Source organism: Ictalurus punctatus, chromosome 12 (assembly GCF_001660625.3).
Source record: "Ictalurus punctatus breed USDA103 chromosome 12, Coco_2.0, whole genome shotgun sequence".
NCBI lineage: Eukaryota > Metazoa > Chordata > Actinopteri > Siluriformes > Ictaluridae > Ictalurus > Ictalurus punctatus.
This window is the reverse complement of record NC_030427.2, coordinates 33,466,009-33,538,097: the sequence shown is the minus strand read 5'-3', so window position 1 is coordinate 33,538,097 and position 72,089 is coordinate 33,466,009. Positions and strand designations below refer to the sequence as shown.

At 40.5% G+C, this 72,089-nt stretch overlaps 2 protein-coding genes across 5 annotated transcripts in view; one reads left to right on the top strand and one right to left on the bottom strand.

The window, feature by feature from the left end:
• Positions 1 to 21,003: 21,003 nt before the first annotated feature.
• LOC108272485 (interferon-induced very large GTPase 1) lies at positions 21,004 to 55,395 on the bottom strand. Its single transcript, XM_017480915.3, has 5 exons — positions 55,301 to 55,395; positions 48,015 to 48,068; positions 40,823 to 41,527; positions 39,659 to 39,705; positions 21,004 to 25,921 (listed from the first exon to the last, which is right to left on the bottom strand). Exons 1-5 carry the CDS (start codon positions 55,314 to 55,316, stop codon positions 21,161 to 21,163), a joined length of 5,583 nt encoding a protein of 1,860 aa, XP_017336404.1. The 5' UTR covers positions 55,317 to 55,395; the 3' UTR covers positions 21,004 to 21,160.
• A 9,622-nt stretch (positions 55,396 to 65,017) lies between these two features.
• Positions 65,018 to 72,089, top strand: part of zmp:0000000896 (caspase recruitment domain-containing protein 10) — a 23,122-nt gene continuing 16,050 nt past the window's right edge. For 2 of the 4 annotated variants that reach the window (XM_053684023.1, XM_053684022.1), the window contains exons 1-6: positions 68,067 to 68,199; positions 68,757 to 68,987; positions 69,959 to 70,096; positions 70,258 to 70,444; positions 71,302 to 71,440; positions 71,910 to 72,089. In XM_053684023.1, the coding sequence (XP_053539998.1) occupies positions 68,082 to 68,199; positions 68,757 to 68,987; positions 69,959 to 70,096; positions 70,258 to 70,444; positions 71,302 to 71,440; positions 71,910 to 72,089 (993 nt within the window). In that variant the 5' untranslated portion in view covers positions 68,067 to 68,081. Of the gene's footprint in view, positions 65,094 to 68,022; positions 68,200 to 68,756; positions 68,988 to 69,958; positions 70,097 to 70,257; positions 70,445 to 71,301; positions 71,441 to 71,909 lie in introns of those variants that run through there. The other 2 variants (XM_053684024.1, XR_008397253.1) reach the window with 2 other exon arrangements.

The following is a 72,089-nucleotide window of genomic DNA, read 5'->3' as shown; positions in this document are numbered from 1 at the left end:
CACTCCTTGGGAGATTCCCATCGACAGGGATCTACTGTCTCAAGCCGGAAGACTGATTTATCACCCTCGGCCAGAACTATGGAAACTGTAGGTCTGGCCCCTGAGGGGCATCAGCTCATAGATTCTGGTCTCACAACTGAGCTTGTAGAGACCATGTTAAATGGTAGAGCAACATCCACAAGGAAATTGTATGCACTCAAGTGGAAGCATTTTTGTCTTGTGGTGTGAGGAACGTCAGCTAGACCCAGTAAACTGCACAATAGCCACAGATCTGGAGTTCTTACAAGAACGTTTCTCAGCGGGATGGGCTGCTTCTACAATCAGGGTTTACGTGGCCACCATGTTGATGGAGCCTTTGTGGGGCAATATCCTCTAACTTTGAGTTTCATGCGTGGTGTCAGGCAGCTGAGGCCGATCTGCATGCCGTGCATATCTTCCTGGGACCTTTCTGTGGTCCTGGAAGGTCTGTCAGGGGCCCCATTTGAGCCCTTACAGTCAGCCTCTGAGAAGCTTCTGACTCTAAAGGTAGCTCTTCTGCTGGCCCTGACATCTCTTAAGAGAGTAGGAGATCTACAACCTCTCTCTGTTGCCTTTTCCTTTTCTCTGTTGCCTTTTCCCCTGGATTAGCCAAGGCCTTTCTGTATCCTATGCTGGATTATATTCATAAAGTGCCTACATCGGCTGCCCACCCTGTGGTGTTGAAGGCTTTCTCCCCTACCCTATTCCCCACACCGGAACAAGAGAGGATGCACTTGCTGTGGCCAGTAAGGGATCTCTGTACTTATGTCCACCGCTCCGGCCAGTGGCATATGTTGGAGCAACTGCTGGTCTGCTTTGGCATCAACAGTAGAGGTGATGCTGTGTCAAAGCAGCGCATCTCTAATTGGATAGTTGAAGCAATCTCTATTGCTTATGAGGCGTACAGTCTCGCTACACTTCTGGGCATAAGGGCTCATTCCACTAGGGCGGTCGCCTCCTTGAAGGCTTTGTCCAACGTGGTATCCTTACAGGATGTGTGTGCTGCTGCGGGGTGGTCTACGTCACAAGCATTCATTCATTATTACAGCCTGGATATTCATTCCACCCTGGGCTCGAGTGTCTTACAATGACCCTCGGGCTTTGTTTTTTTTTAACAGGCCGTACCCTCGGTATGACGGATTGGGTATTCTCATTCCCATAGTGTTATGCTAAACGCAACGTCGAAGTTCCCTGAGAAGGGAACGAGACATTGCGTAGCTTTGTCATACCAGGGCAGGCCTGTGAATTGCGTCTTCGCTTCAGATAATACAGGCTGATGGTGCGGTTCACAAGTGCCATATTTATATCATGCGATGCGCTTAATTGCCACGTCACCTGATCATGGCAGGCCTATGAATAAGCATGGTTTTTCACAAGCTTCAGAACCAGTCGCGCGCAAGAGGCGCGCCCATAGTGTTATGCTAAACGCAACGTCTCATTCCCTTCTCAGGGAACAGGGTTACATGTGTAACCCAAACGTTTTGTTCAAGTGGAGTAAGGTTATGGAAATTTATTGAATTACATTTCTGAGAACTTAGCACATAAAACCCTAATCCTAGTTCTTTTAAAATTATTTCTCAGTTTTTCATCTGCACACCCTTTATTTTTATTGACTCTATAAATCAGAAATTTAAAGATACTTTTTTTTATTTAAAGAGCAACACATTTTAAAACCATGAAAAAGTGTGTGTGTGTGTGTGTGTGTGTGTGTGAGAGAGAGAGAGAGAGAGAGAGAGAGAGAGAGAGAGAGAGAGAGAGAGAGAATCTTGGCTTGTATATAGCAGGACTATAAATTCTTGTCCAGAATCAGAATCTGATTCTAAATGTGACAATCACTAAAATGATCTGGGCCATGCACCCCCCATCCACAATCGGCCCAAATGTTGTCTGCCGTCATGTTTGCATTGCCATCATTGCCACACATGGCCCACACTTGGCTGTCATGATGCATGCCGGTGCCAGTAGCATGCCAGCAGTGCCATTCTGAAGTCCATCTGCTATGTGGGGTCTTGTCATTACATTATTGTGTTGTAAAATTCTTACAAATTTCATATTCACTAGAGTTATGTTCCTTTAAATACCCTTTCTGAGGCACATGAATATTAGATAGATAGATAGATCGATAGAAAGATAGATAGATAGATAGATAGATAGATAGATAGATAGATAGATAGATAGATAGATAGATAGATATGCCTCTCTAACTACTAATTTACATGATACATCTTTAACCTTGTAGAGCACAAGGCTGAAATAATGCATTATTAATATATATGGATCTTCTTATTTCTAAAACAGGGTTTGGATGAGGAAGAGAAATAAATTCACCCAACCACTATTTTTATGGATGTGCAACAGCAAGTAGAGGAAATGTGACTTAACAGAACCCTTTAAAAGTATATTATCTCTGATAGGAACAGCATCAGTAACCACAGCAAATCATATTTTAGTAACAGAACAAGCAGCATCATTGCTAGCTAACCCAGTTTTGCGGCCAAATTGCAAGGGACTATTCATACACTCTTTATGTCAAATTTCTAAATTGGGTAGGTGATAGTTTGTTATTTGTTATTATTCTACTATTTGTTTCAGGATTTTATGTTACACAGGGAGTGAAATATATAAATATAAAATATATAATTTATATAAATAATATATATTACAAAACAGTAAATTAATACCTGATTACTGAAGACTCCGGGTTTGTAGGAAATTCTGTCACTCGAAAGTACCAAGCTGGCTATTTAATGAGCAGGGCGTGGTGAGTCCTTGCAGTTATATGACCTCGCAGCAAAATTCCTTCCCTGACTTGTTTTTTTTTCTCCGTGTTATTTATATAGGCACAAAAAAATAAATACACCCATGGAAATTGTTGGCTTTTTTGACATATTTGGATGAGCAAACATTGGATACTCCTTGAAACAGTGCCTATTAAAGTTGATACACTCAAATCAAATTTGCACAATTTAAAATTTTAAAATAAAAATGACATAAAATTCATAAAAATACATTTATCACACCTTCAAATCCATAAAATTAGATTCAGATATTTGGGTCCCAGTGATCGGATTCCAGTGATTAGAACCTGCTTAGGGAGTGCAGATGGAACCAGTCTTATTTATACCCCTCTTATATATAGTGTCTGGTGTTCCCTTTGCTATTGAGGTGTGTGATGTCATCATGGCAAGATCTAAAGACTTTTGTAAGGCCTTCAGAAAAAAAAGTTGTGGATGCCTTTGATTTACAAAGATCTCCAAATAACTTGAAATACATCGTTCCACTGTAAGGAAATCATCTACAAATGCTGCAGATTTCAACTGACAGTTTGCCAATAAGCATAAAGGCAAAGACCAGTCCTTTTGGAATAATCTGATCTGGACAGACGAATCAAAGAGAGAGTTGTTTGGTCACAGTAACAGCAGACATGTTTGGTGCAGAACAAAGACAGTTTTTCAAGTGAAGCACCTCATACCAACTGTGAAGCACAGTGGTGGAATTGTTATGGTTTGGGGTTGCTTTTCTGCCTCAGGGACTGGACATCTTGCATCCATTGATTCAACTATGAATTCTGCATCATATCAAAGAGTGGTGGAAGATAATGTGAGGCCATCTGTCCAAAAGTTGAAGTTGTTATTTTCGATTATGGAGCACCTAAAGTGTCAACATGTATAGAAGTTTTAGACAACCATATTGTTCCCTCAATTTAACAAATGCTCTTATTTAATAATATATTTAAATGTAATAATGTTTCCACATTTTACAATTTTTGCAAATTTCTTTGGTGCATTTTCTGAATGTTGAAATGATTAAATCTTCAAGTATGATGAGCTATGAGTTATCAGGTAATTCAGTTTATTAACCAGGATTTTGAGGCAAAAACACATTTCACGTGAAAATGATTTGGAGCATGGAAGCATTTTATAGCCACCACTATACTGACATCTGCTGGACAATAAACCAAAGTGTCATCTTTCTGTGTCGTAAAGAGACTGCACGTTCTTTAAATAACAAACAGAAAAGAAAGAAAAGCTTCACTGAATTCTAAACATATTTCCATCTTATCAGAGAAATATTTGCATTTGATGAATAAGACAATTCCTATGCTCATGTTTGTATTAGTCTATATAAGCTATAAGCTTCAAGAAAAGAAGATAGGAAATAATGAGGACTAATTTTGAATTGTTTTTCAATGACAGTAAGTAAGGTAGAAAAACAAGGGTCTCATTGCCAACACCCATTTATTCATCTTTGGCCAATAAACTAGTGCACATTTTTTAATACACATCTATTGACAGAAAAGCAGTAAGATGTATAGAAATGCATTATGTCTATGTCTTAAAAGAAGAAGAAATGGAGTAATATTGAAGGGGAACAGTGCACCGACATTGGGATAATGTGTCAGGGTTGCCTGTCCACAGTCTGTCTGAGATTTTAATTAGTGTGTCATCTCAAGAACAAGTGGATGAATGTTCGACAATTTATATGCAATTAACCTAGATAAGATAAGATTTTTTAAAAAAAAAAAACCTTTATTGTCATTAAACTTGCATGCAACAAAATTTAAGTGTGACAAGCAGCAACATACAGTGCTGTGAAAAAGTATTTGTCCCATTCTGATTTCTTCTTTTTTTGTTTATATCTCATACTACATTGTTTCAGAAAGAAAAGCTAAGCTAAAACAAAGGCAAGCTGAGTAAGCACAAAATACAGCTTTAAAATGGTTATTTATTGAAGAAAAAAGGTATCCAATAACAATACGTCTTGTGTAAAAATGTATTTGCCCCAATACATTTTTTAATAATAATAATAATAATAATAATAATAATAATAATAATAATAATAATAATAAATAATATATATAATTTTATATAGCACCTTTCTCAGACCCAAGATTGCTTTACGTAGTATTCGCACACATATACACGTTTATACACATAAACACATCCATGCGAGTAAACGTAGACTCAAATACCCATAAACATACATTCATAGCATATACATTTCACACACATTTTGTTGTAGATATAGATACTTGCAATAAATGATGGGTAAGAAAAATTCTTACTTTAGGTCTCCACTTTATAACATCGTTTCCCAATTTCATTGCAATCATTATGTGATATAATTGCAAACCCTGATACCTCAAATGAACAAATGAAGTGATAAACCTGGACAAAATGTGATTGGTAATGTTATTGTAATGATTTTATGTCTAAATATGATTTTTTTTTTTTTAAACTGTGAAAAGAACTATATTATTGAGCAAAATTAGCCAAAGAGTGGTTCACTGCTACCGTCTAGTTGTTATAATGGCAATTTTAGTGAATTTACCATAAGAATATAGTAATTTTTCACCTTTTTAACTCTTACAGAGATAACTATTGCCCAATCTACATAAAATTTTGTGTGCTTGTTCGGAGTCATATGTCACATGAGCTTACGTATTTTCCAGAAGATCTAAGCATTCCTTGATGAGTTATAGGCTTTTGGGTACACTTGCTCAAGTCCACATTTTAAGGCCTTTAAAGACATGTAAAAAGGTATTATGTATTGTTTAACAAGCTTGTAGCCACCTAGATCAGAGATGGAAAAGACAATTTGCAGCCAATAAAGGTAATTGACAGTTAATAATTTGGACATTTCCACTTAGGGGTGTATTCACTTTTGTTGCCAGCGGTTTAGACATTAATGGCTGTGTGTTGAGTTATTTTGAGGGCACAGCAAATTTACACTGTTACACAAGCTGTACACTCACTACTTTACACTGTAGCACAGTGTCATTTCTTCAGTGTTGTCACATGAGAAGATATAATCAAATATTTACAAAAATGTGAGGGGTGCACTCACTTTTGTGGTACTGTATGTTAGTTGTGTTTCTTCAAAACACTGCATTAAATACAACCGTTAACACTGACAAAAATCGTGATAGAGCCTACTAGTGGTCGATTTCTTTAAAAATTTGCACAAACCTCTTAGACCAAGAGCCAAATAGGCCCACCAAGTTTCATTCCAATCATTGGTAACCTAATGTTTTTCAGCATTTGTATAGCGCTTTTTACAATGGTCATTCTCTCAAAGCAGCTTTGCTGAACTATATTAACAAAGGATACAGATTTTAAATGTGTGGATTAATCCCCATTGAGCAAGCCGGTGGCAACAGTGGTGAGGAAAAACTCCCTAAGATGATATGATGATACCTTGAGAGGAACCAGACTCAGAAGGGAACCCTTTCTCATCTGGGTAACAAGTGATAGTGTGAAAGTAAAAGAAAGTTCATTATGGTTTGTACATGAAGTCTCTGAACTAGTCCACTGTTCACCAAAGGAGACCCGAGTGCAAAACTGCATGTGGTAATTGTAGTCCCAAGGCCATAGTGTAATAAGTTAAATAGTCAAATGTTTAAAAAAAAAGAGTTAAAAGTAGGCATGCACCGAATGTTCGGCAACCGAAATTATCCGGCTGAAAATAAGTGAAAAGGCAGAATAAATTTGACCGAACAATGATGTGTTTTATTATGTGACCAAATCGCTTGGCAACCAGAGTGCGACGTGCGAATGTCACGAGCTCGATGAGGGGGTGCGGGCATGCACGAGCTATGTGCTCTTCGGATGTTTACTGTGGACAGTAAACGTGTGTGGACGTGTGTTTTTTTTGTTTCTGTTCCAAAGTATTCTGTCACGTCACAAGACGTAAAGGAGTAGAGTATGGAAGCAGGTAAAGACATATTTATTTAAGGGAAGGTGGACAAATCCAAATCGTAATCCAAAAAACTTAGTCAAGACAGGCAAAGGGTTATCGGGCTATCGGCAAACAGACATAACTGGAGGAAAACCAAGAATCAAAGTCGCAGTCACAGAAAACAGGGTCACAACACAAAACAAGAAATATGAACTAGTACTACGGACTGGGAGCGGAAAAACAGCGGGGACTAAATGAACTAATCTACAGTTTAAACTAACTAAATCTATCAAGGAACATAACATTAACACGTATCTAACTGTACTATATCTACTATAATACTCCACAAGGTGTACAGGGACGCGACCAGTATATATCCCCAATATCATCAGCCCTATAGAACCCAATAGAACCAGTTTCTGTACTCTTTTCAATGCACTTTTTAATGCACTTTTTAGATGTAGGCTACAGAGAGTTCCATTCTTTCAGCAGTCAGGTATAGGCCTAACATAGGATATTCAAGGGGCTCAAAGATGACCACATCACAATCTTTTTATTTTACTCATTTATTTATGTAAAGTTATATTGTGCCTTGTTGGTAGCCTATGTCTGCTGGAATTAAGAAAAATGTTCAGTGTTAAATAAATATTTTGAAATTGCAGTTTTTGTAATTGATTTTTTTCTTTGAAAAGCAAGACGAAATAGTAAAAAGCACATTGTAACTATTTAATTTATGAAATGGTGAAAAAAATGGCAAAATAATTGGAAAAAGCGAAAAAAAAAAACATGCTCGGTATTCGGCCTTCGGCTTTTGGACAAGTTTTTCATTATATTCGTTTCGGCTTCGGCCAAGAATTTTCATTTCGGTGCATCCCTAATTTTGGATAAACATATTTGCCTTAACAAAGGAGCCAAGGGATATCGCACATCGTGGTCAAAAGCAAGCTCATTAAGACTGAAACCAGTGTGAATCTACTTCTACTGTGCAGCTTCCCGAGCTGCCATCAATAAGGTTAAGTCAGGGTTAGGGTTATGATAAGTCAGTCTCCCAGTCTTTCCCCATTTGTTTGACCTTAATGTCTGGTGAAATCAAGACTTTAATGTTTGGTGAAATCTCTCCAGTGGTCCTAGACTCTGTGCATGATAAGCACTTGAGAGGTTATGTTTGTTATGAAGTTGTTTCAATACTTGACCAAACAAATTAGAAGTAAAATTACTCCCTTTATCAGACTGAACAATTAGTGGTCTTCCAAACTCTGAAATGAACTGAGTGAGTGCCTTTACAACCAGTTTTGCAGTTATAGGATGCAATGGGTACACAGCTGGATATCTAGTTACCTGGCACATTATTATAAGCAAATATTCACTACCTGTTCTCAAATGGCTGGCTGATGGCCAGAATTGGGTAGAGAGGTTTCAGCGACTGATTTGGCTTTCCCGTAAATTGACATGTATGACAGGATTTAATGTACTTAAACACGTGCTTCAATTTTGGCCAAAAAAAAAACCATTTCAACAGTAACTTAAGTCTTTTTAACTCCCAGATGGCCAGACTTATCATGCGCCATCTTTAATGCCAGTTGGCGGAGAGGTTGTGGTATTACAATTGTATAATGGGTTCCCCATTCTCATTCTTCCTTTCCACACATGCCTACATAAGTTGTAGGCATGTATCAGTAGTTACTAATTTCCCAAAAGCATGAAACTGTACTCAAAATGGGGTTCAGCTAGACTAAACGCAACCAGGCCTGATTACTGCAAGCCCTGTTCAATCAAACCGAACTTATAGAACAAGTAGAACTTTTTCAACAGTATGAAGATGCTTGGTATTCTTTTATCCTCTACTCGCGTTCTTTTATCCTCTACTCGCGTTCTTTTATCCTCTACTCGTGTTCTTTTATCCTCTACTCGTGTTCTTTTATCGTCTCTACTCGTGTTCTTTTATCCTCTACTCGCGTTCTTTTATCCTCTACTCGCGTTCTTTTATCCTCTACTCGTGTTCTTTTATCCTCTACTCGTGTTCTTTTATCGTCTCTACTCGTGTTCTTTTATCCTCTACTCGTGTTCTTTTATCGTCTACTCGTGTTCTTTTATCCTCTACTCGTGTTCTTTTATCCTCTCTACTCGTGTTCTTTTATCGTCTACTCGTGTTCTTTTATCGTCTCTACTCGTGTTCTTTTATCCTCTACTCGTGTTCTTTTATCCTCTACTCGTGTTCTTTTATCCTCTACTCGTGTTCTTTTATCCTCTACTCGTGTTCTTTTATCGTCTACTCGTGTTCTTTTATCCTCTACTCGTGTTCTTTTATCCTCTGCTCGTGTTCTTTTATTGTCTCTACTCGTGTTCTTTTATCGCCTACTCGTGTTCTTTTATCCTCTACTCGTGTTCTTTTATCCTCTACTCGTGTTCTTTTATCCTCTACTCGTGTTCTTTTATCCTCTACTCGTGTTCTTTTATCGTCTCTACTTGTGTTCTTTTATCGTCTACTCGTGTTCTTTTATCGTCTCTACTCGTGTTCTTTTATCCTCTACTCGTGTTCTTTTATCGTCTCTACTCGTGTTCTTTTATCCTCTACTCGTGTTCTTTTATTGTCTACTCGTGTTCTTTTATCCTCTACTCGTGTTCTTTTATCCTCTACTCGTGTTCTTTTATCGTCTCTACTCGTGTTCTTTTATCCTCTACTCGTGTTCTTTTATCCTCTACTCGTGTTCTTTTATCCTCTACTCGTGTTCTTTTATCCTCTACTCGTGTTCTTTTATCCTCTACTCGTGTTCTTTTATCGTCTACTCGTGTTCTTTTATCCTCTGCTCGTGTTCTTTTATCCTCTGCTCGTGTTCTTTTATTGTCTCTACTCGTGTTCTTTTATCGCCTACTCGTGTTCTTTTATCCTCTACTCGTGTTCTTTTATCCTCTACTCGTGTTCTTTTATCCTCTACTCGTGTTCTTTTATCGTCTCTACTCGTGTTCTTTTATCCTCTACTCGTGTTCTTTTATCGTCTCTACTCGTGTTCTTTTATCGTCTACTCGTGTTCTTTTATCGTCTACTCGTGTTCTTTTATCCTCTACTCGTGTTCTTTTATCGTCTACTCGTGTTCTTTTATCGTCTCTACTCGTGTTCTTTTATCGTCTCTACTCGTGTTCTTTTATCGTCTACTCGTGTTCTTTTATCGTCTACTCGTGTTCTTTTATCCTCTACTCGTGTTCTTTTATCCTCTACTCGTGTTCTTTTATCCTCTACTCGTGTTCTTTTATCCTCTACTCGTGTTCTTTTATCCTCTACTCGTGTTCTTTTATCGTCTACTCGTGTTCTTTTATCGTCTCTACTCGTGTTCTTTTATCCTCTACTCGTGTTCTTTTATCCTCTACTCGTGTTCTTTTATCCTCTACTCGTGTTCTTTTATCGTCTACTCGTGTTCTTTTATCCTCTACTCGTGTTCTTTTATCCTCTACTCGTGTTCTTTTATCCTCTACTCGTGTTCTTTTATCCTCTACTCGTGTTCTTTTATCGTCTCTACTCGTGTTCTTTTATCCTCTACTCGTGTTCTTTTATCCTCTTTACTCGTGTTCTTTTATCCGTCTTTACTCGTGTTCTTTTATCCTCTACTCGTGTTCTTTTATCGTCTCTACTCGTGTTCTTTTATCCTCTACTCGTGTTCTTTTATCCTCTACTCGTGTTCTTTTATCCTCTACTCGTGTTCTTTTATCCTCTACTCGTGTTCTTTTATCCTCTACTCGTGTTCTTTTATCCTCTACTCGTGTTCTTTTATCGTCTCTACTCGTGTTCTTTTATCGTCTACTCGTGTTCTTTTATCGTCTACTCGTGTTCTTTTATCGTCTCTACTCGTGTTCTTTTATCCTCTACTCGTGTTCTTTTATCCTCTACTCGTGTTCTTTTATCCTCTACTCGTGTTCTTTTATCCTCTACTCGTGTTCTTTTATCGTCTCTACTCGTGTTCTTTTATCCTCTACTCGAGTTCTTTTATCGTCTCTACTCGTGTTCTTTTATCCTCTACTCGTGTTCTTTTATCCTCTACTCGTGTTCTTTTATCCTCTACTCGTGTTCTTTTATCCTCTACTCGTGTTCTTTTATCGTCTCTACTCGTGTTCTTTTATCCTCTACTCGTGTTCTTTTATCCTCTACTCGTGTTCTTTTATCGTCTCTACTCGTGTTCTTTTATCCTCTACTCGTGTTCTTTTATCCTCTACTCGTGTTCTTTTATCGTCTACTCGTGTTCTTTTATCCTCTACTCGTGTTCTTTTATCCTCTACTCGTGTTCTTTTATCGTCTCTACTCGTGTTCTTTTATCCTCTACTCGTGTTCTTTTATCCTCTACTCGTGTTCTTTTATCCTCTACTCGTGTTCTTTTATCCTCTACTCGTGTTCTTTTATCCTCTACTCGTGTTCTTTTATCGTCTACTCGTGTTCTTTTATCGTCTACTCGTGTTCTTTTATCGTCTACTCGTGTTCTTTTATCCTCTACTCGTGTTCTTTTATCGTCTACTCGTGTTCTTTTATCCTCTACTCGTGTTCTTTTATCCTCTACTCGTGTTCTTTTATCCTCTACTCGTGTTCTTTTATCGTCTACTCGTGTTCTTTTATCCTCTACTCGTGTTCTTTTATCGTCTACTCGTGTTCTTTTATCCTCTACTCGTGTTCTTTTATCCTCTACTCGTGTTCTTTTATCCTCTACTCGTGTTCTTTTATCGTCTACTCGTGTTCTTTTATCGTCTACTCGTGTTCTTTTATCCTCTACTCGTGTTCTTTTATCCTCTACTCGTGTTCTTTTATCCTCTACTCGAGTTCTTTTATCCTCTACTCGTGTTCTTTTATCCTCTCTACTCGTGTTCTTTTATCCTCTACTCGTGTTCTTTTATCCTCTACTCGTGTTCTTTTATCCTCTACTCGTGTTCTTTTATCGTCTCTACTCGTGTTCTTTTATCCTCTACTCGTGTTCTTTTATCCTCTACTCGTGTTCTTTTATCCTCTACTCGTGTTCTTTTATCGTCTCTACTCGTGTTCTTTTATCGTCTCTACTCGTGTTCTTTTATCCTCTATTCGTGTTCTTTTATCCTCTACTCGTGTTCTTTTATCGTCTACTCGTGTTCTTTTATCGTCTACTCGTGTTCTTTTATCGTCTCTACTCGTGTTCTTTTATCCTCTACTCGTGTTCTTTTATCGTCTCTACTCGTGTTCTTTTATCCTCTACTCGTGTTCTTTTATCCTCTACTCGTGTTCTTTTATCCTCTACTCGTGTTCTTTTATCCTCTACTCGTGTTCTTTTATCGTCTCTACTCGTGTTCTTTTATCCTCTACTCGTGTTCTTTTATCGTCTCTACTCGTGTTCTTTTATCGTCTCTACTCGTGTTCTTTTATCGTCTCTACTCGAGTTCTTTTATCCTCTACTCGAGTTCTTTTATCGTCTCTACTCGTGTTCTTTTATCCTCTACTCGTGTTCTTTTATCGTCTACTCGTGTTCTTTTATCGTCTACTCGTGTTCTTTTATCCTCTACTCGTGTTCTTTTATCGTCTCTACTCGTGTTCTTTTATCGTCTCTACTCGTGTTCTTTTATCGTCTCTACTCGTGTTCTTTTATCCTCTACTCGTGTTCTTTTATCCTCTACTCGTGTTCTTTTATCCTCTACTCGTGTTCTTTTATCGTCTCTACTCGTGTTCTTTTATCCTCTACTCGTGTTCTTTTATCCTCTACTCGTGTTCTTTTATCGTCTACTCGTGTTCTTTTATCGTCTCTACTCGTGTTCTTTTATCCTCTACTCGTGTTCTTTTATCGTCTCTACTCGTGTTCTTTTATCCTCTACTCGTGTTCTTTTATCCTCTACTCGTGTTCTTTTATCCTCTACTCGTGTTCTTTTATCCTCTACTCGTGTTCTTTTATCCTCTACTCGTGTTCTTTTATCCTCTACTCGTGTTCTTTTATCCTCTACTCGTGTTCTTTTATCGTCTACTCGTGTTCTTTTATCGTCTCTACTCGTGTTCTTTTATCGTCTCTACTCGTGTTCTTTTATCGTCTCTACTCGAGTTCTTTTATCCTCTACTCGAGTTCTTTTATCGTCTCTACTCGTGTTCTTTTATCCTCTACTCGTGTTCTTTTATCGTCTACTCGTGTTCTTTTATCGTCTACTCGTGTTCTTTTATCCTCTACTCGTGTTCTTTTATCGTCTCTACTCGTGTTCTTTTATCGTCTCTACTCGTGTTCTTTTATCGTCTCTACTCGTGTTCTTTTATCCTCTACTCGTGTTCTTTTATCCTCTACTCGTGTTCTTTTATCCTCTACTCGTGTTCTTTTATCGTCTCTACTCGTGTTCTTTTATCCTCTACTCGTGTTCTTTTATCGTCTACTCGTGTTCTTTTATCGTCTACTCGTGTTCTTTTATCCTCTACTCGTGTTCTTTTATCGTCTACTCGTGTTCTTTTATCGTCTACTCGTGTTCTTTTATCCTCTACTCGTGTTCTTTTATCGTCTACTCGTGTTCTTTTATCCTCTACTCGTGTTCTTTTATCCTCTACTCGTGTTCTTTTATCCTCTACTCATGTTCTTTTATCCTCTACTCGTGTTCTTTTATCGTCTCTACTCGTGTTCTTTTATCCTCTACTCGTGTTCTTTTATCCTCTACTCGTGTTCTTTTATCCTCTACTCGTGTTCTTTTATCCTCGACTCGTGTTCTTTTATCGTCTCTACTCGTGTTCTTTTATCGTCTCTACTCGTGTTCTTTTATCGTCTACTCGTGTTCTTTTATCCTCTACTCGTGTTCTTTTATCGTCTACTCGTGTTCTTTTATCCTCTACTCGTGTTCTTTTATCGTCTACTCGTGTTCTTTTATCCTCTACTCGTGTTCTTTTATCGTCTACTCGTGTTCTTTTATCCTCTACTCGTGTTCTTTTATCGTCTCTACTCGTGTTCTTTTATCGTCTACTCGTGTTCTTTTATCCTCTACTCGTGTTCTTTTATCATCTACTCGTGTTCTTTTATCCTCTACTCGTGTTCTTTTATCGTCTCTACTCGTGTTCTTTTATCCTCTACTCGTGTTCTTTTATCATCTACTCGTGTTCTTTTATCCTCTACTCGTGTTCTTTTATTGTCTCTACTCGTGTTCTTTAATCGTCTACTCGTGTTCTTTTATCGTCTCTACTCGTGTTCTTTTATCGTCTCTACTCGTGTTCTTTTATCCTCTACTCGTGTTCTTTTATCCTCTACTCGTGTTCTTTAATCGTCTACTCGTGTTCTTTTATCGTCTCTACTCGTGTTCTTTTATCGTCTCTACTCGTGTTCTTTTATCCTCTACTCGTGTTCTTTTATCCTCTACTCGTGTTCTTTTATCCTCTACTCGTGTTCTTTTATCCTCTACTCGTGTTCTTTTATCCTCTACTCGTGTTCTTTAATCGTCTACTCGTGTTCTTTTATCGTCTACTCGTGTTCTTTTATCCTCTACTCGTGTTCTTTTATCGTCTCTACTCGTGTTCTTTTATTCTCTACTCGTGTTCTTTTATCCTCTACTCGTGTTCTTTTATCCTCTACTCGTGTTCTTTTATCCTCTACTCGTGTTCTTTTATCGTCTACTCGTGTTCTTTTATCCTCTACTCGTGTTCTTTTATCGTCTCTACTCGTGTTCTTTTATCCTCTACTCGTGTTCTTTTATCGTCTACTCGTGTTCTTTTATCCTCTACTCGTGTTCTTTTATCGTCTCTACTCGTGTTCTTTTATTCTCTACTCGTGTTCTTTTATCCTCTACTCGTGTTCTTTTATCCTCTACTCGTGTTCTTTTATCCTCTACTCGTGTTCTTTTATCCTCTACTCGTGTTCTTTTATCGTCTCTACTCGTGTTCTTTTATCCTCTACTCGTGTTCTTTTATCCTCTCTACTCGTGTTCTTTTATCGTCTACTCGTGTTCTTTAATCGTCTACTCGTGTTCTTTTATCGTCTCTACTCGTGTTCTTTTATCCTCTACTCGTGTTCTTTTATCCTCTACTCGTGTTCTTTTATCGTCTACTCGTGTTCTTTTATCGTCTACTCGTGTTCTTTTATCCTCTACTCGTGTTCTTTTATCGTCTCTACTCGTGTTCTTTTATCCTCTACTCGTGTTCTTTTATCCTCTACTCGTGTTCTTTTATCGTCTCTACTCGTGTTCTTTTATCCTCTACTCGTGTTCTTTTATCCTCTACTCGTGTTCTTTTATCGTCTACTCGTGTTCTTTTATCCTCTACTCGTGTTCTTTTATCCTCTACTCGTGTTCTTTTATCCTCTACTCGTGTTCTTTTATCCTCTACTCGTGTTCTTTAATCGTCTACTCGTGTTCTTTTATCGTCTCTACTCGTGTTCTTTTATCCTCTACTCGTGTTCTTTTATCCTCTACTCGTGTTCTTTTATCGTCTACTCGAGTTCTTTTATCCTCTACTCGTGTTCTTTTATCCTCTACTCGAGTTCTTTTATCCTCTACTCGTGTTCTTTTATCGTCTCTACTCGTGTTCTTTTATCCTCTACTCGTGTTCTTTTATCGTCTACTCGTGTTCTTTTATCGTCTACTCGTGTTCTTTTATCGTCTCTACTCGTGTTCTTTTATCCTCTACTCGTGTTCTTTTATCCTCTACTCGTGTTCTTTTATCATCTACTCGTGTTCTTTTATCGTCTCTACTCGTGTTCTTTTATCCTCTACTCGTGTTCTTTTATCGTCTCTACTCGTGTTCTTTTATCCTCTACTCGTGTTCTTTTATCCTCTACTCGTGTTCTTTTATCGTCTCTACTCGTGTTCTTTTATCCTCTACTCGTGTTCTTTTATCCTCTACTCGTGTTCTTTTATCCTCTACTCGAGTTCTTTTATCCTCTACTCGTGTTCTTTTATCCTCTACTCGTGTTCTTTTATCCTCTACTCGAGTTCTTTTATCCTCTACTCGTGTTCTTTTATCGTCTCTACTCGTGTTCTTTTATCCTCTACTCGTGTTCTTTTATCCTCTACTCGTGTTCTTTTATCCTCTACTCGAGTTCTTTTATCCTCTACTCGTGTTCTTTTATCGTCTCTACTCGTGTTCTTTTATCCTCTACTCGTGTTCTTTTATCGTCTACTCGTGTTCTTTTATCGTCTACTCGTGTTCTTTTATCCTCTACTCGTGTTCTTTTATCCTCTACTCGTGTTCTTTTATCCTCTACTCGTGTTCTTTTATCGTCTCTACTCGTGTTCTTTTATCCTCTACTCGTGTTCTTTTATCGTCTACTCGTGTTCTTTTATCCTCTACTCGTGTTCTTTTATCGTCTACTCGTGTTCTTTTATCCTCTACTCGTGTTCTTTTATCCTTACTCGTGTTCTTTTATCCTCTACTCGTGTTCTTTTATCGTCTCTACTCGTGTTCTTTTATCCTCTACTCGTGTTCTTTTATCGTCTACTCGTGTTCTTTTATCCTCTACTCGTGTTCTTTTATCCTCTACTCGTGTTCTTTTATCGTCTCTACTCGTGTTCTTTTATCGTCTACTCGTGTTCTTTTATCCTCTACTCGTGTTCTTTTATCCTCTACTCGTGTTCTTTTATCGTCTCTACTCGTGTTCTTTTATCGTCTACTCGTGTTCTTTTATCCTCTACTCGTGTTCTTTTATCGTCTCTACTCGTGTTCTTTTATCCTCTGCTCGTGTTCTTTTATCGTCTACTCGTGTTCTTTTATCCTCTACTCGTGTTCTTTTATCCTCTACTCGTGTTCTTTTATCGTCTCTACTCGTGTTCTTTTATCCTCTACTCGTGTTCTTTTATCCTCTACTCGTGTTCTTTTATCCTCTACTCGTGTTCTTTTATCCTCTACTCGTGTTCTTTTATCGTCTCTACTCGTGTTCTTTTATCCTCTACTCGTGTTCTTTTATCGTCTACTCGTGTTCTTTTATCCTCTACTCGTGTTCTTTTATCCTCTACTCGTGTTCTTTTATCGTCTCTACTCGTGTTCTTTTATCGTCTACTCGTGTTCTTTTATCCTCTACTCGTGTTCTTTTATCCTCTACTCGTGTTCTTTTATCGTCTCTACTCGTGTTCTTTTATCCTCTACTCGTGTTCTTTTATCGTCTACTCGTGTTCTTTTATCCTCTACTCGTGTTCTTTTATCCTCTACTCGTGTTCTTTTATCGTCTCTACTCGTGTTCTTTTATCGTCTCTACTCGTGTTCTTTTATCCTCTACTCGTGTTCTTTTATCGTCTCTACTCGTGTTCTTTTATCCTCTACTCGTGTTCTTTTATCGTCTCTACTCGTGTTCTTTTATCCTCTACTCGTGTTCTTTTATCGTCTCTACTCGTGTTCTTTTATCCTCTACTCGTGTTCTTTTATCCTCTACTCGTGTTCTTTTATCCTCTACTCGTGTTCTTTTATCCTCTACTCGTGTTCTTTTATCGTCTCTACTCGTGTTCTTTTATCCTCTACTCGTGTTCTTTTATCGTCTCTACTCGTGTTCTTTTATCCTCTACTCGTGTTCTTTTATCGTCTACTCGTGTTCTTTTATCCTCTACTCGTGTTCTTTTATCGTCTCTACTCGTGTTCTTTTATCCTCTACTCGTGTTCTTTTATCCTCTACTCGTGTTCTTTTATCGTCTCTACTCGTGTTCTTTTATCGTCTACTCGTGTTCTTTTATCCTCTACTCGTGTTCTTTTATCCTCTACTCGTGTTCTTTTATCGTCTACTCGTGTTCTTTTATCCTCTACTCGTGTTCTTTTATCGTCTACTCGTGTTCTTTTATCCTCTACTCGTGTTCTTTTATCGTCTACTCGTGTTCTTTTATCCTCTACTCGTGTTCTTTTATCCTCTACTCGTGTTCTTTTATCGTCTACTCGTGTTCTTTTATCCTCTACTCGTGTTCTTTTATCCTCTACTCGTGTTCTTTTATCGTCTCTACTCGTGTTCTTTTATCGTCTCTACTCGTGTTCTTTTATCCTCTACTCGTGTTCTTTTATCCTCGACTCGTGTTCTTTTATCCTCTACTCGTGTTCTTTTATCGTCTACTCGTGTTCTTTTATCCTCTACTCGTGTTCTTTTATCCTCTACTCGTGTTCTTTTATCCTCTACTCGTGTTCTTTTATCCTCTACTCGTGTTCTTTTATCGTCTCTACTCGTGTTCTTTTATCCTCTACTCGTGTTCTTTTATCCTCTACTCGTGTTCTTTTATCCTCTACTCGTGTTCTTTTATCCTCTACTCGTGTTCTTTTATCGTCTACTCGTGTTCTTTTATCCTCTACTCGTGTTCTTTTATCCTCTACTCGTGTTCTTTTATCGTCTCTACTCGTGTTCTTTTATCCTCTACTCGTGTTCTTTTATCATCTACTCGTGTTCTTTTATCCTCTACTCGTGTTCTTTTATCGTCTACTCGTGTTCTTTTATCCTCTACTCGTGTTCTTTTATCCTCTACTCGTGTTCTTTTATCGTCTCTACTCGTGTTCTTTTATCGTCTCTACTCGTGTTCTTTTATCCTCTACTCGTGTTCTTTTATCGTCTCTACTCGTGTTCTTTTATCCTCTACTCGTGTTCTTTTATCGTCTCTACTCGTGTTCTTTTATCCTCTACTCGTGTTCTTTTATCGTCTCTACTCGTGTTCTTTTATCCTCTACTCGTGTTCTTTTATCGTCTACTCGTGTTCTTTTATCCTCTACTCGTGTTCTTTTATCATCTACTCGTGTTCTTTTATCCTCTACTCGTGTTCTTTTATCGTCTCTACTCGTGTTCTTTTATCCTCTACTCGTGTTCTTTTATCGTCTCTACTCGTGTTCTTTTATCGTCTCTACTCGTGTTCTTTTATCCTCTACTCGTGTTCTTTTATCGTCTCTACTCGTGTTCTTTTATCCTCTACTCGTGTTCTTTTATCCTCTACTCGTGTTCTTTTATCCTCTACTCGTGTTCTTTTATCCTCTACTCGTGTTCTTTTATCGTCTACTCGTGTTCTTTTATCCTCTACTCGTGTTCTTTTATCCTCTACTCGTGTTCTTTTATCCTCTACTCGTGTTCTTTTATCGTCTACTCGTGTTCTTTTATCGTCTACTCGTGTTCTTTTATCGTCTCTACTCGTGTTCTTTTATCGTCTCTACTCGTGTTCTTTTATCCTCTACTCGTGTTCTTTTATCCTCTACTCGTGTTCTTTTATCCTCTACTCGTGTTCTTTTATCGTCTACTCGTGTTCTTTTATCCTCTACTCGTGTTCTTTTATCCTCTACTCGTGTTCTTTTATCCTCTACTCGTGTTCTTTTATTGTCTCTACTCGTGTTCTTTTATCGTCTCTACTCGTGTTCTTTTATCGTCTCTACTCGTGTTCTTTTATCCTCTACTCGTGTTCTTTTATCGTATCTTCTCGTGTTCTTTTATCCTCTAGTAGAATAACCTACTACTGGCCTCTGATCAGGGTTGTGTCTCGCTGCTTGTGTTACTCGACCTTAGTGCAGCTTTTGATACTATAGATCACACTTTTCTCCTTGATAGATTAGAAAATGTTGTTGGTATTAAGGGAACAGTCCTCTCCTGGCTCAGGTCTAACGATCTGACCGATCGTTATCAGTTCGTAGATTCAAATGGAGACTTCTCCACGCGTACTGAGGTTAAATTTGGTGTTCCACAAGGATCTGTTTTAGGCCCACTGCTCTTTACTTTATATATGCTCCCTCTAGGTCAAATTATTCATAAACATGGAATTAGCTTCCACTCTTATGCTGATGATACACAGCTGTATGTTTCAGCGAAGCCAGAGGACAGACAGCAGCTTAGTAAAGTTGAGGATTGTATAAAGGACATTAGACATCGGATGTTAATTAACTTTCTTCTACTTAATTCTGATAAAACAGAAATACTTTTATTAGGCCCACGTGTAGCTAGAAGTGATCTTTCTGATCACATGGTTACTCTGGATGGTCTTTCTGTTTCATCATGTGCAGCAGTTAAAGACCTTGGAGTGATTATTGACTCCAGCCTATCATTTGATGCTCATGTAGATAATATTACTAGGATAGCCTTCTTTCATGTCAGAAATATTTCTAAAATAGGAAACATATTGTCACTACATGATGTGGAAATACTAGTTCATGCATTCGTCACCTCTAGATTAGATTACTGTAATGTCTTACTGTCTGGATGTTCCAGTAGGAATATAAATAAGCTCCAATTAGTCCAGAATGCAGCTGCTAGAGTCCTAACTAGAACTAGAACTAGAAGATACGACCATATCACAGCGATATTATCAATACTGCATTGGCTCCCAGTAAAATCTTGCATTAATTATAAAATACTATTATTAACCTATAAAGCACTAAATGGTCTTGTGCCACAGTATCTAAGCAAACTTGTGGTTTCTTTTGATCCACCACGCCTACTTAGGTCAAAAGATGCAGGCTATTTGATGGTACCTCAAATAGTGAAGGCTACAGCAGGGGGAAGAGCTTTCTCTTATAGAACCCAACATTTATTGAACTCAGACACAGTGTCAGTGTTTAAGTCTAGGCTTAAAATGTATTTGTACTCAAGCTTACCATGAATAAGCTTTCTGATACACAAAGCACAGTCCTAATAGTCTCTTCTGTCCCTCTCTCCTTCTGTCGAGCCACACAGTATTTTATGGAGATACTAGAGATCCTGATCCTCTCTGCTCTCCGGACCTGCCTGATCCGTTTCAGATGTCCTGCCTCTGGATGGAGCTCTCATCTACTCCAATTCCAGACTGCTGGGACTACGGCTGCTCCTAACGCCATACAGACTTCATATAAATCCATAATGAACTTTTTCACACTATCTGTTGTTACCCAGATGAGGATGGGTTCCCCTCTGAGTCGGGTTCCTCTCAAGGTTTCTTCCTCTTAACATGTTAGGGAGTTTTTCCTTGCCACTGTCGCCACTGGCTCGCTCAATTGGGATAAATTCACACCTTTAATATCTGTACACCGTATTGATATTTCTGTAAACCTGCTTTGAGACAATGTCCATTGTAAACAGCACTATACAAATAAAATTGAATTGTCTTTAAAAAAATTATAAAATATATCAAATATAAACCTTCAGAAAAGTCTTAAGCACAGAGTCATGTTGTAATATTGTTTATTATAGCAACACTGATCCTCAAACAAGAACATCTTAATAAAAATAAAAAAACAATCAAGCACATTGTATAATTTCTATAATTAATATTTTCACTGATATACTACGATAAATGTTTAAATGTTGTCATGAAGCAGATAAAAGAAAACAGAAAAGGTAAACTGTGTGTGTGTGTGTATGTGTGTGTGTGTATATATATATATATATATATATATATATATATATATATATATATATATATATATATATATATATATATATAGTGATTATTCTAAATATAATCTATTGAATGTTTCTTAATAATATTTACTTATTATCTCTGTTGTCACTAATACAGGCTGATCTTCTTTATTTATGACTGGTTCATGATTAAGTTGCTGTTCCTGCCAGGTTCTGTTTAGAAGAGTGATCCATCAGATATATTCATCCAAATTCTCAATAGCTTGTTCTTTAGTGAACTCTCTCCATTCACTGGGGATCTCACCCTCACCCTGAAATGTTTTCTTATAGTACTTTTCCAGGTCTTTCTGGAATCTGCACACAAACCATTTCCAGTATGTGAGCTGTGAATTATCAGGGGTGATGCTCCAGGACTCATATACTCCTCCTGCTCTTCTGTATGATTTGAAAGGTACTGACTCATTTGGATTATGATGTGGTTCAAAAGATTTATTACTTTGCACATTTGTTGTGCAGAAATCAGAGGAGAAATTTGTTGTACCACTGTAATGCCACCCATTTATACCATCTATTCTGTGGAAGGGGACACTGTGATCTCCATCATGATCCTTCATTGTGTGGGTACAGATGGCTTTACAGAATGGACACTGTTCCCAGCAGCATTGACAGAGGTGTTCAATCAGAATCTCATCTGGTTTCTTCCTGAACTTCTCCATTTCGATGTCTTTTACACTGGTAAAGCTTTTGTGGAGCTCTGACATCATTTCAGTGAGACCTTCACTAACAACCTGCTGTAGAAAATCACAGTCTATAATTTCTTTGTGATCAGGGAAGGTTATTTGTTTTAAGCTCAGTTCATCTTGTAGTGAACTGGTAAAACTTCTCAGCCACATGTCTGCATCACCACGCCTGGTCTTCACCTCTTCAGCTGCAATGTGAACAGCATTTATTACTCTCTGCTCTTTGTCTTTTAGATTTCCTTTAAAAAGGTTCAGAACTCTGGTGTTATTTTCAGTAATGTACTTATTAACCTTCTCTGTAATGAAGTGTTTGAAGTGATCTTTTGGATCATGAATGTACTCTATGTACTTCTCAAAGTTCTCCTCCTCTGTCAGACATTTTAGGATGTGTTTCTCAAGGTTTGATCTGTTACCATTAAACTCTGGCATGTCTGATCTCATCTGATCTGCCAAATCAATAGCAGTTTTATTGTAAACTGCATGCAGGATGGATTCTCTCAGGTTACTGCAGATCAGTTCACCAAACACTTTTGTTGTTGTTGCTCCTCTGCAGTAGTTTGTAAAGACACTGTAATATTGTGGTTTCTGCTTGGACAGATAAACTCTTGGATCATTTGCAGCCCTGAATTGTTTATGATGTTCAGTAAATCTGTGACTCGCACGTTCACACACATGAAGACAGAGATCCAGAGTGAACTCCTTTTTGAGCTTAATTCTCTGGTTTTCACTGTGATGATCCTCAACTCTTTTCCTGACCTGCTCTGTTATTTCCTGTATGTAGCTGTCTTTGTACCCGAGTCTTCTGATTCTGTTACAGATCTCACTGATTGATCCCTCGGTTTCTCTGATCACATTTTTGATCAGAGTTCTTACTAACTCATTGTCTTCACAAGAAGGTTTACTCATGAAATTAATGTAATGAAGAGGATATTTACTTTTCAGTTTTGAAATGTAACATGAATAATCTCCCAGTCTGTCTATCTGTCTGTAGTCTTGTTGAGATTTCCGCTCACACACAGAAGTTTGTTCATTTCCCACAGACAGAATCTGTACAGCATCCTCCCAAAAATCAAACGTTCTCTCTGGAGGTGTGTCTTCTGTCAGTTCAGTGACCCAGCTGTCCCACACTTTGTCGAATTCATCTTTAAGAAGTTGTTCATTAGTTGTTGTGGTTTTGAGTTTCAGAGCGAGGTCTTTGCTCAGATTGAACAGTTTTTCATCGTACTGTGTCCTTTTATGTTCAAAAGCCTCCCGTGCCTGTAGCTGTTGTATAACTTCATTCACATTTTGTTTTGTGTCTATGACAAGTTCTTCAAGAAGCTGTCTGATTTTGTTTTCACATCTCACTCTCCATTGAATTAAAATTTCTTTGTCTTTGTCCTCTTCAAAGTAACGCTTCACTGATTGGTCCAATTCCTCTTTGGTCTTTTTCATTGAAGAATAAAGATCTCTTTCTTCTATTTTTTTCAGTTTTTCATTTTCAATTCTGTTGTGAAGTTTTTCTTCAGTATCTAACATGGCACTTCTGAGGGTCCAGGTCCATTTTCCAAACTCATTCTCCAGTTTTCTGTACACTGATATCTCCAGTGTGTTTTTGAAGCTAAACACAAAGTTCTCGTTGAGTAATGCATTCCAAAGATCACTAATGCGTGATTTAAACTGTGAGAGAGTCAAACCAGTAGACTTGGTAGCTTTTTCGAAAATGGCGTTCTTTAGATCTTGAACGTTTCTGCTGTAGCATGGGTTTGGTGGTGCCATTGGTGGGCTGCCCTCCCAGAGATGTGCAAAATAATACACATCATCTTGTACATTGAATTCAATAACATCACTGAAACACTCAGCTTCACTGTCTTCTTCTTTTGCAGCTAATTTTGTCATTTCATCCAGTTTTTCCTGTAAACGTCTCCTTCCCTCCATGTTTTTCTCTCTAGCTGTGATGTCACTGACATTCTGATGGACAAAAATACAGCTGGGATTCAGTCTGACCTTCTTCATCCTCAGGAGGGCCTGAACAACAATCTGAAGGATGTCCTGCATCTCAGCAGGGTTCTCTCCAAAGATGTTGATCAAGGTCAGGTTTCCAAGACCAACAACAAATGTGGCGAGTTCATTGTCATGATGTTGAGTGAATTTTCCTGCGAGCTCAAGTGCTCGAAGTCCTTCAGTATCTACAATAAGAATGTAGTCAAACTTCAGCTCTTTCTTCATCTCCTCTGACACTCTGACCAACTGCATGAAGGCTCCTCTGGTGCACCTTCCAGCACTGACAGCAAACTGGAGTCCAAACATGGCATTCAGCATGGTGGATTTCCCAGAGCTCTGAATCCCCAGAACTGACAGCACAAACACTCTCTGGTCTCCCAGTATCTTCACAAGTTCTTCTAGAACTGCTGAAACCCAGGTCAGAGGAACATGTGCAGCATCTCCATCCATCAGCTCCATTGGATTACCAGATATCATGAGTTCTGCTGCAAGTTTGGGGAGAGAGGACATGTTTGCTTCTTCAGATACTTTCTTGCGTGTTTGTACAGAAATGCATGATTCATATATCTGACCCATCTCTCTGAGGATGTGTTCCAAACCAAAGGTTGTTGCATTCAGTTTTTCTGAAAGCTCCTCAAGTTCTATTTGCTCCTGCTTAAGTTGATGTGATTTATCATGTTTCTTCTCAAAGTCTAAAACTATTGTCCACTTTTCATTGTATTTGTGATGAAGAGCAGAAAGATAATCTGAGGTTCGTTTGTCCAGGAGAATCCCAACCCATTTCAAAAAGAATGATTTTACATTTTCTTGTAGACAATTCAGTGAGGAAATGAATTGTTCCATAAGACCAGAGAGTCTGTATTTATGCTGCTCTTCACGGATTTGCTTCATTTCTCTTTGTTTTCTACTCTTTTGCATTTCTAAGTTGTTCCCTTGAAGTCGACACAGGTCTTTGTTCATCTCACACCAGTCATGCCATAACTTCCCCTGACAGGGCAGAAATTGTTCCTTTAATTTGGACACTTCATTTCCCTCCAAATGAATCATCATCATCTCAGCTGCTTCTTTCCCTCTCTTGCATTCAGGGTCGTCTTCATCTTTTGTAATCATTTCAGTTTTGTACAAATCTTCAAGTTTGAACTTTGAAGATGACTTTGAAAGACACTCTTTGATAGTTGTTCTGAGGTTCATGGCTACATCTGACTGATTTCTGTCTTTAAGGCCAATTCTGTATTTTCCATTTCTGATTCTAGTTACACTTGATTCATCCTCAGAAAGTAGACAAATGTGTGGCTTGGCACCATTTAAGAGTTTCTGAAGTACTTCCTTATTTGTGATTTTATCTGTATGACATAAAAGTACAACATTCACTGAGGACTTTTCAGTCAGGATCTCCAGTTGCTCTTGATTAGTTTCTGCATCACCATGGAGATTACAGAATGCAACACAGTCAGAGAAATAATCAGTTTCCTTCCCAGATGGACAGTACCAAGTGATCTCCACCACTCCATCCAGCAGTAACCTGTTCTTGCTGCTGCCTGGACAGTGTCTGTGGAAGAATGTGTCATGTTTCTCATTGATCAAGCTGTTCATCAGCTGAGATTTGGATGAAGATGGAGAGCCAAACCTGAAGAAAGCCACCATTGGAGTTTCAGCTTCATAAACAGCCTGGGTTTTACTGATCTCCTTATTAGATGAGTCTGTGGTCTTCCAGCTCTTTCTGATTTGGCGAAAGGTCCAGAGAGGAAACTCGATCTCTCTGGAGAAGGGATTGGGCACCAGCAGAGGCAGAGCATACTCACACTGAGCCAGTTTATTCATTATTAACTGCTTTAGGAAATGATCTGAGCAGTGAAACACTGCCATCTGGACATCCATGGGGTGAATAGAAGTTTTATGACTTTCCCCATTAAATGATTCTGCCTTTTTGGAGAATATTTCAGCAAACACATCAACACTTTCATCATCTCCTGTATCTAGGTAATTCTGATCAAAATCATTCACTTCTTCAGTGGTAATGTATCTTGCTCTGTAGTCCATCAATAACAGCCTTTGTAGAAAAGTTTCCACTAATTCATTCTCTGTACAAGACTCCTTCCAGTGGAATGAATGTGGAGTTATTTGAAGAACTTCTGGCATTTTCATTTTTTGTTTGTGCTTTTCCTTAACATTAATTCTAATAAACAGTTGCTCTGATTTTGTCTTTTCAGGCTTCTTCATTTCTTCACAAATTGGTCCTTCTTCTTGTATTTCTTGCACAGTCATAGTTTTCTGGAAAATAAAATGTAGTTATCTGGTTATAAATAACTGTTGGATGAAAGTGGCAACATTGCATTCATTAATTTAAACAACAATAAATATGCATTTGTGACAGATCAGATTAGATTAGATTTAAAACAAAAGCAATTAGATAACAATGAGCCGATATCCACCTTCATTATGTGTGAAATATATTCACATCACAAAGATTAACAACATATTTTGTTTTCCACACACATGCACTGTATATTGTAAATCAGATTAAGAAAAAAAATCTAACCTGTTTGTTTTTGTTTTAAACTATCATATTTTTAGGAGAAATATTTAAATTTGTAAAAAGTATTTATTGAGTTTTAAGTTTCTGTCTTTTCTGGTTGTTATAGGAAGGACTATGATTAATTCAGGAGACTCTCAAATTGTTACGGAACGAGACAGGAGGCAGATGCAGGTGCAGGTCACCGTCTTTATTATTTAAACAAGAAACAAACAAACACACAGATAAACAAACACAGGGAGCGCGGTCTCTACGGACTATACTCACTCTGGTCCCCTAGCTACTCATGGTGACTCTGAAAGCTGTCCTGAACATGCTGCCTGCTGAGGTTGTAATGTTGCCTAGTGAGGGAGGTGCCTTCAAAAGATGTTGCCTATGAAAAAGCTGCCTTCTGATTGGAACACACCTTCAGTCACCGATTTCTGTTCATGTAGGTGAAAAAATAAGATCCAAACTCTGTAATGTTATTCACATCAACTTTACTTTGCTTTGCACCTTATTTAGTTGTAGAATATTTTTTATAGTTTGTATCATAGTCTATCCACCGTGTGTGGGGTTGTAAAATACCTGCTATATTTCTTTCCCTGTTCCTCTCCTTGATTCACATACCTGAAGGCTTACATATATTAATTATCATATGCTCAGGGTGAATAAACACAGACACTCACTTTTTCTTTTTCTCTCTCTCACACAAACAACTTTCCTTTGTCATCAACGAAGTGATTCTGTTTAACCCCAAATAAGGCCCAGCTGTCTCTAAAGGATTTTCTTCACATCTTTTTGGTCTCGTCCGTCTGCTGAAACCATGGTCCTCAAAGATCTTACAAAGTATATATGGTATCTCACATGTTGAAAGATATAAATCGGGAGAGGGGTATAAAAGAATTTACAAAACATTAGATGTACGATGGAACACAGTGAAGGCACACTATTACCATGACAATCTTATTGAATCTTGACAAAGAGTGAATCATTCGAATGATTTAGGACTCTAGCTTCAGTGTTTGACTACTGTTTCTGATAAAAACAGGTACAGTGACAATAATGTCTTAAAGAATATAATGCTTTTTAAAAGTTCTTAAAAGTTCATTATTTTTTATTGTGTCTAATGGGTGTAATAGAAGCGATTATTGACCCAGGTGAACAGTAACTGGTAAGTGTTTCTTTCTGGATTTTTTTTTAGTTGAAACTAGTTTTAGCACCGATTGTCAGATAGAAGCTGTAACTGTGCTTAATTGTTACTACGAGCTGTATACACATTACTAGATTAAAGCTAATTCGGGTATTCATATTTGGTTTCGGTCGGGAGTCGCTCGTTCACACGACTACTCTTTGTTTTGCTAATTAAAGAGGTGTGCTCAGTACTTATGAGGACTATATTAGTGTGCCTGCCAGTTGTCTACAGTAGAAACGATTACTGACCCAGGCGAACAGTAACTGGTAAGTGTTTCTTTCTGGATTTTTTTAGTTGAAACTAGTTTTAGCACCAATTGTCAGATAGAAGCTATGACTGTGCTTCCTTGTTGCTACGAGCTGTATACACGGTACTAGATTAAAGCTAATTCCAGTATTCATATTCGGTTTCGCTCGGGAGTCACTTGTTCACGCAACTACTCAGTAACACAGCAGTATTTAATAATTAAGAAACGCTGAGGCGGAAGAGTCAGCTTAAGCGTCAGCCCTTGTTGTGTGAAGACCGAGCTCGTGTAAAGACCGAGCTCATGTATAGACCTGCGAGTCTACCTGTGTGAGTCCACTGAGCAATACTTTTTCTCCCTTTATTCCTCTTGATGTTACCTGTTTACACACACTAACATGTGTCATCAGTTTATCCTGGTTATTTGCCACAGGCTCAGTCCATGGCATTCTCCCAGAAACATTTACAACTTGGACAACCTACGGTCTCTTAATGTGGCTTCTGCAGGTTCCTTCTCATTCTCAATCGGACTTTGGAACTGCCAATCTGCTGTCAGCAACACAGATTTCATTCCTGCCTTTGCAACCCACTCCAACCTCATTGTGCTGGCTCTGACTGAGACCTGGATCCATGCTGAGAACACTGCCACACCCACTGCCCTGGCCTCCAACTTCAACTTCTCCCATACCTCATGTCCCAACAGATGAGGGGGTGGTACAGGTTTGCTTCTCTCCAAAACATGGAAATTTACCTGTCTTTCTCCCTCTTGCTCATACACTTCCTTTGAGTTTCATGCTGTTACAGTCACTGACCCTGCCAAAATGCACTTTCTTGTTGTTTACCATCCTCCAGGTCAACTGGGGAAGTTCATTGATGAATTTGACATGCTACAGTCCACTATTCCAGATGTCGGAACTCCTCTTCTGGTCCTTGGTGATTTCAACATTCATCTAGACAAGCCACATGCAGCTGACTTTCTTGCTCTCCTTCCCACATTTGACCTCAAGCAGATCACCACACCAGCAATCCACAAAGCCGGCAAACAGCTCGGCCTCATTCTCACACGTAACTGCACCACACACAATCTTCTCATTACTCCTCCACACCTCTGACCTTTTCTTTATCCAGTTCTCTATTTCTCTCCCCTCTCCCCTTTCAACTGTCTCCTCCCTCTATCTCTTTTTGTTGCAATCTTCGCTCCCTTTCCCCCTCACATTTCTCCTCCGTTGTCATAACCTTACTTCCCTCTGATAGCCACCTCTCCTCACTTGACTTAAACACCGCAACTGACATGCTATGTTCCACGCTAACATCTTCTCTTGACAGCATTTGCCCCCTAACCTCGAGACCTGCTCGCACATCAACCTCTAGCCCTTGGCTCTCAGAAGCTCTCCGTAACAACCGGGCCAAATGATCATCCTACTTGACCTCTCTGCTGCTTTCGACACTGTGAACCATCAGATCCTCCTGTCAACTCTCTCCAGCCTGGGCATCACTGGAACGGTTCTGCGCTGGGTGGAATCCTATCACTCTGACAGATCCTTCAAGGTATCATGGAGGGGAGGTATTTCTGAAACTCAGCAACTCACAACTGGCATTCCACAGGGGTCAGTTCTGGGTCCACTCCTCTTTTCTATCTACACTACATCTCTAGGGCAGGTGATTGAGTCTCATGGCTTTTCATATCATTGATATGCTCATGACACCCAGCTCTATTTGTCCTTCCAGCCTTTTTGAAAAAATCGGAGCTTCTCGTCATCCCAGCCCGTCCCTCAACAACACTCAAGCCAACCAGGACTGCCAGGAACCTTGGGTTGATTCTTGATGACAGCTTGACCTTTACAGTCCACATCTCAACAACTGCACATTCCTGTAGGTTCATCCTGTGCAACATCAAGAAAATCAGACCCTACCTCACCGAACAGGCTACACCGATACTAGTCCAGGCTCTTGTTATCTCAAAACTGGACTACTGCAACTCACTACTTCTACTTCTCACTACTAACTCTTCTCTAATTCCAGACTGCTGGTCTTCTCTAATTCCAGCCTGCTGGGACTATGGCTGCTCCTAAGGCCATACAGACTTCATATAAATCCATAACAAACCTTTTCACACTAACTGTTGTTACCCAGATGAGGATGGGTTCCCTTCTGAGTCGGGTTCCTCTCAAGGTTTCTTCCTCTTAAAACATCTTAGGGAGTTTTTCCTTGCCACCGTCGCCACTCAGTGGCTTGCTCAGTTGGGATAAATTCACACCTTTAATATCTGTATACCGTGTTGATATTTCTGTAAAGCTGCTTTGAGACAATGTCTATTGTAAAAAGCGCAATACAAATAAAATTGAATTGAATTGAACTACTCTCGGGCCTCCCGGCCAGCTCCATCAAACCCCTTCAGATGATTCAGAATGCAGCAGCACGCCTCGTCTTCAACCAGCCCAAGAGAACCCATGTCACACCCCTCTTCCTCTCCCTCCACTGGCTTCCTGTAGCTGCCCACATCAAATTCAAGGCCTTGATGCTCACCTACAAGACCTTGTCTGGAACAGCACCCTCCTACCTCAACTCTCTCCTGAAGGCTTACGTTCCCTCACGCAATCTGCGATCAATCAACGACCGACGCGTAGTAGTACCTACTCAGCGTGGCTCAAGGTCCCTTTCAACAACATTCAAACTAACTGTTCCTCAGAGGTGGAATGAACTTGTTTCGCCGGGGATTAAATGCTGACATCGTAACGGAGCTGGCGTGCCGCGATGATCAGCTGACTCTCGACTCATCAACGTAGCTATATGCCTGGATCGTCTACTACGGAGCCGCCACTCCATATGCAACGAGGCGGAAGCACCAGCATCTGAGAGCCCTAGCAAACCCATGCAGCTGGGATAGACTCGGGTGAGCATGCAGGAGAGAGAACGACGGCGCCGTGAACATTGTTGTTTCTTCTGTGGCGAGAAGGGCCACTTCGTGCAACAATGCCCTCTCAAACAGTGCTCTATCCGAGGGGAAACTAAAACTGCCAAACAACCTCAACTAGGGGTGAGTTTAGAACCCATTGCCCAGTACTCAGTTCAGTCTGCGTTCGTATTACCCGTTATAGTAGAATACTTAAGCATTTCCTGTATTTTTGAGGTGCTGATCGACTCTGGAGCGACGGGGAACTTCATTGACCAAGAGACCATACTCCAATATAACATCCCTGTTCGTCCTCTCAGCACCCCCCGCCATGTCCAAGCCATTGATGGAGCCCCCATTGGAGATGGCTTAATCACCCACTGCACCGAACCTATTAACCTCCACACCAGCGCTCTTCATCAGGAGAAAATTCCGTTCCATGTCATTGTGACGGCCCGGCATCCAGTGGTTCTCGGTCTTCCTTGGCTCGAACATCACAATCCACAAATTTCATGGAATCAAATGGAGATCACTCGCTGGTCAGCTCACTGCATCAATCACTGTCTTCAAGTCCCTGTGATCTCCTTAGCATCCACATCCATTGAGAGCCTGGACAAGGCAGACAACGTTCTGATCCCCAGTGTTTACCATGACCTCATAGAAGTATTCAGTAAGAAGAAGGCTAGTGGACTACCTCCTCATCGAGATTACGACTGCGCAATCGATTTGCTCCCAGGCACTACACCACCAAGAGGGAGAGTCTATCCGTTAACGGTAACTGAGCAAAAAGCCATGGAAGAGTACATTCAGGAAGCGTTGCACTAAGGTTATATACAACCATCTACTTCTCCAGCATCCGCATGGTTTTTCTTCATGGAGAAAAAGGGAGGAGGTTTACGACCATGCATCAACTACCGAGGACTAAACCAGTGTTGCGTCAAGTACCGTTACCCACTACCTCTAGTACCAACTGCTCTGGAACAATTACGCACTGCCACCATCTTCACGAAACTGGACTTACGCAGTGCATACAACTTGGTCCGGATTTGAGAGGGAGATGAATGGAAGACTGGGTTCAGCACAACTTCAGGCCACTATGAGCATCAGGTCATGCCGTATGGGCTTTCCAACGCTCCCTCGGTCTTCCAATGTCTAATTAACAACGTGTTACGTGACATGCTGGGATGCCATGTGATCGCCTACATCGACGACATTCTGATATATTCTGACTCCCGGGAGGAACATGTTCACCACGTCCGCCAAGTTCTACAACGACTGCTCCATCATCAGTTATATGTTAAAGCTGAGAAATGCGAATTTCATAGAACCACCATTGCGTTTCTGGGATACGTCATCAGCCCCGAGGGGATCTCCATGGACCAAGAAAAGGTCCAGGCAGTAGTAAACTGGCCCACACCCACGACGATTAAGGAACTACAGAGGTTTCTGGGGTTTGCGAACTTCTACAGAAGGTTTATCAGAAATTTCAGTGCCATCGCCAACCCCCTCACGTCCCTGCTAAAGGGGAAACCCAAACATCTGTCATGGAATTCAACTGCCCAATCTGCCTTCGACAAGCTCAAGAAAGCCTTCACAACTGCACCCATCATCAAACATCCGGACCCATCCAGACCCTTTATAGTGGAGGTTGGATGCGTCAGAGACCGGGGTAGGAGCCATTCTATCCCAACGATTTGGAGAGAAGCCAAAGCTCCATCTGGTGGCGTTCTTCTCGCGGAAGCTTTCCCCCGCTGAGAGAAACTATGATGTGGGAAATCGTGAACTCTTGGTAGTTAATTTAGCACTGGAGGAGTGGAGACACTGGTTAGAGGGGGCTACACATCCCTTTGTCATCTTCACAGACCATAAGAACCTGGAGTACCTTCGCACTGCAAAGCGACTCACACCCCGAAAAGGCCCGATGGGCCCTATTCTTCACCAGGTTTCACTTCACATTATCCTACAGACCCGGGTCCAAGAACACAAAAGTTGATGCTCTGTCTTGTCTCGACCACACAGAACGTGTCAATGAGCATGAAGAGTACATCATCCATCCTTCATGTATTATCAGTGCGCTAGAGTGGGATCTGGACCAGGAGCTAGAGCAGATTCCCCAGTCACAAGTACCCGTAAAGTGTCCTCCGAACAAACCATTTGTACCCGAAGAGTACCACCAAGAACTCATCATCTGGGCACACACGGTACTTGGTACAGGGCATCCAGGGGCACAGAGCACACACCATCTCCTAAAAGAGAAGTACTGGTGGTCCAATATGGAGGGAGATATACACAAGGTGGTGACGTCCTGTTCATCTTGCGCACAGAATAAGGTACCTCGGACCCTCCTAGCTGGGAGGCTCAAGCCCTTACCCATACCCGAACCCCATGGTCACACATATCCGTAGACTTCATAACAGATTTGCCAAGATCCCAAGGAAATACCACAGTTCTAGTCACAGTGGACCGGTTTTCCAAGTCCGTACATTTCATTCCATTACCTGCTCTCCCCACCGCCTTCGTGACAGCCGAACTTCTATTCCAGCATGTGTTCAGATATTTCAGCATTCCGGAGGAGACTGTCAGTGACAGGGGCCCCGCAGTTTACTTCCAGAGTGTGGTCCAGCTTCATGACCAAGATGGAAGTAACAGTGAATCTCACCTCCGGATATCACCCACAAGCCAATGGACAAGTTGAACGAATCAATCAGGAACTGGGGCGATTCCTCCGTACTTTCTGTGCCAATAACCCAGAGGATTGGAGCGAGTTTTTGCCATGGGCTGAGTACGCCCAGAACTCACTACGTCATTCGGCTACCAATCTCACCGTTTTCCAGTGCGCCCGATCGCTTGACCCTTGCCTGTCTTACAACTACGTTTCTTGAACTTCCCGATACGACGCTCTACACCTGCCGCCTGCTCCTGCTTCTGTGCCGATTCGAGGTTCATGACAAAGATCAATCATATCAGAACTTTTGCACATGTGCAAAACATTTAAAAATTGCAATGCCACTAAAAACCAAAGTGACACATTTCAGAAAAAATTTAACTAATACGTTGTTGAAGCACCCTTTGATTTTATTAAATCACTCAGTCTTTTTTGGTAAGAGTCTGGCAGCTCGGGACATTTTGAATTGGGAATATTTTCCCGCTCTTCTTTGTAAAAACTTTTCAGATCTCTCAAATTGCAAGGGCATCTGCTGTGCACAGTTCCTTCAGGTCACACAACAGATTTTTTTTTTTAATGAGATTCAAGGCTGGGCTCTGGCTAGGCCATTTAAAAACTTTAGATTGGATTGGTTGTGTGCTTTGGATTTTTGTCATGCTGAAAGGTGAAAATTCTTTCCATTTTCAGCACTCTAGTAGACACCAGAATGTTCTGTGCCACAATTGACTGGTACTTCATGAGCTATTCATGATTCCCTCCACCTTCACTAAAGCCCCAGCTGATGAAAAGCAGCCTCAAAGAATGATGCTGCCACCACCATGCTTCCCCATGGGTATGGTGTTCTTTTCAAGCTCAAATTCAAGTTCAAGCACTTTATATTTGTCTTGTAGCACAACGAAATTACTCTTGTGACAACCCAAAAGGCACATTTAAAACCTAGATTCAAGATAAAAATGTCAATTTATAATAAAGCAAAGTACAAGTAGTTAACAATACTTATACTATATACTTATTGCACAAGTGTATAGCAGCATGAATTATTATTGCATGTATTAGTCAATAACGAGTTACACATTGCAATTATAGCTTATTATACATGGTCAGACAGGGAGATAGCAGAGTTTAACATAGTTATTACTGTTGGAAAAAATATATTTTTAGTCTGCTTGTGAGTAAACGGGTTGATCTAAAGTGCCTTCCTGATGGGAAGAGCTTAAACAAGTTATGACAAGGGTGAATAATGTCCTTGATGAAGTTTTTGGCCCTTCTCACACAGCAAGTCTTAAGAAGGTGCTGAAGTGATGGCAGATCAATGAATCGGTTTTTACAACCTGCTGCGGGTCTTTTTGGCAGCTTTGATACAGCTGCTATACCAGGCTGTCATACAATTTGTCAAGATACTCTCGACAGTACATCTATAGAAATTGACAAACAGCTTCTGAAGTAGGTTATCTCTCTTTAGCCATCTCAGAATGTAGAGGCGTTGTTGTGCTTTGCCTACTATACCTGCAGTCACCCTAGGAGAGAGAAAGGTAACTCCCAGGAAGTTGTAGCTGGGGACTCTCTCCATGACCTCTTCTTTAATAGTTACTGGACTGTGGGTTATCTTTTTAGTGGTGCTAAAATCCACAATCATTTCTTTGGTAATCATTCTTTTTTGATGTTTCAGACTAGGTTGTTGATGTCACACCACGCTCCTCCCTATATGCAGCTTCATTGTTCTTTGATATGAGCCCAATGACAGTCGTATCATCTGCAAATTTAACGAGAATGTTTGATCTCTTGGTCGCACATACAGTATCTCACAAAAGTGTAGTACTCACAGCGGTTTAGACATTAATGGCTGTGTGTTGAGTTATTTTGAAGGGACAGCAAATTTACCTGTTACACAAGCTGTACACTCACTACTTTACATTGTAGCAAAGTGTACAGTGTTCAGTCTTCAGTGTTGTCACATGAAAATATATAATAAAATATTTACAAAAATGTGAGGGGTGTACTCACTTTTGTGAGATACTGTATCCCTGGACTATGTCACAAGTTTGCCTGAGTACCTAGGTGATACAGTCATTCTGGTGGTGGTGAATAGATTTTCTAAAGCATGTCTTACCATTACCCATACTTCCCACAGCAAGCCAGACTGCAATGCTCATACTGCACACCTGTGTGCCGACATCAAAATATTTTTATCCAAACCAATTTTTCAACATGCTTTTGGAAAAGCAGATATATGTTTTTGCAAAGTTTAGCTGGGCTTGGATGTGTTTTTTTCAACAGAAAAGGCTTCCATCTTGCCACCCTGCACCATAGAACAGACGGATGAAGAAAACCAGAGATAGTTGTTACATGTAGGGAGCAACTGGCAATTGCCAGAAAGAGCTGCAGCTCATTTTATGGTGCTCTAGGCCTCATGGCAGCCTCCCTGACCAGTTTTCTTTTTGTCTTCTCACCAATTTTTGAAGAATTTCCTGTTCTTGATTGTTACGCCTCGCCAGCAGATGGCACTGCGGCGCGGCTTCTGAGTGTGCACTTGACTGAACTGTGTGAAATTTTTTGGTTTGTTCTCTTCCTGTTCAGGTATTGGCTTATGTTCGATGGTGTGTCTTTATTTCCCCAGGTATCTATGCTTTAGTTTAATTATATTGGTTATTTAAACACCTCGTGTTGCTGTGTACGTCACGCAGTATTTACGTTAGTTATGTTGTATGAGTATTTGAGTGTTGAAGATGTTACGTATGCTACGCGGTCTTGGTTTCATGTCCTGTTTCAGTTCCTTGCTTCGCATCTAGTCTTGTGTTTAAAGCCCGTCTAGACCGCGTTACCTGTGTGTATTCTGGGAAGTGACAATAAAGATTTTGATCTACACCTGTTTCCGCTTCAAGTCCCGTGATGTTACAAAATACTGTGCCAAACACATGGAAGCAGCAGATCAGCATGAGCGCTGCCTTTTGTGCCGAGTGGGAGGCGTACTGGGAAGAGAATAAGCCTAGCTCGATCGAGAACTGCTGCAGCAAGCCGGCCTATGCGCCACGTCACCACCCGCGCAAGTTCCCATGCCCCTGCTGCCGAAGAGCTACGCCACGCTATGCGGGCAGCAGAGATACCCGAATTCCTGGGGCCGCCCGCTGTAGGGGAATTATACAACGCCATACAGCCAGCAGAGCTACTCAGACTCCTGGGGCTTCCCACTGGAGGGGAATTACACCACGCTGCCCAGTCCGGAACTGAAGGCTGGCCCAAAATTTTTTCTTCAAATGCCAAAGTGTCCTTGGGCAAGACACTGAACACCAAGTTGCTCCCAATGGCAAGAATGAGACACAGTGTAAAGCGCTTTGGATAAAAGCCACTTACCAGTTTTAAATCAGGAAATCCGAAAACATAAAGAATTCACAACATTTAAGTCCATAAATAAAGTTATGTGTAATAAAGAGGATTTTGTTATGACATGTATGTATGCCTGTGTAATGTTTACAAGTATACTAATTGTCTGTTAATAGAATATGGATTTTTTTTTTTATGTGGGCAAAAGCCTAAGCCCTAATTTTTTCAGGAATATTTTTGTGGAATTGCCATGTCAGTCAATACACAGCTCAACCCTACAAAGTTGATATCTGACCAAGACTGCATGTCATATCACAGCAAACCAGTGACTACATTTCCCATCCTAGCCTGTGGCCGACAAACATGGCCGCCATGGACTACAATTCCCAAAACTCTTACATTCATTCTAATCAGGCACACCTGCATCAAATTCACATCACTCACAAGCACAGTGTAAAGACATTGTTTGAACACAATGACTTTGAGAAGTATTGAGTTTTATCACACACCATGTCTGAGTTCAAAGAGACGACCTCTCAAGCCAAGTTCCTGCCCGAGGTCGAATAGACGACCTCTCAAGCCAAGTTCCTGCCCAAGGTCAAATAGGCGACCTCTCAAGCCAAGTCCCTGTCTGAGGTCGAAGAGACGGCCTCTCCAGTCAAGTTCCTGTCTGAGGTTGAAGAGACGGCCTCTCAAGCCAAGTTCCTGTGCAAGGTCAAAGAGACGGCCTCTCAAGCCAAGTTCCTGTACGAGGTCAAAGAGATGGCCTCTCAAGCCAAGTTCCTGCCCGAGGTCAAAGAGATGGCCTCTCAAGCCAAGTTCCTGTCTGAGGTCGAATAGACGACCTCTCAAGCCAAGTTCCTGCCCGAGGTTGAAGAGACGGCCTCACAAACCGTTTCTGTCTGAGGAGACAACCTCCCATGCCAAGTTCCAGCCAGAGGTTGACGAGGTGACCTCCCGATCCAAGTTTCTGCCCAAGGTCGAAGAGATGATCTCCCATGCCGAATTCTGAGATCGACGATGTAACTTTCCATGCCAAATTCCAATCTGAGATTGATGATGTGACCTTCCAAGCCAGGTGCCAGTCTGAGATCGACAAGGCGACCACCCACACCAAGTTCCAGTCCAAGGACACTGACATGGACAGCCAGGATTTGCTCATGCTTGAGTCTGCTAACACGACCAACCAAGTTCTCCTTATACCTGAAACCAACGTGATGACCAACCAAGTTATGCTCATGCCTGAGTCTGTTGACACGACTAACCAAGTTCTCCTCATGCCTGAAACCGACGTCACAACCAACCAGGTTCTGCTCATGCCTGAAGCCGGCATCATGACCAACCAGGTTCTACTCACACCTGAAGTCGATGTCATGACCAACCAATATCTGCTCTTGCCCGAGTCAGCTGACATGGATAACCAAGTTCTGATCACGCCTGAGTCTGCTGACATGGACAACCTGGTTCTGCTCTTGCCCGAGTCTGCTGACATGGATAACCAAGTTCTGATCATGCTTGAGTCTGCTGACATGGACAACCAGGTTCTGCTCATGCCTGAGTCTGATGACATGGACAAGCAGGTTCTGCTCATGCCTGAGTCTGCTGACACGGACAACCACGTTCTGTTCACGTCCAAGTCTGATGACACGGACAACCAAGTTCTGCACACGCCCAAGTCTGTTGACATAGCCAACCAAGTTCTGTTCATGTCTGAGTCTCTTGACACAGCCAACGAAGTTCAGCCTGCAGAGTTGGCTGAGGACGATGCTCCACCTTCTCGCTCCACTGAGGACATTGCTCTGCCTTCCTGCTCCACTGAGAATGTTGCTCCACACTCAAGAAAGGCCCACCAAGTCAAGCACCTATCTAAAGCTAACGACACAATTTCCCAAGCCTGGGTCTTGCTGAATGACCTCAGTGAAAAAGCCCCAGCTGCATGTCTGCTCCTCGGCTCCTCGAGGAACTTGCTACTTGTCGGATAATAACTGCATTGGAACCTGAGGGGCTGTGAAGGCATTTTGCCCAGAGGGCCAGGACCACCGGGGAAGGGAGTGAATTTTGGCACTTCAGGAGAAGCGCCATTGGGGATGTTCTGTCATATCACAGCAAACCAGTGACTATATTTCCCATCCTGCACTGCGGCCTACCAGCATGGCCACCATAGACGGCAATTCCCAGAACACTCACATTCATTCCACTCATGCACACCTGCATCAAATTCACAGTACTCACAAATACAGTATAAAGAGACTGCTTGAACACAATGACTTTGTAAAGTATTGAGTGTTATGAATGAATGCCTTTTATTGTCACTATACACATGTAGAGTGAAATTAAGAGCCACTCCTTTTTTTCTTCCATGCCAACATGTACATAAAATAAATAAGATAAAGTAAAATAAAATAAAGTAAAATAAATATAACAACACGAAAGAATAAATAAAATAATTGTTCCGGGGGGGGTACTATAAAATGCCCAGCTCTGAGACACTATATACCTATACTGTGAAATCAGTACATGTGTTTGATTAGAATGGTTATAGCTTTGGGAAAAAACTATTCTTAAATCTATTAGTCCTTGTTCTGATGCACCTGTAACGTCTTCCTGAGAGCAACAGATTAAACAGATCAGAGCCAGGGTGAGAGCTGTCCTTAATGATGGTTTTTCCTCTGCTGAGGCAACGGGAGGTGTAAATATTTGTCAGGGAGGGGAGAGGGCAGCCAATGATCTTCTGTGCTGCTATTATTACTCTCTGAACCCTCTCCCTGTCTGCGTGGTGCAGCTGCCGTACCGTACCGTGATACTGTATGTCAGCAGGCTCTTGACGGACAAGTGGTAGAAGGTCAGCAGCAGATTGGGGTCCGGATTGTACTTCCTGAGAACCCTCAGGAAGTGTAGCCGTTTTTGAGCCTTCTGTTATCACCATACCAAGAATTTATACCCTGTTCCTCATTTTGTTTCATGTTCATTGATCTTGCTTCTTGTTTCTTGTTCTTGTTTCTTGCCTTGCCTAGTTTATGCCTGTTTGGCAATCTCATGAACCACTGCCTGTTTCTTGACCTCGCTATTGTCTCATGTTTTGGATATGTCTTCCTGTCTTAATAAACACTTATTTGCATTTTCATCCATCCTAACCTCCATTACATGGGATACGTGACACTGCATAAGAATCTGCTTACCTGTCCTTTTACCGCTAGCTCATCTTGTTTCTGGGGAGTGGTCCAGTCTGTGAAAAAAAATGTAAAAACAGCAATTACGTGACATGATGATTTTTTTAGACAGCGGTTCACAGAAATTCCACTGAAGTACTGAATGCAGCATTTTGAAGGCTCTGTTACTGACTACTGACTGTCTCTTCACTCTCATGCTAAGACAACTTGTGTAAATATATTCAATATTGGAGATAAGTGGCTTATTTCTAATATCTCAAATCCTGGTAACAGTAAACTGTGTGTGAAGTGCAAGTGCAGGTCCACAGCATTTAAAAACAAACAGAACAAATAAAACAATTCTCTAGTCACACTGCATTTTGTTGTTTATCTTTTGGCTTCTAAATCCGTAATGAAGTTCCTTTCCTAGTTTAGAGGCATTGGCTATATATAAACATACAGTGGTCAGCTCTTGCACAGCTGTCAAGTTAACTTTATATAGCGCTCTTTACAATACAGATTGTAACACCTGTAAACTTGGGATTAGGATACACTTACCCATTGTAATTGCTAGATGTGAATATTAGGGGTGTTACCTCCCACCCCCACAAACTATGCCCCTGAGTGGGCATTAATTAACAATTAAGTATTAATAATACTTAAGTAACAATTAAGTATTAATAATACTTAAGTAACAATTAAGTAGGCATTAGGGTTAGGGTTATACACGGTAATACATTACAGTGTATTTGAAAACTAACCCTTGTAGACAAAAAGTACAATAATAAAAACTGACATTGTAAGAATAACTTTAGTACAGTATATTTAAACCTATAATTATTAGGGCCATAATGATACAATGAACAGACTACATAATAAAGTAAACTATCGTTACACCCCTAATAATTATATACATTTAAATATAATGGCACAAGTGTTTACTCTTTGTGTCTTGTTTTTTTTTTCTCTTTTCGTAACATTATCGTAACTTTTAAAATAAATTAAAAGAAAACGTTACTAAATGTGCGTTGCCAGTTATCACTAACAAGTTTCTGTCTCACAATGTAATGACTTCAAATTGTTCAAATTCTTTAACATTTATATGTGAAATGCAGTAAATCACAGTCAGAACTGGTTTACATCGGTGTGTGTGTGCATGCGTGTGCGTGTGTGTGTGATAAAATTAGTTTTCACCTGTTCTTTTAACACTTCCTGTTACATGTAATTGGTTTGTCTTGACTGTGGCTTCAGGAAAACCTGTAGTTCTTTTCTGTCTCTCTGTAGCAGGCTCACCACAAGGTTTAAACAATTGCTCTGCATCTTGAAAACTCTCACATACGAGATGTCCTCCCCCATTATCCTTCACCATTTGGTCAATCTTCACAAACAGCTGACAAACTGAGTCCCTGCTCCGTTCATGTAACTGTAAAAAACTGTGATGCCTCCCATGACATTCCTCTGTTAACTCGTGAATAGCAGTGTACTTTCCTTCATCTACTGACTGATAAAACCCGCTCTCTGTGTTTATCACAATGGAGTAGTTTATGGCTTGATCACTGAAGGAGTTCAAGATGTATCTCAGTAGGTTTCTGTCCTTCTGTGTAAAATCGTGAGGCTGCAACACAACTAAAAATGCATGAGGTCCAGGTTCAGAAAGTGAAACACACTCTTTTATTCTCTGACTCAGTTCCTCATTAGAGAGTTTTGGGTCGTAAAAATGAGGTGTGCTGATGATGGTGATGTATCTTCCCTCCACATGCCCTCTAACACGCTCACAGTAAAGCTCTACTGAATGCGTAGGATCTTCAATCTCAAACGCTGATCTGCCCAGGATGAAGTTTCCCACAGTGCTGGTCTGTGAAAGAATTTTCCCCAAAATAACAATCCTCAGCTCTGACACTGTGAAAATAGAATAGGAAATAGAATAATTAATCCACCAGCCAATAACTAATTACAGTCATATCATCACAGGGAAGAGCAATTTTCCTTAAAGAACAGGATGTATAACACTGATCACAGGTATTATTGTGAAACACGGGTATTTATCTTCAAACAAAATGTCACGATTCCGCCTTGAAGCAGCGTGCTCTAAGCGCAAATGCGCGAGCACCTGCTTTTCCGCTGTCGACCGTAGTGACATTGGGACACGTGTGTTTTGTATATGTTTATCATGTCTCCTCCCTGTTCCGTCATTGGCTGGGAATTCACGTGGATCTGTATTGCTCCCAGCTGATAGCAGTTTACACGCTGATCATGTCGGCATATATACCGTGCATCTCCCAACACACAAACGCGGGAGATTAGTAAGTAAATGTTTAGAGTTAGTTTAGTTTAGTTTAGTTTAGTTTAGTTTAGTTTAGTTTAGTTTAGTTTAGTTTAGTTTAGTTTAGTTTAGTTTAGTTTAGTTTAGTTTAGTTTAGTTTAGTTTAGTTTAGTTTAGTTTGCATCGCATCGTAGCCATAGACATAGTTTAAAGTGAATTCGCGCTGGATTATCCGCTTCCAGTCCCTCGCCTTAGTTCGTGTCTTGTTTTGTGTAACGACCTAGATTCCAGCCTTGCCCCATGTATGCCTATTTGCCAATCGCCTGACCTCTTGCATGTTTATGGATTATGTTTTGGATCACGTCTAGGATTTGTCTGCCTGTGTCTCTACAAATAAAAACTGTTATCCTGCATTGGATCCGCTTTATCTCTGCTCCGTCACGATTTGTGACACAAAATAGCTTCAGATTTGTCTCCCTGTTTTAAAATGTTTATTCACTTTCAATTTGAAGCCTTATATTACTTCTATAGAAATGTATAATAAACGGTCTCCCCTCCATAACCTACTAGTTAAACAGTGGAGCTCCTTTAGTAGAGGACACAATGACTTTGGGAAGTATTGAGTGTTATCATACACAATGTCCGAGGTCAAAGAGATGACCTCTCAAGCCAAGTTCCACCCCATTGCATATCAGGTTTATTGTCAAAATTGACATACTTTCAACTGTTTGCAATGAATGAATCAAACAAAAGCAGTTGAAATAGTTAAATTGAAGTGGTTTTGCCAAATTCAACTGAAAATGCAACTTATAATGAATATTATTCAACCCCCTGAATAGAATCCCTCACAACAGCACAAATATGCAAAACAGGTCTTAGCTCAAGCACACCTGATGCTACTAATCCAGGGCTTCATTAGTTGCACCATGAGTGTTTGTGCTGGAACACATGAAATACCTGAACTGGCTAGGGGCAAAAAAAAACATTAAATACCCAGACAGGGCAGAAAGAGGAAGTTGTCAACTGCTGCAACTAGATTTCTGAGAAGGCAGGTTGAGAAAAACCTTCAAGTGACTGCAAAAGACCTGCAGCAAGACTTGGTGGCAGCAAGCACTGAGGTTTCAGTGAGCACAGTGTAAGGCTGGTGACAAGATGTCTGAACCTAGAAGGAACTACTCTCTGAGAACAAAGAACTGCTACGAGAACAAACACTTGACCTCTCTTTTGCAGAAATAGCATCTGCAACTGAATTAGCACATCAGGCTCAGTGGAGACTAGGAAATGTCTGATCCGAGAGAGAAACACTCTCTGAGGACAAAGAGCTACTACGGGAACGAACACTCAATTTCTCTCTCACAGAATTAGCATCTCCATTTGAATTAACACATCATGCTGAGTAGAGACTAGGAATTCTTCACTACATTGTTCCCTCCTTCCTCTCCTCATACCCTTCTCTCTCTGTGTCAAGATCACCCTAAACACACCAACATTACATAACATGTTTTAATGTGAATAAGATGTCACCTATACATGTTTACTGTATTATACAAAAGGTCTCAGTGCGACTGGAAAATATGGTCTCATTCCTTCAACAGCAGTTTAAATAATATATTACATGTCGTTAAAGGCATACCCTCCCAAGGTCCCTCATTCAAATTACCTCCTGTATGGAAATAAGGTACATCCTTCCACAGTCATCAAATTATAATCACAAACGACACCATTTGATGAAGCCACAGAACATCTAGGTATTTAGGGGAGAGCTGACCAAAGATTTGGGGAATCTGTAGACAGATCTCCCACACAACCACTGTGTGTAGTTTTTCTCTACCAGGTATGTAAGTGTTGTCTCTCATGTTGTATTATTATGATTTGAATTAGATTGTAATGTAATGTTGAATGTAATTCTTTCTTATTATTGCCAATATTATTACTGGTTTTGGATGTTTTCATACCTGGTTAAATAAACTATTAGACTTGATTATATTCTGATTTATTCTGAAATTATTGTCTCTAGTAGATTACATTAAGTCCTTGTTATAGCAAATCTGCGACCAGGTTAGTACAGGCTAACAATTTAAGTGTACTTATAGTGTACAGGCTCGATAGGAAATTTCCATTTAGGACAACATAAAATTGATGGACCAAGTCTAAATAGGACGAAGTCTAAACCTCTGATTACTGTAATATTCTTCTAGCTAATGTGTACATAGGAAACTATGGCATAATTATATAAAGATAATTCTACTCAGATATGTTTGGTCTATCTTTGTAGATTTTAGTGCTCATGACCTCTGGCTAGAAATAAAGTTACTGCAATTCAGTGTTACTAACTAAGGGAACTAAGAGACAGGTTAATGACTTGGTGCTAGTTAAGTGTACTTAGTGTGTACAGGCTCGATATGAAATACCCGTTTAGGACAACATAAAGTTGATCAACCAAGTCTAAATAGGGGGATGTCTAAACCTCTGATTACTGTAATCTTACTCTAGTTAACGTGTACATAGGAAAACTATGGCATGATTACATGAAGCTAATTTTACTTATATTGGTATTATTGGTCTGTCTCTGTAGATTTTAGTGGTCATGACCTCTGACTTATGATAACTTAACTAAGTGTTACTATCTAAGGGGACTAATAAAGTACTATTTAGGAAAGGGCAAGTATGGGGCGGTCGTATGAATAATGACCAAGACTGGCGAGTTTGTGACCGTGAGATCCACGCAAACAACCGGCACGAGACTCAACATGGAATCTGAATGAATGAGCATAACAAAAAGTATAGAATAAATTAGGATTAATCAAGTACAGAAGATCAAAAGTATCAAAATACAAATAACTAAGAAATAAATACAACATTGAGATTTTTACAATTGAAGTCAGATTTAATTTAAGAGAGAGTCAAGCAGAATTGGAATGACAAATTTAAATATATTCACATCACTTAAAAAAGACAGAACATGTGGGAATCATTCTACCACATCATTGGATACTGACATTGGACCAGTGAGTGGACCCCAACAACAGTAAGGCACGTACTAAACACAGAAGGTTTCCATGCCAGAACTCCAAGACGTACTACTGACCCAAAAACACAAGAAGAGTCGGCTCAAAATCATATAAATAAACCAAAGAAGTTTTTTGATTCTGTTCTGTGGAGCAATGAAACAAAAATGGAACTTTTCAGCACGATGGATCAGCGGTATGTCTGGAAGAAGAAGAATGAAGAAAGAACACTCTGTCCACAGTCAAGCATTGTGGTGGCTCTGTGATGCTCTGGGGCTGCTTTGCATCCTCTGGCACTGGAAACCTGCAGCATGTGGAAGGGGAGATGGATTCATTGAAGTATCAGGAAATCCTAGGAGAAAACATCATGCCATCGGTGAGGAAGCTGAAGGTTGGACATCATTGAACCTTCCAACAGGAAAATGATCCCAAGTATACCTCAAATTCCACCGAGGCTTGGTTGCAGAAGAAGTCCTTGAAGATTCTACAGGGCTGTCACAGTCACCTGACTCGAACCCCATAGAAAATCTCTGTTGGGATTTGAAGAAGGTGGTTGCAGCACGCAAACCCAAGAATATTACTGAACTGGAGGACATTGCTCATGAGGAATGGGATAAGATTCCTCAGGAATGCTGCCAGACGCTAAGTACTAAAGATGCTCTCCAAGAAGGGGTGAATTATTTTTAAACTTGAAGTCATTATAAGTTGTATTTTCAGTTGAATTTGGGGAAACCACTTGAAACATTCGTTGTGCTGAACAATTTCAATTGCTTTTGTTTGATTTGGTCACAGCAAATAGATGAGTCTATAAGTTTATTTTGACAATAAACCTGATTTGCAATCGGGGTTGAATAATTTTGATTGCAACTGTACAGTACAATAATTTTTAGTGCCGTGGCACGGCAGTAGCATACAGCAGCCCGCTCATGTCTACCATTTCCAGATACTGCTAAAATACAGAAATCATGCAACAACGAAAAGGCATGATTACAGTTATATTTATATAGTGCTTTTCTAGACACTCAAAACGCTTTACATAGTATGGAGTGGGGGAATTGCCTCAACCACTACTAGTGTTTAGCATCCACTTGGATGATATGATGGCAGCCATAGTGTGCCAGAACATCCACCACACACCAGCTATTAGTGGAGAGGAGATAGTGATGTAGCCAATTCAGGGATGGGGATTATTAGGGGGCTATGATAGAAAAGGGCCAATAAGGGAATTTGGGCAGGACACTGGGGTTGTACCCCTACTCTTTACCATAAGTGTCCTGGGATTTTTAATGTCCATAGAGAGTCAGGATCTCGGTTTAACATCTCATCCGAAAGATGGATGATGTGCTAGAGAATCTATGCAATCTCTGCGTGTTGCCTAGACCAGGCATCGAGTCCCCGGTATCACCTGATGCTGGTGGCCGGGGCAGGAGACGTCGTAAATGGTGTGTCAGCACAGCAAAAGGGTGGGGGTCCATGCTAGGCTTAAAACCAACCCTAGCTGGCTGGCTCACCTGATCATCCTGCTCTTTAATATCTGCTCTCTGGACAATAAATTGAACTGCATCTGACTTCAGCACGTAATGCAGCACGAGTTTATAGACTGCTGCATCTTTGTTTTCACAGAGATGTTGCTCCGTGACTGAGTTCCAGACAGTGCCGTTCAGTTAGACGTCTCTCCTCGTTTCGTGCTGACAGAAACGAATCCCTGTGCGGTAAGGCTTATGGCGGTGGGTTGTGTGTTTACATCAACACTGAATGGTGGAAGAACGCCATGCTAGTTTCTAGTTACTGCTCAATGCTTGTGGAGTTTGTGACTGTTAGATGCAGACCATTTTGTTTACCACAGGAATTCAGCACTGTCCTTATGATCGGAGTGTACATTCCTCCGAGTGCTAATGCTAATGAGGCGCTCTGTGAACTGTATGGGGCTATTAGTGAACTGCAGAACACACACCCCGATGGACTGTTTATCATCACTGGAGGTTTTAACCATGCAAATCAAGGGTTAGGGTTAGGTCAAGTCAGTGCTCCCTAAATGTCATCAACATGTGGACTTCGCAACGAGAGGGGGGAACACACTTGATCTTGTTTACACAAACATCCATTACATTTATTCATTTAGCAGATTCTTTTATCCAAAGCGACTTACAAATTAGGAAATACAAGCAAAGTTGTGCTACTATACAAATATTTATAATTGAGTTCTAGAGAAGCAAAGTGCACAGAGTAGAGGTGTAAGAGCCAGAATAAGTTTTTTTTTTTTTTTTTAAAGGATAATGTGGGGTTGGCGTTTTAGGGGTTAGTAACGTGTTCACAGAAGAGTTTATATGGTGCTCTCAGTTTTTATTACACCATTCTGGCTCCTCGGAGTCAGAGAGGAATTATTACTATTATTTTTGTGTGTTTTTTTTTCTCTTTTTTCTTTCTATATCGGAAGGAGGAGTCGCGACACGACCTCCAAAATCCTGCTAGAGCGAGAGCTGGACCCGGAAGACAGAGCAAGAGATAGAGCAGCGCTGGTCTCCCGGTCCTCTTCCGGATCCATAAGAGATCCCCTGAACCTGAGATGGCTAGCTGCCTCGGCAGCAGCTGGCCCAGATCCGCAAGGCTCTGAAACCCAACTTGCTTCAGCTTCCGAGAAGAGCGCGAGTCGTGAGCGGAGCTGCCTAATGTAGGCATCTTGAGGCTGTCATCGTATGCTCCAGCCCTAGAGACTTCACACAGAAAGTGTGCACTACTCACCATGATGAAACGGGAGCAAGGCGTAACATACTTCCTGAATTCTCTTACTCATATTTTTCTCTCTCGCTCATTCTTTTTCTTTCTTCTCTTTTTTTAAAGGGATAGAAAAGTCCAGAGATTTTGAGAAAAGATCGAGATCTGAGTGACTTTGACAAGGGCCACATTGTGATGGCTAGGATAATGGTCCCAGAATAATGCTCCCTGAAAAACTGCAAACATTGTTCAGGAATGGTTTGAGGAACATTACAAAGAGTTCAAGATGTTGACATGGTCTCCAGCTCTATAAATTGTCCATTCAGATACTGCATCACATTTTACACATCAAGGAAAAATTTAAAATTTTTAATACATCAGGGAAAGCAGTATAACTTACATGTGGGGGGTGGGGTCATACTTTCCCTTCTCCTCCTATTACGGTCTGATGGCTCTGTGCAAAAATAACACACTGTAATTTACTAAACATACTACAGGACCAACATTTATTCATGATCACACCTTATATTTATTTATGGATTACACCTGCTATTCGTAAAATGAAATTATCGGATCATCATTAGTTTTGTCCTTACACATAATTAAGAAGTACTGCTTAAATGATTCAACAGAGAAGTGTGTTCTGGTGATTAGCTAAAAATAAGAACACTCTTGAACTCTCTTGGACAGTTGGACATTACAGCCTTAAGTTCTGATCTTAAATCTTAAACATTGACTCGAATAGCAGTCAAGTATTAAGTCTAGTGTCACTGACTGTGTGTTCTAACCACATTTTACATCGTCATCATCAGTAAGTGCTTTGTCCAGGTCAGGGTCATTGTGGATCTTGAATCAATACTGGGAATTCTGGGCATGAAGTGGCAACTCAATTATACACATTTTATATATTTTTGCTCTTTAAAAAATTGCCTTATGCCCTTAACATCACCTTTTTCACAAACATAACACTGTGGAACTCTTGAGTAAAAATAATGTCTACTCACTATCCAGCTTTGAGGTAAATGTTTTGTTAATGTATGGGGCTGAAGGTGTGGGCCTGGTTTTATTGATTATCCAGTTGTGCTGTTTTGAACAAAAAAATTAAGACTTTTTCAAATTAACGTTTTATATTAGTGCCAGAAGTTCATAGTATTTATTTATTTGTATTTTTCTTCATCATTTTAGAGTAAACATGTGTAAATATACCAAACTAAAATATAAACAGATAAAGAGTAAATTGTGCTGTAATAAAAGTGCAAATGGAAATGTCACCATCTCACAGCGACACTGACCCAGGCTTTGATTTTATTCAGAACTTTCAAATTACATGATCAAATCATGTTGGATTTAGAAAAACAACTTGTGTTCATGTAACTCATTTCAATTAAATAGAACTGATGTACGTGTTTGAATTAAGTAAATTAAATGAGCTTTTCCCCTTGTTTACTCCCTTTATTAATGACACTATAATTACAAGATCCTGAGACTTTTCATTTAGAATTTCTAGAAGATATGCCATGATCTTGCTGAAGTATTTCTAAAGATCATCAATGTACAGGACTGCTATAACTTTGTGTGTAAACAAGGATGAAGAAGTAAATATGCACCTGCCAGGTTTTGGAGGAATAGTGAAGTTAGGCTAGTTGGCATCTGACTAGCTACAGAGGTTTCATTGGGCTAATGTAAACACTGGACATGTTTTTTAGAAATGTTAGGGTGAGAGTAAAATTGTTTTCAGTATAGGTGCACCTTGAGGGTAAGTTAGTGAGGTACAGCCCCTGAGAGTGCTGTGCCCAGTCAGCACAGACAAGTGCATATCCATCATATCATACGGCAACTTTATTGATGTTGGAGAAAATGTGTCCCACACCTAAATGGCATGCGTGTGGGAGAGGGCCAAGGCACCAAAAACAGACAAAATTGCAGCCAAAGAGCATCTGAGATGACATATTGTCACGGAACAGGACTGGAGGCGGATGCAGGTCACAGTCTTTATTACTTGCAGATAAACAAACACAGGGACCGGGCTGTGATGGGCTGTGGAGAAACGTATCAGAGGACATGAGGTTGTTAGGTCAGTTAGCCTCCAATATTACTATAGGGCCTCCCCTAGCCAAGGCTGTCCTAAGTTTTCAGTGTTCTCTGGTCAGCAAGCTGTCACAGGGCAATGAAAATCTGATACTTTCCCTCCAATAGAATGTGGAAAAGTTAATGTCACTTAAAGACAGCATGGAAACTACTGACAAATGTGTCTCCATGGGTTCTGTCCACCATAGAAAAGGGTCCAGGTCCAGTTCAGAGTAGTTATTCTACTATGACGAGGGTGTTTATATCCCCATTAGGTATAGGGTCAATCCTATCAACATTGAGCAAGATAAAGCTGGGTCTAGGCATCCTCTCCAGTCTCTATAAGAGACACTCTTGGTGGGTCACACTCTTGGTGACATAAGTCAGAGCGGTTGCTGGTCTGCTTTGGTGGCAACAGTAGAGGTGATGCTGTGTCGAAGCAGCACATTTCTAATTGGATAGTGGAAGACATCTCTATCCCTTATGAGGCATGCGTTCTCGCTATGCCTCTGGGCATAGGGGCTCATTCCACTAAGGAGGGCGCCTCCTTGAAGGCTTTATCCAATAGGGTATCCTTACAGGATGTGTATGCTGCGGCAGGGTGGTCTACGCCACAAATATTCATTCTATATTACAGTCTGGACATGCATTCCATTCCGGGATCAAGTATCTTGCAGTGATCATCGGGTTTGGGTCTTTTGAACAGGCCATACCCTCAGTAGGATCGAGTGGGTTTTCTTGTTCCCACAGTGTGAAGCTCACACAACACTGAGTTCCCTTTAAAAGGGAACATTTGGGATACACATGTAACCCTGTTCCCTGAGAAGGGAACGAGATGTAGCTTAGCTTTGTCAAACTGGGGTATGCCTGTGAATTGTGTCTTTGCTTCAGATAATAGAGGCTGGCAGCGTGGTTCACAGCTGTTGTTTTTATATCACGTGACATGCATAATTGCCACCTCACCTGTTCGTGGTAGGCATATATATATAAGCATGATTTTACACAAGCTTCAGATACCGGTCATGCACGACAGCGCTTCCCACAACCTTCAGCTAACGCAATGTCTCATTCCCTTCTCAGGGAACAGTCTTACATGCGTAACCCAGACATTTAGTTCAATGTCCATTATACAATAGACCAAATTCCTTTTTTCCATACAATTTTTGAAGAACACTAATTTTTCTTCATGAGAATGAATATTATTCCATGATAGTGCTGTGCTTTTTACGAAGATACTAGAGATCCTGATCCTTTCTGCTCTCTGCACCTGCCTGATCCGTTTCGGATGTCCTACCTCTGGATGGAGATCTCATCTACTCCAATTCCAGACTGCTAGGACTATGGCTGCTCCTAAGGCCAAACAGACTTCATATAAATCCATAATGAACATTTTCACACTATCTGTTGTTACCCAGATGAGGATGGGTTCCCTTCTGAGTCTGGTTCCTCTCAAGGTTTCTTCCTCTTAAAACATCTTAGGGAGTTTTTCCTTGCCACCGTCGCCACTCAGTGGCTTGCTCAGTTGGGATAAATTTGCACCTTTAATATCTGTATACCGTGTTGATATTTCTGTAAAGCTGCTTTGAGACAATGTCTATTGTAAAAAAAACGCTATACAATTAAAATTGAATTGAATGGAATTGAATTGAATTGAATTGAGTGGTGAAAAATTCTATTTTTATATCACAATCTAATACAATAAAACCTGAATATGGAAAGATTTAAAGTTTTTTTTATATATTAAAAAGTGGATAAGATGGCACAGAATAACACAAAAGAATTTCAATGCCTCCAAATAATTAATAAGTTTCCCAGGGAGGTTAAACCAGAACCCATCTCTAAGAAATTAATTCATTCATTATTCATCATTAAATCTCTTAGTAGTCCCATCGGCTAGTCATATAGAACTATAAATAACTTTATACAAAATATTTAGTATTTTTTAAAGTCTTCTCCCAAATCCAAAGCATTCCAGTACTTTCAAAATGAATGTATGCACTACCATATCAAATGCCCTCCAGAAATCAAGAAATAAAAATTTCATCTTCAACTAAATGTCTATGATCCAGAAGGTCTATAGGATAAGTCTGATGTTTTGATGTATTATTCTACATTTAGTAAACCTTGACTGTTTTGACCTTGACCTTTTGCCCTATTTGCAATTGTAAAAAATGTTGTAGTCTATTTTTGAGAAGAGTAATCAGTCTTAAATTATTAATTAGTGTTTTATCTTGTCTGACATTGTAATAATAATCAAAACTTGTTTCATAGTTAATAGTAGTGCATTAGTCTGTATACATTCCTTCAAGGCATTAACAGCATCATGTTTCTTCAACCTTAGATTAGATTCACAAATTTATTTGAAATCTAATTTAATTTGTGGAATGTATTCTTCTGTCTGTTTAATGAAAATTAACCCTAACCCTAACCATGATGTATCATCAGAGTAGGACAGAGAGTAAAGTTTTCTATAAAATCAAATATTTCTTCTGCATTAATTTTGATTCTGTAATTTCCATATCGTTAATTAATAAACTGTCCTTTTTTTGTAAATTAAATTGGTAGAAATAAGACGTCTTCTATCCATATAGCATTAGACATTCTTTGTACAGCAACCATTTGTTTCTTTAATTAATCTCATCATAAGCTGATTTTTTTTACTCTTTCTTCTACTAAACTCTATAGAAAAGTCACATATTTTAAATTTAAAATTTTCCCATTTGCTTCCATATGTAGTTAAACTGTTGTTAATTTATTGATTAAAATTAATTATTAATTTGAGCAAGTAATGTTCTTATTTCTCTGCAGTAAGCTTTTTAATAGTCTTGCTTTAGTCTTGCTTGCTAAATAGCTTTTTAATAAGACCTTGTAGTCTTAATTACTGGTTTCAACAATAAAGAAATAAGACAACGATCAGTTAGTGGATCTCCTGAGATGGTTACCTCAAACACAAATTTAAAATATTCTTTAGTTGCAAGTCAGTAATCTATTCTAGTAATTTAGGACTTATCCACTGGAGCTCAGAACTTTGCTGACACTTAGTGCACCATCTTGCCAACTTCCCCTAGAGACCAGGGAGTGTGCACACAGTGCAACAACAAAGCTGTGAAGACAGAGCTTTAATGCAACAACCCAAACTTGTAGAATCAAAATTTAAACTGAGAGACAATTATCCATTTGTGAATTATTCCAAAGAAATGGAAAAATGAAAGTTTGAAGCCAACTTTTCATGGTGCAAATTGAACAAAGAACTGCAAAGTGTTACATGCACCTTGCTATCATTCTTGTTGCTCTCAAATGATTACTTACATTAGCAATTTTTAACTGTATTTTATATATATATATATATATATATATATATATATATATATATATATATATATATATATATATATATACACTTATATATATATATATATATATATATATATATATATACATATATATATATATATACGATTTGTTTGAGTCTAAGGACTTGTAAGTGTTTAATGATTAATGATTAGCCAGCCTACGATCCTGCTTGAAGTACCATGATGGAAATGCATGTGATTAAGCTAACAAATTTATGACATATAATGTCAGAATGATATCGATAAATGCCAGTGGTGATGTTTTACAATGCGAGTATATAGTCATGTCGCTAGTCCTTACCAGTGTCCGAACTCATGTATTGTACTGATTCACGATCTAGGGAGCTGATTGAGACATACCTATCATTTTTTTTCCAATGTGTGATGACATCTGCATAGAAAATCACAGACACGTGCATCCAGACTGAAACGATAAGACGAGTTCTGAGTTTGGTTAAAAACAGTCAGTAATTTAGCCTGTAATTTTCTCATAGGAGGACGGAGAAAAAATTTACATGGCTGTCCCAAAAAAAAAATCCAAGTAGAGCTCCTGTTAAATATTCCTATAAAACCTGAATATAACTGAAGAGTGAAACAGACACACACCCACACACACACACACACACACACACACACACACACACACACACACACACACACACACACACATGGTTTTGCTGTTTTATTATTTTATTGTTTTTATTTTCCTTTATTGCAATTTCTATAAAATGTCACTTCAATGCTTTAACACACAGTTTGACACACAGAACAACATGCCAGCAGGGAAGACCACTCCAAACTCCCACCAACCAAGTACTTGTCTGCAGTAGTACTTGTCTGTTGCAGGTCCTGACAACATACCTGGCCGGGTGCTCGTGGAATGTGCTGATCAGCTTGCAGATGTCCTCACAGACATCTTTAACATGTCCCTAGCCAAGTCCCTGTGTGCTTCAAAATGACCACCATTATCCCTGTGTTGAAGAAATCATCCATGTCCTGCCTGAATGACTAGCGGTTAAGAATAATGAGATGATTGTCGACTTCAGGAGAACCCAAGCAAACCACTCCCCACTGTGCATCAACAGAACAACAGTGGAGAGAGTCAAAAGCTCATAGTTTCTTGGTGTGCACATGACTGAGGACCGCTTCTGGACTCTGAACACCTCCTGCCAAGCCAAGAAGGACCAGCAGCACTTCCACTTCCTGTGGAGGCTGAAGAGAGCCAAACTCCCCTGTCCCATCCTCACCTCCTTCTAAACAGGGACGATAGAGAGCGTCCTGACCAGCTGTCTCACTGTGTGGTACGGGAACTGCACAGCCTCCAACCACAAGACCCTACAGCAAATTGTGAGGACATCTGAAAAGTTCATCAGGGCCTCTCTTCCCGCCATCGAAACCTCCTTCAACAACCGCTGCATCCACAAAGCCATCAGTATTGCAGACGACCTTCCCACCCCTCTCATGAACTCTTCACCCTCCTGCCATCAGTTTCGTCCCTGAGGAAGTCAGTTTACTCAACACCCTGCTGCCTCCCATCACTCACCTGGGCTAGTCAAACACCTAACCCAGTAAGATTCAGTACCACTGCACACCTGCAGTTTACACAGCTGCATCAGTCACTTTTATATCGTGGAACTGGTTTTTGCTGCCGGTGTTGCTGCTATTCTTGTGCTGCTACATCACACAACAGCTTACAATTTACAGCCCATGTTCTGTGTATTTCTACTTTATGTAGTTCTGGGTGCTGTTCTGTGTTGCACCATGGTCCTGAACAAACAACATTTTGTTTCAATGTATACAGGTTATACAGGGGAATGACAATGGAATCCCACCTGACATCACAATATTGTAACTGCTGTGACGTCATTCTAATAAAACTCATTGAATTTAATTAAAATTGATAACAAGAATAAAGGCAGCAAAGTAAGTTAAACTTGAGTCGATAGGAAAATGCTTTGCTGAAGGCTTACGTATAAAAACTTTTAAATATTTTATATTATATATTTAAATATATATTATATATAGATATATAAACTTTTTTATACGTTAAACATTTGACGTTGCACTGTGAAAAAAGACGTGTCGCCGTTTTCCTAGGTTTTTCACTTATAATCCATTTAATCACATGTAATCCATTTTATCACACTGTTGAGTTACAGGGAACTTTCACTTCATGCACCGTGAAGCCACCATATTTCACCAACACACTTTTTAAAAACACTTAATGTAAAATTACATTTTAATGAAAGACAAATTTGATTCTTACCTTTACTCGACGCCATTCCGTGACAGCGCTGACATCAAAAGTGAAAGCAGGTTTTAGTTTCCTGGAATTAACAAACTTTGTACCTGCGCTTGTACTTTGTACTCGGTAGAAGACAGATAAAACTGTTTATGGGAAATGAGTGAAGATAAAAATGTCTAAATGTGAAATTGCTACAAATACTATTTCATTAAACACTGTTTTCTGAAATCATTCTTAATAAAAGTTGGTATCTAACTTCTCCTAAACCTGACTCATTATACTGACAAAGTGCTTCATTTTGATTTTCTGTATAGACTGCTGCTGTTACTGCCCTACCCTTAGATTTATTGGTTTAGTTGCTCAACTTACAAAATTGCAGTTGTTATATTTTATGATCCTTTTTAAGATTTTTATTAAACACTTTCTTAACAGACTCACAGACCTAAAAAAAAAAAAAAATTCTCAATATTTGTTAAGTCTATAGTCTATAGTAATTATATAGCAGTTATAATTATATCCATCCATCCATCCATCTTCTACCGCTTACTCCTTGTTCAGGGTCAGGGGGAACCTGGAGCCTATCCCAGGGAGCATCGGGCACAAGGCAGGGTACACCCTGGACATGGTGCCAGTACATTACAGTACATTACAGTACAGGGCAGATATAATTATATCTGCAAGAAAAATATTCATTAACCATTAACCTTTATAGGAATTATTACTATTACTATTATGAGTATTACTGATCAGTTACAGCACTGTCACTATCTGCGTTTACATGGACAACAATAATCCACTCTTAATCTGATTAAGACCATACTCTAATTAAGAAACTACCATGTAAACAGCAATTTTTACTTACCTTAATATAATTAAGGTCATAATAGAAGTAAGCCATAATCTAATTAAGACGTGTGGAGTACTACTCTTTTAGTCACATTATGGATGAGTATTACAGACATGTAAACACCTTAATCACATTATGAACATCGTGTGTTGATACGTGAAATTCTGGAGTGACGTCGGAAGGCGTGGCACGGTGACATAATGACGCGGGCTGTTAATCTAATTATGATCTATACCATGTAAAACGGGAACATGACAGGAGTATTCTAAAAGCGACTCATGTAAATACTTTAATCACATTATTATCTTACTCAGAGTAAGGTCAATAATTACATTACTGCTGTCCATGTAAACGTAGTCTTAGTCGCATTATGGACGTGTATTACAGACATGTAAACACCTTAATCACATTATGAACATCATGTGGGAGTTTTCACCTCGTTTTGCGACAGGACACGATCACACACGGCAGCGCAACCGTTTTATGGCGAACAAGAGAGTTCGGCTGTGTCCCAAATCGCATACTTTCCTACTATAGGCCTGTAGTGGGGAAAATACATGTATCTCGGCTATTATATAGACGGTAAGTATGCGATTTGGGACACACCCACGGCTTCAAGCAGTTGTCTATTAGCCCGTACAGTATGACAAATAATTAACTGCACTTAAAGCATTCGTAAAAAAATTAAATAAAAACACCTAAAACTGTACACGGTACCATAACAAAGATGGACTGTATGTTGAAACGTGAAATTCTGGAGGAACGTTTTACGGCATGGCGCGGTGACGTAATGACGTGGGCTGTTAATCTAATTATGATCTATAACATGTAAAACGGGAACATGACAGGAGTATTCTAAAAACGACTCATGTAAACACCTTAATCACATTATTATCTTACTCAGATTAAGGTCAATAATTATATTAATGCTGTCCATGTAAACGTAGTCCCTTTCTATAACTCAGGGACTTCTATCCTTCTAGTAGTGTTTATGCTCTACTCACCATACACCACCCACTACACCATTTTGTTGTGTTGTATTTAATGGCATGTTTATTGTTTGGTCCACTGTACTCTGCCACTTTGTCCAGAGGCTCAATCAAAAGGTGTTTATTATATCTAAGGAACAATAAGAATATCTTCCCAAAGATTCTGATGCAAGAGCAATTCAAATACCAGACTGACCTAATTTCTCTATCTGGGGATTAATAAAGTATTATCTTATCTTATCTTATTTTAAAATCACACATACATCACTTCATATACTACAGAATTCTAGCACGATGATGGTTATGGAGAAAAGGAGGATCTAGGTCTCATTAGTAAATGATCACATCAATCTAAAAAAGGAGGAGTATATTCGTGGTGTCAAGAAAAAACTGAGGCAGCAATTTGCATCCATTTTGGGGGATAAATGTTACCCTGTGTTTTAAGGTTTTACCCCCTGTGTGAGGTGTACCCAACTGGAGTATGTGATATCTACAAATAATCTCAGGTGGCAGCAATAAAACCAAAACAGATTTCAATATGCAGTCATCTTTCCCAAACAGTAAACCAACATTCAGGAACGAGGTGGGAAAAAATAAGTACACCAGTCCTACATACTTTATATATATATATATATATATATATATATATATATATATATATATATATATATATATATATATAGGAGCGAGCCTAGACAGCGGTGGGTTGAGCACAGACACACAAGAGGCCAACTTGTGAGGCAAACTTGCAGAGTGTTATTTAAGTTTCGTGAAGGTGTGAGATGCAAAGGAGGTGCAGTGGGGTGAAGTGCTCAGGCGCCAGTGCCGTCCACGGGGCTACCGGGGCCATGCTGGGGGCTTTCCGAGCAGCTGGGATCCCTTTCTGCAGTCAACCAGTGCCGCGGGTGCAGCCAGGGGGTGAAATCCTCCGTTTCCTCCGAACTCTCTGCAAAAGTCACAAGACAGATTATCCTGCATGCCTCAGGGGCTCTCTCACCCTTTTCCCTTTTATACTCTCCCGCTGGCTGCTGGATGGTGGACAATTGCCGCGCTTCTTATGTGCCGCCAGCTGTGTGTGTGTCAGCGGCCCTGCCCCGTTGCCATGTGGTCTCTGGCTGTCCAAAGCATTGGTGGTGCTGAAGCGGAGCTGGCTCTTCAGCACCACAGCGGCAGTCGTGGGAGGAGCGCTCTTTACTTCTTGTGCGCCAGCCCCCAGCCTGTTGCCACAGTACCCCCCTTCAGAGCCTACTGTTGCTGTGTGTCGGGCCCACCGTGCATTACGCCGTGTAAAGCCATCTGTGTTCCCGTGTTGGGTTCCCGCCCAGTGCTGTACCTGGAAAGAGAAATCCTGCAACGAGAGGAACCATTGTGTTACCCTGGTGTTAGTGTCTTTGGCCTTGGCCATCCACTGCAGTGGGGCATGGTCCATCACCAGCATGAAGGGCTGACTGACCAGGTAGTAATTCAGCTCCTCGATGGCCCACTTTATCGCCAGGGCCTCTTTTTCCATGGCAGCATATCTCCTCTCTGGTGCTGGTGAGGGCCTCTTTCAGGGGTCAGAACACCCGCTCTGCATCTGCAGACCATTTCACCTTGTCCAGCTGGCCCTTCTTTGTGAGTTCTGAGAGGACTAAAGCTACTGAGAAGGTAATACCCCGCCAACCCCAAGAAGGCATGTACCTGTTTTTTCAATGTAGGCCGGGGGTAGTCTTTCACTGCCTCAATTTTCTTCGGCTGTGGCTTCAGTAAGCCCCAACCAATACGGTAGAATAGGTACTGTGCCTCGATCAGCCCCAGGTGGCAATTTTTGGGGTTGGCTGTCAGCCCAGACTTCCAGAGCTCCTTCAGTACCTCCTCCAGGTGGAATAGGTGATCCGACCAAGTGGAGGAGTGGATAATCACATCGTCCATATACAGTGAGGGAAAAAAAGTATTTGATCCCCTGCTGATTTTGTATGTTTGCCCACTTACAAAGAAATGATCAGTCTATAATTTTAATGGTAGGTGTATTTGAACAGTGAGAGATAGAATAACAACAAGAAAATCCAGAAAAACGCACGTCAAAAATGTTATAAATTGATTTGCATTTTAATGAGAGAAATAAGTATTTGACCCCCTCTCAATCAGAAAGATTTCTGGCTCCCAGGTGTCTTTTATACAGGTAACGAGCTGAGATTAGGAGCACACTCTTAAAGGGAGTGCTCCTAATCTCAGTTTGTTACCTGTATAAAAGACACCTGTCCACAGAAGCAATCAATCAATCAGATTCCAAACTCTCCACCATGGCCAAGACCAAAGAGCTCTCCAAGGATGTCAGGGACAAGATTGTAGACCTACACAAGTCTGGAATGGGCTACAAGACCACTGCCAAGCAGCTTGGTAAGAAGGTGACAACAGTTGGTGCGATTATTTGCAAATGGAAGAAACACAAAAGAACTGTCAATCTCCCTCTGCCTGAGGCTCCATGCAAGATCTCACCTCATGGAGTTGCAATGATCAAGAGAACAGTGAGGAATCAGCCTAGAGCTACACAGGAGGATCTTGTCAATGATCTCAAGGCAGATGGGACCATAGTCAAGAAAACAATTGGTAACACACTACGCCGTGAAGGAACGAAATCCTGCAGCGCCCGCAAGGTCCCCCTGCTCAAGAAAGAACATATACATGCCCGTCTGAAGTTTGCCAATGAACATCTGAATGATTCAGAGGACAACTGGGTGAAAGTGTTGTGGTCAGATGAGACCAAAATGGAGCTCTTTGCCATCAACTCAATTCGTCGTGTTTGGAGGAGGAGGAATGCTGCCTATGACCCCAAGAATACCATCCCCACTGTCAAACATGGAGGTGGAAACATTATGCTTTGGGGGTGTTTTTCTGCTAAGGGGACAGGACAACTTCACCGCATCAAAGAGACAATGGATGGGGCCATGTACCGTCAAATCTTGGGTGAGAACCTCCTTCCCTCAGCCAGGGCATTGAAAATGGGTCGTGGATGGATATTCCAGCATGACAATGACCCAAAACACAGGGCCAAGGCAACAAAGGAGTGGCTCAAGAAGAAGCACATTAAGGTCCTGGAGTGACCTAGGCAGTCTCCAGACCTAAATCCCATAGAAAATCTGTGGAGAGAGCTGAAGGTTCGAGTTGCCAAACGTCAGCCTCGAAACCTTAATGACTTGGAAAAGATCTGCAAAGAGGAGTGAGACAAAATCCCTCCTGAGATTTGTCCAAACCTGGTGGCCAACTACAAGAAACGTCTGACCTGTGATTGCCAACAAGGGTTTTGCCACCAAGTACTAAGTCATGTTTTGCAGAGGGGTCAAATACATATTTCCCTCATTTTTCTGGATTTTCTTGTTGTTATTCTATCTCTCACTGTTCAAATAAATCAACAATTAAAATTATTGACTGATCATTTCTTTGTCAGTGGGCAAACTTACAAAATCAGCAGGGGATCAAATACTTTTTTCCCCTCACTGTAGGTGTTTGCAAATGTACGATGGGGTCACAGAACAATGTCCATCAGTCGCTGGAACGTTGCGGGCACTCCGTGTAGCTCGAAGGGGGAGAACCCGGTACTGCCAGTGGCCATTTGCTGTGCTGAAGGCCGTCTTCGCTATCGCCTTAGGGGCTAGCATCACTTGCCAGTAGCCTTTTGTCAGGTATAATATATATATATATATATATATATATATATATATATATATATATATATATATATATATATATATATATAATATACACACACCCAGCTTTGGCACCGATCGTTACCTGGTACAAACGTGTGGGGTGCGACTTTCCAGGTATAAGGTGGTCCATTCTCCATACTGCCACATATAGACCCTCTAAATGCTGCTATTGCTAAGGTAATATATGTTTACTTACTTGTCAATAATAGTGAATGTTGCACTGCAACCAGTTTGGAAGGAGGCCTCTTGTTGAGTCTATAATTGTCATTAGATCACCCTCAGGTATTTTTCCTATGAGCCGACCGGTGTTCTTGTCACCGCCCTGTATCCAGAACTGTCTAAATGAATGCCCCACCATCTCGTGGAGCACCAGGAATCCCCCAACCTACCGTCTTCTAGCAGGCTACACTTATAGACCAGCCATGACTTTGCCTCAGTGACCAGCCGCCTGCCCTCGGTGGTCCTTCGGCTGTTTAGCAGAATTGAAAGGTGGATGCCTCCAGGCTATACCCCCCCCAGCCAACACCGGCTGGAGTTGTGATGCTGACCGGTGGCGGGCAGCCTGATCACCGGGTCCAGTTCATGACTGGTGGTGGATGGCTTGGCAACCTTTAGTTGGTGCCTAACCGACTTGCCATCTGCCTATCGGTCAGCTGCACAATGCTCAGTGGATGGTACAATTAAATTGTTGGCAGACAAAACTGTCACACTGACAATGGATACTCCTCATCTGGATAAGCCCCTTGACGAGGGGTGTCAGGGTGCTTACGTCACAAGGCACACTCCCAACTGACACATAGACCCTGCGTGTGATTATTCACCACCAGCACCCTAGGTCTCTCGTTTGAGATCATGGTGGCAATGAGTTAAAGGCCTGCAAGATGTCCAATGAATACAAGATTGTCCTCCTGCTCATTAGTCTCGCAAAAGACCTCGCCCCCGCCGACCCAAGTCCCAAGGTTGACAGCAACACATCGTTGTCCTTTGGCCACAGACAGTGGGCCCCCAGTGGGAAGCCGTAGACCTGCACTGTCCTCACTCCCAGCTCACGGGCCATCACATTCTTATGGGGCCTGTTACGGCTGACCTTTTTCCTCCCAGCCCTCAAGCCAGTGTTGGGGCTTACTTCGAATCTAACCATTAAGTCCACAGATAGGGCCTCTGACACCTGGATGAAAACCAGGTCAATGCACCTCAGTTCGCCCGAGAAAGTCATGAAGGCCCACTCCCGGCGAACATCCTATCCGAGACCCTTAGCCTCATCTGCAAGGAGAGTACACAGCTTGTTATATCAGGTTATCTGAGCCCCCTGCGTAGCCGAACATTGCCATAAAATGTGGGAGCAGGGTTCCAATCTTAAGGGTGCAGTACCAACAGGTCTCAAGAGCCTTACCCCTGCCTCGACAGAGAGATTCACGTGTCGGGAATACATTGGCATGCAACTGGAAAGCGCTGATCTAATGCCTCTCCCTGAAGCCTAGTGACTTCCTCAGCCAGCTGTTATTGACCTGCGATCTATGGAAGCCAAGCACCCCGATGTCTTGAATCGGCAAACCTGCCCACCTCAGAAATTCCTCATGCCTCCAGTCTGACGGGCCTGGGCACATTGGCGTCAACAGGACAACAAAGACATCCTCCGTGTCATTCGATACCATCCCACTGAGAGGTGGGAGGCTATCATCAGTGCCGCCAGCCCTCAGCCAAAACTGCCAGAACTCAGATTCGGCCCGTGAACCTCGCATTAGTGAACCACTCCATCAGAAGAGTGTGAGAGCTGGTGCATTTATCTGGACTGGATTGATGGGATGTGTTGAGCAAGTTTCCAAATCCCCAGGCCACCATCCCAGTTCCTGAAGTACAGAAGCCCATCGCAAGTTGATGGTGGCAGACGCAGCCACTTCTTCACCGCAATCCTGATTGTCCCATCTAGCATTCGAAGGACCCTGCAGCTATAGAAAATATCTATGAAGTGTAATCAATATGTATGACAAACATTTAGATTTATTATTATAAGCATAATCTATATGTATAATCAATATTTAAAAGCATAATCTAAATCCATAGAACAATGTCTGATGAAGTTATATTCTAAGTGTGTATCGAGTTAGATGCCTTCTGTGTCTTACTGTACAATAATTATTCTTTTGTATCAGCCAGCACGTTTCTGCACAGCAATAAATTGGCATTAGACATTTGCTTTTGTAAGTAACTTTTGTAAAATAACTTTGAGGCCAGATACCAATTAAGGAGTTAGGAGACGGCCTCATGAAGGGAGGTAGTTTTCAGCTAAGGACAACAGATAGAAACGGACAGATGCTCATTGAGGCCTAAGAAGGAAGTGTTGGTCAAGGTCAAGATTCTGTCTGAGTGAAATCTTTTTTTAAAAGCAGAACCCATGTCCTTATAAAACCGTTTAAAAAACAACTAACTGCGCATGCCCCACAAATTTAAGATAACACATAGACATGAATAATTAATTGTAGTGAAGAAGATTGGTCTGCTTTAATGAGGAAAGGCAAAACCCCGCCTACAATGAGTATACTGTGGAGAAAGGTAAAAAAGAGCTGTGAGTGTTTGCATAATTTAGACTTTCTGCAGACGGTCTCACTATATTTCAATAAAGTTTAATTACTTTTTGACATCTCCTAACCCTCCGTCTCTGAAGTTTTTTGACTTAGGCTGAAATGATTGATTTCCACGACACAGCTGACTCCACAGTGGTCAGCCTAATATAAGAGCCTTGGAATCGCATATTGGTCGAGGAGCACCACCCTCTGAGATGGTGACTTTTCAATATTCCGGACCCAATCGCCAAGAGCACTGGCCAGGTCAGGCTTGTCAACCTTGCCCCATGGGTTTATCTTGATGCCCAGGTTCAATGCTGGAAATATGTATTGGACGCAGCAACATTTATTTGAGTAAGTATATTTCCAATGAGGTTATTCACATGAAATTTTCACCAGACATCAGTATTAACTCAAGAAATCCAGAAATATAAAGAATTCACAACATTAAAGTCAATAAATAAAGTTTTGTGTAATAAAATCATTTCATTAAGTCAGGTTTGTTGAAGTGGGTTTGTTGGAGGCAGTTCTTTAGGTCTGGTTTGTTGGATACAAACTTGTTTTTTGTGGGGGTTTTTGTGAATTTTATGGGGGGGGGGGGGGGGGGGGGTTGTTGTTGTTGTTTTTTTGGTGGATCTTTGTACTCTTTTCCTCCCCATGATGTATACTTAATTGTTTTAATATTCAAAGTGATATAAAATGAGGAATATAAAGCAGATTAGATTGTTGCATAGTGTTATTTTCTCTCCACTGTGAATTAAAACAGAAATGTGAATCGTGATGATCAGATACTCATCCCCACCTGGGAGAAATTCTAAACATCTGGGTTTCATCATTATCTTATAGTGTATTAAATGTTCAAACTTTTAGTAGTTTCAGTAGTTTATTAGGTAAAGGAACAGTGTTTATCCAAGCTCATCTGTGTTAAATTTACAGTGATAATTCAGTCATTTTACTGTTGTCATGGTAACAGTTCCAGTCATCCGTCACGCTGGTAGAACATGATCTAGAGTCCGGAGTTCTCCTGGTTCTCCCGCTCTTAACGATTAGTTGTAAAATGTTTCCAATCACATGATGTGATGTGTTGATTCAGTGTTGATGTGCTGAGTCAGTGAATCAAATTGAAGATGATTCAGTCACTGATTCAGAGAAAAACAAAACAGGTTTCTGTTGAACTTTCAAAAGTCAAATTCAAGACGATTTCCTGCAGCTTTTAGGATTACGATTACATTTTACTGTCAAAGAGAGAAAAGCAAGATCTGTACAAGTCACTGTAACTTCTGTAAATTGTAAAAAAAATTTAAAAAAGACACACTTAAATGTACTAAATATGTTCCCTTGATGGTACCGAGTCAGCAACAAAGACAAGTACTGTTCAGTACCTTTAGTTCTGAGAGTGTGTCAGGAGTCCTTTACTCTCCGTGCTCTAAATCTTTACACTTATATTTCATTAAATATTAACCAGTGCTCTCACAAACACACACACACACACACACACACACACACACACACACACACACACACACACACACACACACACACTGTGCTCCTGGAGAAAGGAGGGGAGGATGAGGAGGAGTCATGGTGTGTGTGTGTGTGTGTGTGTGTGTGTGTGTGTGTGTGTGTGTGTGTGTGTGTGTGTGTGTGTGTGTGTGTAGTGCAGCTCCACACCTCTTTCTTTCATTAGACAGGATAGTTTTTCTCCTACAGCCAGGACGATGAGCGGTAAGAGCTGAACACTGAGCTTCATAACCATGTTTAGTTTTTAACACTTACACCTCTATTAACACTTTAATTTATTAACACCTCATTAACACTTTCCTAACCTTTTAACACTTTCCTAACATTATTAAAACTTTATTATCACTTCCTAACCTTTTTAACATGTTCCAAAAACTTTACTAACACTTTTCTAACACTTTATTAACACTTTACTCTGCTGGATTAAAACTCTCAATCTCTAGTCTTACATTCACATCTACTGCATTTCTTAACATTTACAATATTAAAGTATTAAATTAATTCAGTGTTACATTAACACCTACTGTACTGTACTGAACTAACACCTGAGTTTTAACACCTGAGCTGCTGAACGCTGAGTGTTTATTTGATTCCGTCTAATCATACAGTAATTGTTAATTAAACAGTGTAATAGTTCACTGTACAGGTGATTATTAAGGACAGTAGGTGTTAATTCTGCTGTGGTGTTGGTGTATTGATGGTGTTTACTGTAATAAGGACTCGGTTATAGTTATTCTCATTAGTCATGTTAGATTGTTATTAACACTGAAAGTGTTCAGGTACAGTGTGGAATTAACATCTAATGTATAGGCTTAACACTACAGTGTTTGATTAATTAGTGTGTATGTAAACATGTAATGTTTAGCTGAGCTTTACACTGTAGAATTAACACCTACATTTATATTTATATTCAGTTACATCCAGAGTTAACACTGTATACACAGCTGGACACAAATAGACACTGCAGCACTGCAGGTGTTAATGACTATTCCTTATTAATTCAACACTGCAAGGGTTCAGACTTCTCTCAAGAGGTTCTTAAGCTTTGGGTCCTTTTCTAGTACTGACCTGTCTATTACAATGTTGAGTTAACTCTAATCCTGTTAATGTAATTATTTCAGTACTGGTGTTTTTCATCACTCTGAGAGCCAGGTGTTTACCCCAGTCTTTAACATCTGGAAAGTGTGCAAGTAGTGAAGAGAGTGGGTGTGATTTTGGATGTGGCCAAGCGCTCTGTTCTGACCTGCTCAGTCATTTCACTAACACAAAGACTGGTGAGGAGGCGGGGCTTAAACACAGGCGCTTATGTGCATTCTTAGCATATTTGAAGTTTTAGATCTTCACACGACTAAAGATGTAAACATTTAGGAGAGTTTTTACAGATGTTTCTACTGTAATTTAATCATCAGAAATGTCATATATTTTGTGTGTGTGTGTGTGTGTGTGTGTGTGTGTGTGTGTGTGGACTTTTGTCCAAATGCAGGAAATATATAAACGTAGCATCTTTTATCTCTCTGACAGTTTAGTGCAGTCAGAGGAACACAGGTAAATAAATAAACTTTATTTATATAACACCTTTAACATACAGATCAAAGTGCTTTACAGTGTGAAGTACAATCAAGAAATAAAGAAAAACAAATGGGTAGAAAAAATAAAATAATTCAATTGGAAGATAATAATTCAATTCAGTTCAGTTTTATGTGTGTAGCGCTTTTAACAGTGGACATACAGAAATATATAAATTATCAATGTATGAATTTATCTCTAATGAGCAGCCAGAGGTGAAACCTTGAGAGGAACCGGACTCAGAAGGGAACTCGTCCTCATCTGGGTGACACTGGATAGTGCGATTATAAATAAATACACCCCTTCTATAAATATGCTAATAAATTATACAATAGGCCGAAAAAATTTTTTAAAAATAATATATAACATATCAAATAAATAGTTTATTTAAAAAATACAATTATGATGATAAAAAATAATACAAAAGTAATGTAAAATTCATGTTCCCATAAAAGTAAGGCAAATAATAAAAGAAATTTAAATGCTACAATTATTATATATAAAATTATATTTTAAAACATTAACAATAACATTGTGAAACTTTAATAGTAACATAGTGTAATGTTTTTGGATCCTCTGCTGTCAGGTCCTTCAGCATAATTAACTCTTGAAGTGCAGTACTGAATGTTCTGAGAGAGAGAAGGTAGATGTGAGTATTAAGTGTAATGATGTACTAATAATAAATAATAATAAATTATTTTACATAAATGATGTTACACTGTGTGAGATGGACAAGTGTCACAACTCTGACATAAAAACATGCTCAGTGTTTGCGTGCTAAGACCATGTGCAGCGTTAGAGAAGTGTAAATATATACGTAGCTCTCTCTCTCTCTCTCTTTATTCTCCTTTCTCCATCTCTCTCTGATGTTTATCAGGCAGTGAGTAATCCAGCCTCAGACAGCCATGTTTACATTCCTCACCACTGACACACACCTGGACCATTCTTCTTTTGGGGACTTCTGGTTAATTGAGCAGGCGAAACCCACCGAGTTCTCCTTCTCTCTCTCTCTCTCTCTCTCTCTCTCTCTCTCTCTCTCACACACACACACACACACATACACACCATCTTTACATTATGAGATCATGGGGAAAACCCACAGGATACAGAAACTGAGAATAGTGGATACTGAGTATTGGTTATATCATCTATCTATCTATCTATCTATCTATCTATCTATCTATCTATCTATCTATCTATTGATCTATCTACCTACCTACCTATATATATATATATATATATATATATACAGTATCTCACAAAAGTGAGTGCATCCCTCACATTTGTGTAAATATTTGATCATATCTTTTCATGTGACAACACTGAAGAAATGACACTTTGCTACAATGTAAAGTAGTGAGTGTACAGCTTGTGTAACAGTGTAAATTTTCTGTCCCCTCAAAATAACTCAACACACAGCCATTAATGTCTAAACCGCTGGCAACAAAAGTGAGTACACCCCTAAGTGAAAATGTCCAAATTGGGCCCAAAGTGTCAATATTTTGTATGGCCATCATTATTCTCCAGCACTGCGTTAACCCTCTTGGGCATGGAGTTCACCAGAGCTTCACAGGTTCCACTGGAGTCCTCTTCCACTCCTCCATGACCACATCACGGCGCTGGTAGATGTTCGAGACCTTGTGCTCCTCCACCTTCCGTTTGAGGATGCCCCACAGAGGCTCAATAGGGTTTAGGTCTGGAGACATGCGTGGCCAGTCCATCACCTTCATCCTCAGCTTCTTTAGTAAGGCAGTGGTCGTCTTGGAGGTGTGTTTGGGGTCGTAATCATGCTGGAATACTGCATACTGATCATGATCTGCTTCAGTATGTCACAGTGCATACTGTGCTGACACTGGAGGCTCCTTCATTTTATTTAAACAACAGCTGTTTACAATAGACAATCTTCATTTTATTTACAACAGCTTTATAGAAATTCAGATGTGGATTTAGATCTCTAATGAACAATACAGAGGTAAAAGTGATGAAGAAAAACTCCCTGGGACGACAGAGAGAATCTTCGGGTAGTGTCATTAAAAATCAGTACAGTGTACAGGTGTACAGTGTGTGTGTGGGGAGGAGCGTGGGGGGGGGGCAGAATGTTCAGTATGAGCAGATCGTGAATAAAACTCTTGGATGAGTACAGAACTGTTTTAACAGAAAATACACAGAACGTAACATCTGCTCTTCACAGTAAATTACTGCCGTGTTTAACACCTGGACACGCAGGAACATGTTTATAATTCTGCTGTGGCTTCACTTCATCTCCGATTTTACCCTCACTCTGACTCTCTGTTGGTGCAGGTGGGAGTGAGTGGGCGGGACAGTGTGACATTCCCCCTGAGGAGTTTCCATGGAGTGAGGAGGTGTGTGAGGAATTGTGGGAACGTGTGGAGGGGGTGCGGCACAAACTGACTCGAATCCTGAACCCAGCTAAACTTACACCATATCTGCGTCAGTGTAAAGTCATCGATGAGCAGGATGAGGATGAAGTGCTGAACTCCACACAACTTCCCCTACGCATCAGCAAGGCTGGTGAGAGCAACAACTGCCCCATACAGCCCCTCTCACCTTACTGCCCCCCCTTTCTCTCACCTTACTGCCCCCATCTCTCTCACCTTCCTTCCCCCTGCTTCTCAACTCCACACAAATTCATCTATGCATCAGCAAGGCTGGTCAGAGAAATGACTGCTCCATACAGCCCTCCTCTCTTCCTCATCTTACTGCTTCCCCTCTTCCTCGCCTTACTGCCCCTACTGTCCTCACCCCCCATCTTACTGCCCTACCTGTCTTCATACATAACATATTGCTCCCTCTCACCCTCACCTTACTGCCCCTAATTGTCCCCACCTCATCTTACTGCCACCCTCTCTCCTTCACTTTCCTTCCCCCTTCTGTACCCACCATAACTTACTGCCCCACCCCCTCTCTTCCTCGAATTACTGCTCTCTCTCACCCTCATCTTACTGCCACCCCCTCAACCCCTTCAACTTAATTCTCCCTCTGTCCCTTAACTTACTGCCACCCTAATGCCTCCTCTCTCCCTTGCCTTACGGACCTCTACTGCTCAACTCAACACAGCTTTCTCTCTGTATCCAGAAGGCTGGTCAGAGCAACAACTGCCCCATACTATCCCCCCACCTCACCTAACTGATCCATCTCTCCTTCATGTTACTGCCACAAACTGCCCCACTTCACTTTGTTGACCCCAACTGCTTCCACCTTACTGTCCTTCAAATTGTCCCTACTGACCCTGCCTCACCTTACTGCCCCTCACCTTACTTCCTCTACTGTTCCAATTTATATTAACCATCACCTTACTGCCCCAATCCCATCTTACTGCCCCAGGTCTTACTGCCCCAAATGATCATCACATCACTGCCCCTGTCCCATCTTTGTGTAATTTCTCACTCTGTATTTCTGAAATAAGAGCATTTGGAGTGATTTGATCGGGGTGTGTGTGTGTGTGTGTGTGTGTGTGTGTGTATGTGTGTGTGTCCTTGCAGGTCGTTTATTGGATATCCTGAGGGGGCGTGGTCAGCGTGGACTGCAGGCATTCATGGAATCTCTAGAGTTTTACCATCCTGAACAGTACACACAACTGACAGGCCAGCAGGCCATGCAGCGCTGCTCCATGATGCTCGGTGTGTGTGTGTGTGTGTGTGTGTGTGTGTGTGTGTGTGCATATGTGTGTTTGCATGTGTGTGTGTGTGTGTGAGTGTGTGTGTGGCTGTGGATCTGTGTATATGTAAATTTATATCTTACTGTCTTATCCAAAATGGTAAAGTTTTGTGTGTTTGTGTAGATGAGGAAGGTCATGAAGGTCTGACCCAGTTCCTGCTGTTAGAGGTGCGAAAGTTGCGAGATCAGTTGCGTAACAGTCGCATGTGCGAGCGGCAACTCTCGCAACGCTGCCGTGTAGCTGAGGACGAACGCAGCCGAGCAGAAAGGAAAAACCAGGAACTCAGACAGGAGCACAGCCAGCTAGAGAGGTACACACACACACACACACACACACACACACACACACACACACATATGTGTGTGTGTGAAAGCACTTTTGAGGCTGAATTAGTTTTACTGTAGCCCAGACTGATACACGCTAAACCAGGTTGAAACATCATAAATGTGATTGATAAATCATAAACCTGAAACATCATTATTCAGACTGATACCCTGTAACTGGGATTAATAAATATTAGCCTTGGGTTTACAGTGGCCTAGTGGTTCTGGGGTTTCCTCTGGGTACTCTGGTTTCCTTCCCCACACCAAAGACTTGCATTTTAGGCTGATTTCAAAATTGTCCATTGTCCAGTGTGTGAGAGTGTGTGTGATTGTGCCCTGCGATGGGCCACCCCCTAAACCTCCCGTCAGCCAGGGTGTCCCCCTCCTTGTGCTCTGAGTCCCCTGGGATAGGCTGGATGATTTGACTGATTCCTCATATGCCGGATTAGTCCCTCACAAACCAGACTGACACGTCGTAAACTAGTTTGAGAGCCTGTGAAAGGGGAATGAGAAATCATAAAATCGGTTCAAAAATTGTAGCCTGGGCTGAAACATCGTAAACTATAGCCTAGATTGATGTATCTTATCCAGGACTGATCCACATGGATGTATCATAAACTGGCTATGTTATACGTACTTGGGACTGATGCACTGTAGCCTGATGTACTGTATATCAGTGTTATTCAACTGACGTGAACAAGATCAACACTCTGACTGTTATTATTATATAATTTACAGACATTCCAGAGCTTCTATGTTAAAACTTAAATGCAAAGTACCTTCCCAGGTATTATCTCAGCCTCTTTTGTGTTGTGTGTGTATGTGTGTGGTGTGTGAGAGACAGGTTGAGGCAGGACTGTGAGGCAGGAGCGAGGGAGTTGGGTCGGCTGAAGGAAAGACTTTTGGAACAGGCAGTAAAATATTCACGAGCTCTAGAAGAACAACGTAACGTGTCCACCCGAGAGAGAGAATTACTGTCACAGGTAACACACTCTCACACACACACACACACACACACACACACACACACACACACAAACAAACACAAACCAACAACAACAAAAATTCTGTCCAGGTACTAATCAGCAATGTGGTCCTTGTGGCATATTGACTAAAATCACTTCACTCACATAATGAATATATTATAGAATGAGACCTTTTAAGAAAGAAAAAAAAAGAAAAGAAATCCAAACAAATTAAGAACATCAAAAGTACTTTGTTCTTCTTCCAACATGAACTGTGATCATGTTTTCTAAAATCACATTCTGGTCTCTGGTAAGAAACAGAAAATCACCTCATATTCTGAAAAAGAAAGACCTTTACTCACTAACACACTGATATGACTGTGCAGAGTGTGACAAAACCTGAATATCTAAATCTCCAGTGAAATGATTGGTCCACAGTAGACAAGGGGGTGTGGTCACAACTACTGACTCTTCCTCTGTATTTCAGATAGAGCAACTGAAAAACAGACTAAAGGAGGCAGAGAAAAGTGCTCATGGAGACTCTGCCCACTCAGGGTCTGTCACAGTGCGGAGTGGAGTGTGTGTGAGTGTGTGTGGTGCCCCTGCTGGTCAGAAGGTGGTACTGCAACACACAGATTCGCTGAGACAGCGCATCACTGGTACACAG

Coding starts and splice junctions, on each gene's coding strand:
- LOC108272485 (XM_017480915.3), bottom strand. Junction 39,706..40,822: donor AGGAAGTGTTAAAAGAACAG/GTGAAAACTAAT, acceptor TTTTTTTCACAG/ACTGGACCACTCCCCAGAAA. Junction 25,922..39,658: donor AGCTAGCGGTAAAAGGACAG/GTAAGCAGATTC, acceptor TTTATTTTCCAG/AAAACTATGACTGTGCAAGA.